The sequence below is a fragment of the Nerophis ophidion genome, linkage group LG13 (assembly GCF_033978795.1).
Source record: "Nerophis ophidion isolate RoL-2023_Sa linkage group LG13, RoL_Noph_v1.0, whole genome shotgun sequence".
Taxonomy (NCBI): Eukaryota; Metazoa; Chordata; class Actinopteri; order Syngnathiformes; family Syngnathidae; genus Nerophis; species Nerophis ophidion.
The window spans coordinates 61,808,992-61,881,080 of NC_084623.1; the positions used below are offsets into that span (position 1 = coordinate 61,808,992).

At 43.6% G+C, this 72,089-nt stretch overlaps 1 protein-coding gene and 2 long non-coding RNA genes across 23 annotated transcripts; 1 reads left to right on the top strand and 2 right to left on the bottom strand.

Moving 5' to 3' along the window:
- The first annotated feature begins 6,271 nt into the window (after positions 1 to 6,271).
- Positions 6,272 to 58,152, top strand: LOC133564847 (kinase suppressor of Ras 1-like). Of its 21 annotated transcripts, none has more exons than XM_061919369.1 (20): positions 6,272 to 6,535; positions 20,420 to 20,576; positions 22,312 to 22,450; positions 28,370 to 28,676; positions 32,088 to 32,230; positions 32,294 to 32,360; positions 38,128 to 38,211; positions 38,283 to 38,344; positions 41,686 to 41,783; positions 41,864 to 42,038; positions 42,496 to 42,549; positions 43,487 to 43,544; positions 43,628 to 43,670; positions 43,881 to 44,108; positions 45,580 to 45,776; positions 47,675 to 47,771; positions 47,843 to 47,976; positions 48,043 to 48,180; positions 52,822 to 52,957; positions 57,930 to 58,152. In XM_061919369.1, the coding sequence occupies exons 2-20, from the start codon at positions 20,442 to 20,444 to the stop codon at positions 58,050 to 58,052; spliced, it is 2,418 nt and encodes an 805-aa protein (XP_061775353.1). In that variant the 5' UTR covers positions 6,272 to 6,535; positions 20,420 to 20,441; the 3' UTR covers positions 58,053 to 58,152. The 21 variants fall into 21 exon arrangements, with proteins under 21 accessions (XP_061775353.1, XP_061775362.1, XP_061775359.1 ...); XM_061919378.1 differs by lacking the exon at positions 20,420 to 20,576 and adding an exon at positions 22,111 to 22,243 and having other exon boundaries at positions 6,274 to 6,535; XM_061919363.1 differs by lacking the exon at positions 6,272 to 6,535 and adding an exon at positions 14,349 to 14,459 and having other exon boundaries at positions 22,292 to 22,450.
- A 1,961-nt stretch (positions 58,153 to 60,113) lies between these two features.
- LOC133564855 (uncharacterized) lies at positions 60,114 to 61,299 on the bottom strand. Its single transcript, XR_009809357.1, has 2 exons — positions 60,746 to 61,299; positions 60,114 to 60,208 (listed from the first exon to the last, which is right to left on the bottom strand). It is a non-coding gene; the product is annotated as an uncharacterized LOC133564855 (long non-coding RNA).
- A 225-nt stretch (positions 61,300 to 61,524) lies between these two features.
- On the bottom strand, positions 61,525 to 64,099 carry LOC133565000 (uncharacterized). Its single transcript, XR_009809406.1, has 2 exons — positions 63,998 to 64,099; positions 61,525 to 63,460 (listed from the first exon to the last, which is right to left on the bottom strand). It is a non-coding gene; the product is annotated as an uncharacterized LOC133565000 (long non-coding RNA).
- Between the last annotated feature and the right edge of the window lie 7,990 nt (positions 64,100 to 72,089).

Sequence of the window (72,089 nt, forward strand, 5' to 3'; positions counted from 1 at the left end):
TGTGGCCTACTGTATTTGGAACTAAGTTCTCCGCACTGATCCTTAGTCCACTGGTCCTCTTATACAGCCTCAGGTCATTAGTCACAGGTGTGGACTGTGGCCTGCTGTATTTGGAACTAAGTTCCTGCACTGTTCCTTGGTCTACTGGTCCTCTTATACAGCCTCAGGTCATTAGTCACAGGTGTGGACTGTGGCCTGCTGTATTTGGAACTAAGTTCTCCGCACTGATCCTTGGTCCACTGGTCCTCTTATACAGCCTCAGGTCATTAGTCACAGGTGTGGACTGTGGCCTGCTGTATTTGGAACTAAGTTCCTGCACTGTTCCTTGGTCTACTGGTCCTCTTATACAGCCTCAGGTCATTAGTCACAGGTGTGGACTGTGGCCTACTGTATTTGGAACTAAGTTCCTGCACTGATCCTTAGTCCACTGGTCCTCTTATACAGCCTCACGTCATTAGTCACAGGTGTGGACTGTGGCCTGCTGTATTTGGAACTAAGTTCCTGCACTGTTCCTTGGTCTACTGGTCCTCTTATACAGCCTCACGTCATTAGTCACAGGTGTGGACTGTGGCCTGCTGTATTTGGAACTAAGTTCTCCGCACTGATCCTTGGTCCACTGGTCCTCTTATACAGCCTCAGGTCATTAGTCACAGGTGTGGACTGTGGCCTGCTGTATTTGGAACTAAGTTCCTGCACTGATCCTTGGTCCACTGGTCCTCTTATACAGCCTCAGGTCATTAGTCACAGGTGTGGACTGTGGCCTGCTGTATTTGGAACTAAGTTCCTGCACTGTTCCTTGGTCTACTGGTCCTCTTATACAGCCTCAGGTCATTAGTCACAGGTGTGGACTGTGGCCTGCTGTATTTGGAACTAAGTTCCTGCACTGATCCTTGGTCTACTGGTCCTCTTATACAGCCTCAGGTCATTAGTCACAGGTGTGGACTGTGGCCTACTGTATTTGGAACTAAGTTCTCCGCACTGATCCTTGGTCCACTGGTCCTCTTATACAGCCTCAGGTCATTAGTCACAGGTGTGGACTGTGGCCTGCTGTATTTGGAACTAAGTTCCTGCACTGTTCCTTGGTCTACTGGTCCTCTTATACAGCCTCAGGTCATTAGTCACAGGTGTGGACTGTGGCCTACTGTATTTGGAACTAAGTTCTCCGCACTGATCCTTGGTCCACTGGTCCTCTTATACAGCCTCAGGTCATTAGTCACAGGTGTGGACTGTGGCCTGCTGTATTTGGAACTAAGTTCCTGCACTGTTCCTTGGTCTACTGGTCCTCTTATACAGCCTCAGGTCATTAGTCACAGGTGTGGACTGTGGCCTACTGTATTTGGAACTAAGTTCCTGCACTGATCCTTGGTCCACTGGTCCTCTTATACAGCCTCAGGTCATTAGTCACAGGTGTGGACTGTGGCCTGCTGTATTTGGAACTAAGTTCTCCGCACTGATCCTTGGTTTACTGGTCCTCTTATACAGCCTCACGTCATTAGTCACAGGTGTGGACTGTGGCCTACTGTATTTGGAACTAAGTTCTCCGCACTGATCCTTGGTCTACTGGTCCTCTTATACAGCCTCAGGTCATTAGTCACAGGTGTGGACTGTGGCCTACTGTATTTGGAACTAAGTTCCTGCACTGATCCTTGGTCCACTGGTCCTCTTATACAGCCTCACGTCATTAGTCACAGGTGTGGACTGTGGCCTACTGTATTTGGAACTAAGTTCCTGCACTGATCCTTGGTCCACTGGTCCTCTTATACAGCCTCACGTCATTAGTCACAGGTGTGGACTGTGGCCTACTGTATTTGGAACTAAGTTCCTGCACTGATCCTTGGTCCACTGGTCCTCTTATACAGCCTCACGTCATTAGTCACAGGTGTGGACTGTGGCCTGCTGTATTTGGAACTAAGTTCTCCGCACTGATCCTTGGTCCATTGGTCCTCTTAAATATCTACATGTTACATATCTACATGTTATGTATCTACATGTTATATATCTACATGTTATGTATCTACGTGTTATGTATCTACATGTTATATATCTACATGTTATGTATCTACATGTTATATATCTACATGTTATGTATCTACATGTTATATATCTACATGTTATGTATCTACATGTTATATATCTACATGTTATGTATCTACATGTTATATATCTACATGTTATATATCTACATGTTATGTATCTACATGTTATGTATCTACATGTTATGTATCTACATGTTATATATCTACATGTTATATATCTACATGTTATGTATCTACATGTTATGTATCTACATGTTATATATCTACATGTTATGTATCTACATGTTATGTATCTACATGTTATGTATCTACATGTTATCTGGTTTTTGCCTTCCTGATCCTATTTGTTACTTTCTTTCTGAGCTTTTTTTATTCTTAAGGAGCAGTTCAGTCCTGTTTTTAGTGACATTAGCGTGTTTGTATAGCTCGGTTGGTAGAGCGGCCGTGTCAGCAACTTGAGGGTTGCAGGTTCGATCCCCGCTTCCGCCATCCTAGTCACCGCCGTTGTGTCCTTGAGCAAGACACTTTACCCACCTGCTCCCAGTGCCACCCACACTGCTTTAAATGTAACTTAGATATTGGGTTTCACTATGTAAAGCGCTTTGAGTCACTAGAGAAAAGTGCTATATAAATATAATTCACTTCACTTGTTATTTCTAAGTTTGGTAGCTTCTATTAAGTCTGCATTGATCCAGTGTTCTGTTCTGGATTTGACCCTGGAAGCTTTCATGGATTCTAGCTGCTCACATATTTGAAGCATGTCCATGCTTTTTCAACCCTTGAGCAATTTAGCACATTTGACCGGTCCAGCCAGTCTCTCCAGGGCTGCTTCAGACCTTCGCTGGTCTACTTTTTCATCCACCTCAGTCTTCTTGTCTTGTGACAATCTGATAGATAGATAGATAGATGGATGGATGGATGGACGGACGGACGGACGGACGGACGGACAGAGAGATAGATAGATAGATAGATAGATAGATAGATAGATAGATAGATAGATAGATAGAGAGATAGAGAGATAGATAGATAGATAGATAGATAGATAGATAGATAGATAGAGAGATAGATAGATAGATAGATAGATAGATAGATAGATAGATAGATAGATAGATGTGACGTTTGGCTGCATTCTCTCATAAATGCAGGCGGACTGGACACAGCGTGGAGGTAAGAAAGGATGATTTATTTCTACTACAAAAACAGACTAGGAACAAAAACACTTGCACAAGGCACTAAAGACAAAACAAACAGAACTAGCATGGGAGCTAGAAAGAACTGAAAGCGCTAGCATGTGAGCTAGGAACACAAACGACGGAAAAGCGTGGAAGCTAACGAATACAAAAAGTCTTTACCACAATCGAGATAGCGACGTCACCTGTTGCATTGGACAGCAAACTAGACTGCGAGGATGAGGAACAGAAAAGAAAGGCTTGTATAAGGACAAAAATTAGGAGGCAGGTGCGCGTCAGAAACACTAGGCAGGTGACACCAATACATGACTATGACAACAGACAAAACAGGAAGTGCCACCAGGAACTAAGGAAGTCAAATAATAACGAGACTAGATACAAAACAGAACCAAAACCCGAATATGTCATGATCCGAGCCCCGGATCATGACAACAGTACTTTATCAATTCCTTCAGGAGAGTTCTCTCAGGAAAATTAAAATGCACATTTCTGAATTTGAGGTGTGCAGAAAATGATGAAGTGGTGACTCATTCTGCACTGGGTTACACCTACCTGCTTCTGGAGACCTTGGTCTGATGTGGACATCAACTCAATGAGGGTTTGAGCAGCAGGGCACACCCGTGGGAAGTGGGTGATCAGCTATTTCAGGCTATGGAGCTTACAGTAAGTACTGAAGGATTTGTAGATAGGATTATCTTTTTTCAGGATGTTGGTGTTCAAGTCCCCGAGCAGTATCACTTCAGAATTGCCTAAATCAGCTTACCCCTCATTTAGCTCTTCATAAAATGAGTTTTGAGTTGGGGGTCTGTACAGGGAGCCAATTAACAGTGGTTTGGTTTTGGGGGAAACGATACGGAGCCACACTGCCTCTATATCACTTCGCTCCAAATCATCCCGTACATTAAAACAATTAGTTAGCCTGCAGCCTGTTGTGAGATGCAGCCGATGTTCTGGGTGACCCCCGGGGCAGCGTCCCTGAGTTGTTCCATGACCATGGTGTCTCGGTACCGGGGGTCGTGTCATTGTTTGTGGTCCCGCGCGTTAGGGTTAGGGTTAGGGTCTCCTCCCCTCTGGGTGCTGGGGTACTCCTCTGTCACGCAGTTCGATCCCTTCCCCCACTGCGGCGCTAGCATTCTTCTTAGCATTAGCTGTGCTGCTCCATGCCCGGTCCCCTGGATTCCATTCTGTTGAAAACCAATTTAGCAAGGAACCTGGGCCTGGACATGGATGTATGTCTCCCGATAGTAGCGCAAGGAACCTGGGCCTGGACATGGATGTATGTCTCCCGATAGTAGCGCAAGGAACCTGGGCCTGGACATGGATGTATGTTTACCGATAGTAGCGCAAGGAACCTGGGCCTAGACATGGATGTATGTCTCCCGATAGTAGCGCAAGGAACCTGGGCCTGGACATGGATGTATGTCTCCTGATAGTAGCGCAAGGAACCTGGGCCTGGACATGGATGTATGTCTCCCGATAGTAGCGCAAGGAACCTGGGCCTGGACATGGATGTATGTCTCCCGATAGTAGCGCAAGGAACCTGGGCCTGGACATGGATGTATGTCTCCCGATAGTAGCGCAAGGAACCTGGGCCTGGACATGGATGTATGTCTCCCGATAGTAGCGCAAGGAACCTGGGCCTGGACATGGATGTATGTCTCCCGATAGTAGCGCAAGGAACCTGGGCCTGGACATGGATGTATGTCTCCCGATAGTAGCGCAAGGAACCTGGGCCTGGACATGGATGTATGTGTCCCGATAGTAGCGCAAGGAACCTGGGCCTGGACATGGATGTATGTCTCCCGATAGTAGCGCAAGGAACCTGGGCCTGGACATGGATGTATGTCTCCCGATAGTAGCGCAAGGAACCTGGGCCTGGACATGGATGTATGTGTCCCGATAGTAGCGCAAGGAACCTGGGCCTGGACATGGATGTATGTCTCCCGATAGTAGCGCAAGGAACCTGGGCCTGGACATGGATGTATGTCTCCCGATAGTAGCGCAAGGAACCTGGGCCTGGACATGGATGTATGTCTCCCGATAGTAGCGCAAGGAACCTGGGCCTGGACATGGATGTATGTCTCCCGATAGTAGCGCAAGGAACCTGGGCCTGGACATGGATGTATGTCTCCCGATAGTAGCGCAAGGAACCTGGGCCTGGACATGGATGTATGTCTCCTGATAGTAGCGCAAGGAACCTGGGCCTGGACATGGATGTATGTGTCCCAATAGTAGCGCAAGGAACCTGGGCCTGGACATGGATGTATGTCTCCCGATAGTAGCGCAAGGAACCTGGGCCTGGACATGGATGTATGTCTCCCGATAGTAGCGCAAGGAACCTGGGCCTGGACATGGATGTATGTCTCCCGATAGTAGCGCAAGGAACCTGGGCCTGGACATGGATGTATGTCTCCCGATAGTAGCGCAAGGAACCTGGGCCTGGACATGGATGTATGTCTCCTGATAGTAGCGCAAGGAACCTGGGCCTGGACATGGATGTATGTCTCCCGATAGTAGCGCAAGGAACCTGGGCCTGGACATGGATGTATGTCTCCCGATAGTAGCGCAAGGAACCTGGGCCTAGACATGGATGTATGTCTCCCGATAGTAGCGCAAGGAACCTGGTCCTGGACATGGATGTATGTCTCCCGATAGTAGCGCAAGGAACCTGGGCCTAGACATGGATGTATGTCTCCCGATAGTAGCGCAAGGAACCTGGTCCTGGACATGGATGTATGTGTCCCGATAGTAGCAGACAAATTGAGATAACAATTGGAACATCCATTCCACTCGCCATCCGCTTCTTCCTGCTCGCCTTTGTGGTGCGTCCAGTCGGACTCGGGCGAATAGACGTGTTGTGAAGGTTGGCTTTACCGAGGCCAACATGTTTTTGTACGTCCGTCGTTGTAGAATTAATGTAGAAGTTACACACACACACGCACGCACGCACGCACGCACGCACACACACACACACACACACACACACACACACACACACACACACACACACACACACACACACACACACACACACAGGCATAAACGCACAGGCACATACTTGCATAAGCAGCTGAAGATGAAAGTTGTGTTTCAGGTTTTGTTGTTGTGTGTTCTCGGGGAGGAACGTTGTTGTGTGTTCTCAGGGAGGATCATTGTTGTGTGATATCCAGGAAGGAACGTTGTTGTGTGATCTCCGGGAGGAACGTTGTTGTGTGATCCCAGGAAGGAACGTTGTTGTGTAAACTCCGGGAGGAACGGCAGTCAGCACAACGTGCAGCAACTTCATGGAGCAAAAATATCCACACTGAGGTAGGACAAAGACTTCTTTTCAAATAACCCCAATGTACATGAAAGTAGAAGTAAGTGTTAGCCAAGTGCTTGAAGAGCACACTCAGGTGCACCAACACATAATTGCTTCATTGCAGACAGCAATTAAAGTTAAAGTACCAATGATTGTCTCACACACACACACACACACACACACACACACACACACACACACACACACACACACACTAGGTGTGGTGAAATCAGGTCCAAGCAGGACAAAAAGGCAGCAGGTGAGTTCACCTGTGTTCAGCAATGGAAGCAGTAAGTCAAGGAAGAGTCAGAATGAGAAGAGAATATTTTCCCTGCTTCATTCTCTTTGCTTTTATTGTCGCTTTCCTCTCCAATAATTATTATCCCTGCTAAATCCTTCCATTTGTCAATCTACACTTATTTTACTTATGAAGTCACTTTTTGGAAAATACATGGTACCAAAGTTGTTTCCCCAACACTGGGGACCATGTGGAGCGTTACACAGGTGGCACACTTCCTGCTTTCTTTCGAAACCTGCTAAACAACTGCACAATCAGGAGCAGCACTGAACAGATGACCAAAATAATGATCTATTATCTATTATAACATGCACCCTTTGGGGTTCCTTGGATATGTTGGACTGACTTCATCTATTTGAGTTTCTTTGATACGTTAGATTGACTTAATCGATTTGAGTTTCTTTGCACCCTTTGGGGTTCCTTGGATATGTTGGACTGACTTCATCTATTTGAGTTTCTTTGATACGTTAGATTGACTTAATCGATTTGAGTTTCTTTGCACCGTTTGAGGTTCCTTGGATATGGTGGACTGACTTAATCGATTTGAGTTTCTTTGATACGTTAGATTGACTTAATCTATTTGAGTTTCTTTGATATGTTAGATTGACTTAATCGATTTGAGTTTCTTTGCACCGTTTGAGGTTCCTTGGATATGGTGGACTGACTTAATCGATTTGAGTTTCTTTGATACGTTAGATTGACTTCATCTATTTGAGTTTCTTTGCACCGTTTGAGGTTCCTTGGATATGGTGGACTGACTTAATCTATTTGAGTTTCTTTGATACGTTAGATTGACTTCATCTATTTGAGTTTCTTTGCACCGTTTGAGGTTCCTTGGATATGGTGGACTGACTTAATCGATTTGAGTTTCTTTGCACCGTTTAGTGGAGAGGAGCCTGGGAATTTGGACATGTCCACAGAGAGTCAGGTAGCAACGTTCATGGAGTCCAAGGGTCTACTAATGGACATTGCAAACATAGAAGCTTGCCTCCCACTCCATAAGAAGGATGGATCAGCACCAGCAATAATAATTAGGTTCGCCAATTGAAAATATAAAACTGCGTTACTAAAACAAAGGAAGAAGTTAAAAGGAACAGATGTGTACATAAATGAACATTTAACAAAGAAGAACGCAGACATAGCCAGAAAAGCACGTAGTCTAAGGAAACAAGGCAAAATCCAACAAACATGGACAGCAAACTGCAAGATATTTATTAAACTAAATGGAACACCAGAGGAAGCAAGAGTAATAGTCATATGGAAAATAGCAGAGCTGGTTAAATATCAATAACAATAAATAAATTAAACACAACCATGACACAAACAAGCAATAATCAATCAGAAAGAAAATGTATAACCTTTTCCAGCATCGATCATAACGGGACAGAATTGGACAGTGCTGTAGATCCAGACACACATTTTTTCTCTCACATGGACAATAATTGTTTACATTATACAGAAGTACAATTCAACACCAACATTAATTCCAAAAACAAACTGTCAATTATTCATATTAACTGCAGAAGCTTGTATGCCAATTTTAACAGTATGAAATCATTGTTTGGAACAATTTAAAGAACCTTTAAAAAGTATTGCTGTATCAGAGACATGGATGGATACAAAAAAAGGAATGGACTTTGAACTAGAACGATATGAACTCAATTATATTAATAGATGAAATAAGAATGGAGGCGGAGTTGCTGTGTTTGTGATGAAGGACTTCCATTCCAGGCTGGTACAAAACATGTCACTCGCTATTGACAATGTTTTACAGTGTATAACCATTGAGATATGTCATGAAAGAAGTAGAAATGTATTGATCAGTTGTATATATAGTACACCCAACTCAAATATTGAAGGATTTGAAGACTGGATTAAGGGAACTTTCAGTGGAAGCCGTCAAAAAGTACTTTTTTATGTGGAGACTTCAATATAGATCTCTTGAACCCCAATAAGCTCCATTAAAGATTTCATAGATACAATGTACAGTATGAGTTTGTATCCCCAAATCACAAGGCCAACCACAATTGCAAGTCACAGTGCTACACTTATTGATAATATTGTCACTAATGTCTTTGATAATAATACAACAAGTGGACTGTTAACAACCGACATCAGCGACCATCTGCCAGTTTTTACTGTTTATGATGGGAATTACAAGAAGAAGAACATCGACAAAAAGACATTTCAAAGACTATGCACAGAGGAAAGAATCATTTCCTTCAAGGAGGTTTTGAGGAAACAAACTTGGGACAATGTATACTTTGAAGATGATGCATACGGGAAATTTTTTCAACACCTTTCTAACACTCTATGATAAACATTGTCCTTGGAAAGAACTCAGTAAGAAGCAAAAGAAAAACAACCAACCATGGATGACAAAAGGATTGAGAAATGCATTTAAAAAAACAAACACATTATATCAAATATTTATAACACAGAGATCCATAGAGGCAGAAAATGAGTATAAGAAATATAAAAACAAGCTAATTGGTATACTACGAACATCTAAGAGGGAATACTACAGTCAATTATCAAACAGGAACAGAAACAAGATGAGAGCAACATGGGGCATCCTAAATAGCATCATTAAAAATGCTGCTAAGAAAGATTACCCCCAGTACTTTCTAGATGGGAACATAAAAAATGACGATATGAACCAAATAGTTGAACGTTTTAATGATTGCTTTGTTAATATTGGAAAAAAATCTGGAACAAAGAATTCCAAAAGCAGATGATGGATCAGTTGAGGACTTGAGTGAGCTCATAGACAGAAATCCCAATTCCATCTTTCTTAAGAAGGGGACAAAAGAAGAAGTAATCAAAATTGTAAATCCAAGACCTCAACCGACTGTCATGGAATAGATATGGTAAGAATAAAAAAGGTTATAGAAGACATTTCAGAACCTCTTACATATATCAGTAACCTATCATTTTTAACCGGAAAATTTCCCTGACAAAATGAAAATTGCAAAAGTTGTACCAATTCATAAGAAGGGAGAAACACACCAGTTCACTAACTACACACCAGTTTCATTACGGACACAATTCTCCAAAATCTTGGAACAACTATTCAATAGTAGATTAGACACATTTATCAATGAAAGTGGGACGCTCGTGGAGAACCAATTTGGATTTAGAGCAAATATCTCAACATCAATAGCATTAATCAAAATAACAGAGGAAATGAGCAATGCAATAGACGGTAAGGAATGTGCAGCTGCAGTATTCATGGATTTAACAAAAGCATTTGACACAATTAATCATGATATTTTAATACAAAAACTAGAAGGATATGGCATCAGAGGTTTGGTCTTAAACTGGGTAAGAAGTTATTTAACCAACAGGAAGCAATATGTGAAGATGGGTGAAAATATGTCAACACGGTTGGATATATCTTGTGGTGTACCCCAGGGATCAATACTGGGACCAAGATTGTTCAATCTTTATATAAACGATATTTGTAAAGTTACAAAGGACTTGAAGTTAGTTTTATTTGCAGACGACACACCTGCTTTCTGTTCAGGAGAGAACACAGAAGATAATACAAATAATAACGGAAGAAATGAATAAATAAAAACAATGGTTTGATAAAAACAGACTATCTTTGAATCGCAGTCAAAATAAAATAATGCTATTTGATAACAGTAGAAAAGAGCATCAGACACCAATACAAATAGATGGAGTAGATATCGAAAGGGTTAAAAGAAACCAGATTTTTGGGAGTATTAATAGATGATAAAATGAACTGGAAATGTCATATACAAAACATACAACATAAGGTGGCAAAAAACATGTCAATAATGAATGAAGGAAAAGTACGTGCTGGGCCAAAAATCAATTTATATTCTCTACTGCTCGCTAGTGTTACATAACTGAGTTATTGTGCAGAAATATGGGGAAACAACTACAAATGTGCGCTACATTTGTTAACTGTGTTACAAAGAAGATCAATTAGAATAATACATGATGTTGGATATACAGAACATACAAACCCTTTATTTATTGAGTCGAAAATATTAAAGCTTGATGATTTGATCAAATTGCAAACAGCTAAAATGATGTACAAAGCAAATTATAAGCTGCTACCAAAGAATGTACAACAATTCTTCTCAACTGAAGAGGAGAAATATAACCTTAGAGGAAAATCTCATTTAAAACATTTGTATGCACGTACAACACTTACAGCCTTTAGCATATCGGTATGTGGAATTAAATGATGGAATGGATGAAGTAAAGAAGTTCAAGATTGTACTGCCATGATCCACTTTAAGAGGATGTTTAAATTAATAGTACAACACTTACAACCTTTAGCATATCAGTATGTGGAATTAAATGATGGAATGGATGAAGTAAATAAGTTCAAGATTGTACTGATATGATCCACTTTAAGAGGATGTTCAAATTAATAGTGCTTACAAAGTACAAAGAAGAAGTATTAGGAGAAACACTTTCAAGCTTATTGAAAATAAGATATTCTTCATCTCAGTATGTTGGTAATGATTGAATTAATTAATTGCATGTTACAGAACTGTTGTATTACTTATTCAGGGATGTCATTTTGCTGTAAGGAGAGTCAGTAGATGTATGTATGTATGTATTTGTGGGCGCTCTGACCTGTAAGGAGAGTCAGTAGATGTATGTATGTATGTATGTGTGGGCGCTCTGACCTGTAAGGAGAGTCAGTTGATGTATGTATGTATGTATTTGTGGGCGCTCTGACCTGTAGGGAGAGTCAGTAGATGTATGTATGTATGTATTTGTGGGCGCTCTGACCTGTAAGGAGAGTCAGTAGATGTATGTATGTATGTATTTGTGGGCGCTCTGACCTGTAAGGAGAGTCAGTAGATGTATGTATGTATGTATTTGTGGACGCTCTGACCTGTAAGGAGAGTCAGTAGATGTATGTATGTATGTATTTGTGGGCGCTCTGACCTGTAAGGAGAGTCAGTAGATGTATGTATGTATGTATTTGTGGGCGCTCTGACCTGTAAGGAGAGTCAGTAGATGTATGTATGTATGTATTTGTGGGCGCTCTGACCTGTAAGGAGAGTCAGTAGATGTATGTATGTATGTATTTGTGGGCACTCTGACCTGTAAGGAGAGTCAGTAGATGTATGTATGTATGTATTTGTGGGCACTCTGACCTGTAAGGAGAGTCAGTAGATGTATGTATGTATGTATTTGTGGGCGCTCTGACCTGTAAGGAGAGTCAGTAGATGTATGTATGTATGTATTTGTGGGCACTCTGACCTGGGAAAGGGCGAGGATTAAATAAACTTTGCTTCTTCCGACTCCTTTTCAGACATGATGCGATGTAAGGTCATACCAAACTGTGTGATGGATTGTGTTGTAAATGTGCTCATGTTCCAAATAAACTATGAAAAGAAAGAAAGATATGTTGTATTGACTTAATCTATTTGAGTTTCTTTGATACGTTGGATTGACTTAATCTGTTTGTTTTCTTTGATATGTTAGACCAGGGGTCACCTAGGCGGTGCCCGCGGGCACCAGGCCGCCCGTAAGGACCAGATGAGTCGCCCGCTGACCTGTTCTAAAAATAGCTCAAATAGCAGCACTTACCAGTGAGCTGCCTCTATTTTTTAAATGGTCTTTATTTACTAGCAAGCTGGGCTCGCTTTGCTCAACATTTTTAATTCTAAGAGACAAAACTCAAATAGAATTTGAAAATCCAAGAAAATATTTTAAAAACTTGGTCTTCACTTGTTTAAATAGATTCATTTATTTTTTTAACTTTGCTTCTTATAACTTTCAGAAAGACAATTTTTGTGAAAAAATACAACTTTAAAAATTTTAGTATTTTTAAACACATATACCTTTTTACCTTTTAAATTCCTTCCTCTTCTTTCCTGACGATTTAAATCAATGTTCAAGTAAATTAATTAGTTTTTATTGTAAAGAATAATACATCAATTTTAATTCATTTTAGCTTCTGTTTTTTCGACGAAGAATATTTGTGAAATATTTCTTCAAACTTATTATGATTAAAATTCAAAAAAATTATTCCGGCAAATCTAGAAAATCTGTAAAATCAAATTTAAATCATATTTCAAAGTATTTTGAATTTCTTTGAAAATTTTTGTTCTGGAAAATCTAGAAGAAATAATGATTTGTCTTTGTTAGAAATATAGCTTGGTCCAATTTGTTATAAATTCTAACAAAGTGCAGACTGGATTTTAACCTATTTAAAACATGTCATCAAAATTCTAAAATTAATCTTGATCAGGAAAAATTACTAATGATGTTCCATAAATTATTTTTTACATTTTTTTCAAAAAGATTCGAATTAGCTAGTTTTTCTCTTCTTTTTTTCGGTACAATTTTGAATTTTAAAGAGTCGAAATTGAAGATGAACTATGTTTCAAAATTTTTCGTGTTTTCTCCTCTCTTAAACCGTTCAATTAAGTGTTTTTTAAGTCATTATTCTCTACAAAAAACCTTCCATAAAAGGAAAAAAAATGTATGACGGACAGAAATAAAATGTATTTAAGTGTGTATCAAACTGGTAGCCCTTCGCTTTAATCAGTACCCAAGAATAGCTCTTGGTTTCAAAAAAGTTGGTGACCCTTTTGTTAGATTGACTTAATCTATTTGAGTTTCTTTGATACGTTAGGTTGATTTAATCTATTTGAGTTTCTTTGATACGTTAGGTTGATTTAATCTATTTGAGTTTCTTTGATACGTTAGGTTGATTTAATCTATTTGAGTTTCTTTGATACGTTAGGTTGATTTAATCTATTTGAGTTTTTCATTATATGTTAGATTGACTCAATCTATTAGAGTTTCCTTTGATACGCTAGGTTGACTTAATCGGTTTGAGTTTCCTTTTATACGTTAGATTGACTTAATCTATTTGAGCTTCTTTTTATATGTTGGATTGACTTAATATATTTAAGTTTCCTTCCATACGTCATGTTGACCTTATCTATTTGAGTTTCCTTTTATACATTAGATTGACCTAATCTATGTGAGTTTCCTTTTATATGTTAATTTGACTTAATCTATTGGATTTTCCTTTGTCACGTTAGATTGACTTAACATATTTGAATTTATTTTTTCATGTTAGATGAACTTAATATATTTGATTTTCCTTTGATACGTTATGTTGACCCTATCTATTTGAGTTCTTTGTATATGTTATTTTGTCTTAATCTATTTGAGTTTCCTTTGTTACGTTAGATTGATTTAACATATTTGAATTTATTTTTTATATTTTCCTTTGATACGTTATGTTGAGCCCATCTATTTAAGTTCCTTGTATATGTTAGTTTGTCTTAATCTATTTGAGTTTCCTTTGTTACGTTATGTTGACTTAATATGTTTAATTATACGTCAGATTGAGTTTTTGAGTTGGAGCAAGAGTAACATGCTAAAGAGACGTCAGAGAAATGTCAAAGATGGTCCAAGCAGGTCTTCCTGTGTGCTTTGTGGGCCTTCAAGGTTTGAATGCACCTGAAGAACAACCAAGACCTGCTGAGGTTGGGAGGGAGTGAAAGGGGCGGGGAAACAAGGTGAGTTAGGAGCTGTGGGAAGATTTCTGTCCTTGTGTCGATTTAGCAACACCTGGATTATGACAGCAGGCCTTCGGATGTCCTGCACTTCCTGCCCACATGGTAAGGTGTGTACTGTACATTCTGAGGGAAGTACTTCCTGGTGGAAATACTTCTGCTCTATCAGGCAATCGTGCGGTCACTTTTGTCGTGCGTGAGTGTGTTTCACCTGTCTGAGGCTTGTGGAACTTTTTCAGCAAGACACTCTCTATTTGCTGTGCTTTGTTTTTGGCATACAATGGTAACCACGTACCTGTTAGTGTGGACTCTGACGCCTCCCATTCAGTCTTTCAGCTGCCCTCTTCTCTTTACCTTCAGGCGTGTGTGTGTGTGTGTGTGTGTGTGTGTGTGTGTGTGTGTCTGTCTGTCTGTGCGTGTACAACAAACTATTAACACAACTAGATGATATTTAGCACATAAAGCAGTTGTTTAGAGCTATGTATTGTCTGGGCTGTGTTGGCTGTAAACACACCTGAGACATGCCCAGGCATTGCCCAGGTCTTGGTATGCCTCTGTTGTTGCAGTCAAGTCTCTTACGCCTGCTATCACACGTCATGTTGGCCGCCTCTTTGTGGAGACATCATCAAACTCTTCTGTTCAACACCTCAAGGATACAACGGAGAAAGTTACAAAGACAATTGGATTGAAAAATCACGCAGCATAACTGTCAAACATACGTCACACTCGCTGAGTTGCTAACTGTCAAACATACGTCACACTCGCTGAGTTGCTAACTGTCAAACATACGTCACACTCGCTGAGTTGCTAACTGTCAAACATACGTCACACTCGCTGAGTTGCTAACTGTCAAACATACGTCACACTCGCTGAGTTGCTAACTGTCAAACATACGTCACACTCGCTGAGTTGCTAACTGTCAAACATACGTCACACTCGCTGAGTTGCTAACTGTCAAACATACATCACACTCTTGAGTTGCTAACTGTCAAACATACGTCACACTCGCTGAGTTGCTAACTGTCAAACATACGTCACACTCGCTGAGTTGCTAACTGTCAAACATACGTCACACTCGCTGAGTTGCTAACTGTCAAACATACGTCACACTCGCTGAGTTGCTAACTGTCAAACATACGTCACACTCTTGAGTTGCTAACTGTCAAACATACGTCACACTCTTGAGTTGCTAACTGTCAAACATACGTCACACTCGCTGAGTTGCTAACTGTCAAACATACGTCACACTCTTGAGTTGCTAACTGTCAAACATACGTCACACTCGCTGAGTTGCTAACTGTCAAACATACGTCACACTCGCTGAGTTGCTAACTGTCAAACATACGTCACACTCGCTGAGTTGCTAACTGTCAAACATACGTCACACTCTTGAGTTGCTAACTGTCAAACATACGTCACACTCGCTGAGTTGCTAACTGTCAAACATACGTCACACTCTTGAGTTGCTAACTGTCAAACATACGTCACACTCGCTGAGTTGCTAACTGTCAAACATACGTCACACTCGCTGAGTTGCTGTCAAACATACATTGCACTCGGTGAGTTGCTACCTATCAAACATACGTCACACTCTGAGTTGCTAACAGTGGAACATACGTCACACTCTTTGAGTTGCTAATTGTCGAACATACGTCACACTCTGAGCTGCTAACTATCAAAGATACGTCAAAGTGGGTGAGTTGCTAACTATCAAACATACGTCACACTCAGTGAGTTGCTAACAGTGGAACATACGTCACACTCTTTGAGTTGCTAATTGTCGAACATACGTCACACTCTGAGCTGCTAACTATCAAAGATACGTCAAAGTGGGTGAGTTGCTAACTATCAAACATACGTCACACTCAGTGAGTTGCTAACAGTGGAACATACGTCACACTCTTTGAGTTGCTAATTGTCGAACATACGTCACACTCTGAGCTGCTAACTATCAAAGATACGTCAAAGTGGGTGAGTCGCTAACTATCAAACATACGTCACACTCAGTGAGTTGCTAACAGTGGAACATCCGTCACAAAGGGGGAGTTGCTAAGAGTGTCAAGATCTTTGATGCTGGGCAAGGTCTTGGAGATGTTCATTCAAGTATCAGACTGTTCTGGCTGAAAGAGGGAAAACTGACTGTTGTATGTCTCCAAAGAAACAACTCCTTGTTGGCATGTAGACTGCTTCTAGAGATATCAAATAGAGGTGCAATGATTAATCCATGCATTCATCTTTATTCCTTGGATTGAACCACATCGATATTTATCCATCCAACATCGATTTCTAAGGCAGTCTAATGATTTTATTGATACTAAAAATAGGAAAGATTGGATTCAAGGACAGACTTTGAAATGAAGTTGAAGACTTTTATTGAAAAGGACGCCTGACGTCATTCGAGTCCTTCTGTGTCAAAGGTCACAACAAATGCAAACACCACAAGAAAATATCATCAAACAAACACAAATGCCACAACACAATAAAATAAAGCCACAACTCCACTTTGACGTCACAAAGGACGCGTTGGACACGTGAGAAGTGACAGCTGACATCTGAAAAAGTAATTAACTGCACTTACTTTTCCAGCTTTGTTCATTACGCCCTTTTCTACTGAATCGCCCAAACTTGTTTGCTGTCACTTTCGTTCTCTCTTTTTATTGTCATCTTTTGTCAAATAGTTGTTGTGATGTGGATTTATGTTGTTGTGTTGTGGCGTTTGCATTTGATTTGACTTTTGCAATCAACCTGAAGAGATTTATTTTTTAGATGTATTTTTTTTTGTTTTATTTCCATGTCATAAAACAACAGTAACATAGTTAGTAAATATACTGTTAATTCAACCTGACACCTTCATAACAATATGTAATATGTACAATATACACACTGCAAGTATATATATATATATATATATATATATATATATATATATATATATATATATATATATATATATAATGTAGTAACACACACCTTCATGACAATATGTAATATGTACAATATACACACTGCAAGTATATATATATATATATATATATATATATATATATATATCATGTAGTAACAGACACCTTCATAACAATATGTAATATGTACAATATACACACTGCAAGTATATATATATATATATATATATATATATATATATATATATCATGTAGTAACAGACACCTTCATAACAATATGTAATATGTACAATGAACACAGTGCAAGTGCAACACCCCAAAAGTAGTGAAGTTGTCACATTGTGTAAATTGTAAATAAAAAGAGAATACAATGATTTGCAAATCCTTTTCAACTTACATTTAATTGAATAGACTGCAAAGAACATTTTTAACGTTGGAACCAATAAACTTTATTTTAATTTTTACAAATATTCATTAACTTGGAATTTAATGACAGCAAAACATTGCAAAAAAGTTGTCCCAGGGACATTTTGACCAGTGTGTTACATGGCCTTTGCTTTGAACAACACTCAGTGCAGGTTTGGGAACTGAGGAGACACATTTTTGAAGTGGAATTATTTCCCATTCTTGCTTGATGTACAGCTTAAGTTGTTCAACAGTCTCCTGCCTCATACTTTAGCCTTCACATTGCACCACACATTTTCAATGTCTGGACTACAGGCAGGCAAGTCTAGTCTTTTACTATGAAGCCACGCTGGAGAACACATGTAGAATGTGGTATGGCATCATCTTGCTGAAATAAGCAGGGGCGTCCATGATAACATTGCTTAGATGGCAACATATGTTGCTCCAAAAGCTGGATGTACCTTTCAGCATTAATGGTGCCTTCACAGATGTGTAAGTTAGTCATGCCTTGGCCACTAATGCACCCCCATACCATCACACATGCTGCCTAGAACACTTTCACCCTACAACAATCACTAATACACCCCCATACCATCACACATGCTGCCTAGAACACTTTCACCCTACAACAATCACTAATACACCCCCATACCATCACACATGCTGCCTACAACACTTTCACCCTACAACAATCACTAATACACCCCCATACCATCACACATGCTGACTACAACACTTTCACCCTACAACAATCACTAATACACCCCCATACCATCACACATGCTGACTACCACACTTTCACCCTACAACAATCACTAATACACCCCCATACCATCACACATGCTGACTACAACACTTTCACCCTACAACAATCACTAATACACCCCCATACCATCACACATGCTGACTACAACACTTTCACCCTACAACAATCACTAATACACCCCCATACCATCACACATGCTGCCTACAACACTTTCACCCTACAACAATCACTAATACACCCCCATACCATCACACATGCTGACTACAACACTTTCACCCTACAACAATCACTAATACACCCCCATACCATCACACATGCTGCCTAGAACACTTTCACCCTACAACAATCACTAATACACCCCCATACCATCACACATGCTGACTACAACACTTTCACCCTACAACAATCACTAATACACCCCCATACCATCACACATGCTGACTACAACACTTTCACCCTACAACAATCACTAATACACCCCCATAACATCACACATGCTGACTACCACACTTTCACCCTACAACAATCACTAATACACCCCCATACCATCACACATGCTGACTACAACACTTTCACCCTACAACAATCACTAATACACCCCCATACCATCACACATGCTGACTACAACACTTTCACCCTACAACAATCACTAATATACCCCCATACCATCACACATGCTGCCTACAACACTTTCACCCTACAACAATCACTAATACACCCCCATACCATCACACATGCTGCCTAGAACACTTTCACCCTACAACAATCACTAATACACCCCCATACCATCACACATGCTGCCTAGAACACTTTCACCCTACAACAATCACTAATACACCCCCATACCATCACACATGCTGACTACAACACTTTCACCCTACAACAATCACTAATACACCCCCATACCATCACACATGCTGACTACAACACTTTCACCCTACAACAATCACTAATACACCCCCATACCATCACACATGCTGCCTAGAACACTTTCACCCTACAACAATCACTAATACACCCCCATACCATCACACATGCTGCCTAGAACACTTTCACCCTACAACAATCACTAATACACCCCCATACCATCACACATGCTGACTACCACACTTTCACCCTACAACAATCACTAATACACCCCCATACCATCACACATGCTGCCTAGAACACTTTCACCCTACAACAATCACTAATACACCCCCATACCATCACACATGCTGCCTAGAACACTTTCACCCTACAACAATCACTAATACACCCCCATACCATCACACATGCTGACTACCACACTTTCACCCTACAACAATCACTAATACACCCCCATACCATCACACATGCTGACTACAACACTTTCACCCTACAACAATCACTAATACACCCCCATACCATCACACATGCTGCCTAGAACACTTTCACCCTACAACAATCACTAATACACCCCCATACCATCACACATGCTGCCTACAACACTTTCACCCTACAACAATCACTAATACACCCCCATACCATCACACATGCTGCCTAGAACACTTTCACCCTACAACAATCACTAATACACCCCCATACCATCACACATGCTGCCTAGAACACTTTCACCCTACAACAATCACTAATACACCCCCATACCATCACACATGCTGACTACCACACTTTCACCCTACAACAATCACTAATACACCCCCATACCATCACACATGCTGACTACAACACTTTCACCCTACAACAATCACTAATACACCCCCATACCATCACACATGCTGCCTAGAACACTTTCACCCTACAACAATCACTAATACACCCCCATACCATCACACATGCTGACTACAACACTTTCACCCTACAACAATCACTAATACACCCCCATACCATCACACATGCTGACTACAACACTTTCACCCTACAACAATCACTAATACACCCCCATACCATCACACATGCTGCCTAGAACACTTTCACCCGAGAACAGTCCTCATGGTTCTTCTTCTCTTTAGTACGGGGGACACGACATCCACAATGTGGACTCGTCAGACCACAGAACACTTTTCCACTCTGCATCAGTCCATCTTAGATGTGTCACGGCGGGGGTCGGCTTACAGCGATTCGTTCTCCCAGAACGCAAAACTGACGGCTCCGGACAAAGACGTGAAGGTAGGATTTGATTTATTGAACAGAAGTCACCCAACTAGCAAAATACCGACAAACAACAACAGGAAGCTAAGACTTAGCATAGGCTATGGCATGGAACAAACAAAACTTACTTGGCATAAGCGTGACGGAAACAATGAAGCCAGGACGAGTGATCAACAAAGGCTTGCTTAAATAGTGTCTCTTGATTACAAACGGGTGTGTCTCCAACGCAAGAGGCAGGTGAAAATCATAAGTAACCATGGTGACTAAACTCAGGAGGTGCACAAACAGGAACTAAAGGAGTCCGAAACAAACAGAAAATAACAAAAACATAATCCAGACCACCGATCATGACAAGATGAACTCGGGCCCAGCAAAGCGTTTCTGGGTGTTGTTGATTAATGGCTATTGCTTTGCATAGTAAAGTTTTAACTTGCATTTACAGATGTAGCGACCAACTGTAGTTACTGACAGTGGTTTTCTGAAGTGTCCCTGAGCCTATGTGGTGATATGCCTTACACACTGATGTGGCTTTTTGATGCAGTAGCGCCTGAGGGATCCAAGGTGCCTGACATCCTGGCTTACGTGCAATGATTTCTCCACATTCTCTCAACCTTTTGATGATATTACGGAGCGTAGATGGTGAAATCCCTGAATTCCTTGCAATAGCTGCTTGAGAAATGTTGTTCTTCAACAATTTGCTCAGGCATTTGTTGACAAAGTGGTGACCCTCGCCCCGTCCTCGTTTGTGAATGAGTGAGCATTTCATGGGTGCTGCTTTTATAGCCAATCATGGCACCCACCTGTTGCCAATTAGCCTGTTCACCTGTGGGATGGTCCAAATTAGTCTTTGATGAGCATTCCTCAACTGTCTCACTCTTTTTTGCCACTTGTGTCAGCTTTTTTTGAAACATGTTGCAGGCATCAAATTCCAAATGAGCTAATATTTGCAACAAATAACAAAGTTTGTGAGTGTGAACAGTAAATATCCTGTCTTTGCCGTCCATTCAATTGAATATAAGTTGAAAATAATTCTCTTTTTATGTAGCATTTACACAGGCTGCCAACTTCACTGCTTTTGGCTTTTGTAAGTGTTTTTGCTGTGTTCCAGCATTTTGTTTGGTTTTCTTCATCGTCTGTCCAGTCAGAGCACTTCCCTGTTGCTCTCACGTTGTTTGTTTGTTTCAACTTGAAAACAACTTTTTTATTGAACGCTGCCTACTCGCTGGTCTGCATTTAAAAAGACTTTAACCTTGGTCATCTCCACAACGCACTCTTGGCAAATACTTGATTCCTCTCGACTGCTTACTAGTTTGAAGACTGCAGCTGAGTAAAAGCACAACACGATAGTTCCACTGATCAGCATTCTTTAGCAGAAATGTTTCTGCAACTAAATACTTCTTTCTCTCCATTGTCAGGTTTGTTAAAAAAAAAAAATACACAAGAAAAACGACGTAAACAAGTCAGTGTCATGGCCGCTGAAATTGAGTATAAAATACAAGGTTTTAAGATCACCCAAACTGTGTTCAACCAATCAGTGCCTGCCCCTTTTCAGACTACCACCCTGCGACTAAGAAATAAACCAGGTCTTGTGAACTTTGGGTTTTGCTGGAAACTCTGGGGATATTTCACTGACCAGAGGACGGGACGGTTCCTGCGGTGGAAAAGGGCCTTAGGTTCCGACCTATGTAGGTCCCTGCACACTGCTCATGTTTTCTTCTCCCCCTGACATGAAGGTGTTCCTCGTGTCCTGCAGGCCACCACGGGGAAGTTCTCAGTGCTGCAGACGTCCAGCAGTGAAGTGCAAGACACAATGAAACGTCTCGGCTCCAGCTTTGAGGATGGCTCTCACCTCCCGGCCGCCCTCGCCTGTCTTAGTAGTCCCACGGACAAAGGTGAGCTAAGAACCTGATTGGTGGGACACTCCTCTTCTCATTTCCTGCCCATGCATTAGGAATTCCAACTGCAACATTCTTTTTTTCAGTCAAATTCCAATAATCCGAAAGTGAACAGGACAAACGTGTCGGAGTAATCCACCAAAAACTTGGCTGTATCCAGTTCATGGAACTTAAAGGAATTCTAACCTGCCTTTAAAATGATTTTTGGCCCACACACCAATGAGCTACTTTTACTAACACAGTCCACAGTGGATCTGCATGTTTGTCCTCTTAGTTGAAACTGTCGGATTCTTCAGCCTCCGACTAATTGTTGTCAGGGGTGGAGTGTCCACTCAGTCCACCACCGCTCAGAGACGCACCAAGACATGCCTCCCTTAGGCGGTTATTATCCAAAAACTGTTGTCAGGGGTGGAGTGTCCACTCAGTCCACCACCGCTCAGAGACGCACCAAGACATGCCTCCCTTAGGCGGTTATAATCCAAAAACTGTTGTCAGGGGTGGAGTGTCCACTCAGTCCACCACCGCTCAGAGACGCACCAAGACATGCCTCCCTTAGGCGGTTATTATGTAAAAACTGTAGTCAGGGGTGGAGTGTCCACTCAGTCCACCACCGCTCAGAGACGCACCAAGACATGCCTCCCTTAGGCGGTTATTATCCAAAAACTGTAGTCAGGGGTGGAGTGTCCACTCAGTCCACCACCGCTCAGAGACGCACCAAGACATGCCTCCCTTAGGCGGTTATAATCCAAAAACTGTTGTCAGGGGTGGAGTGTCCACTCAGTCCACCACCGCTCAGAGACGCACCAAAACATGCCTCCCTTAGGCGGTTATTATCCAAAAACTGTAGTCAGGGGTGGAGTGTCCACTCAGTCCACCACCGCTCAGAGACGCACCAAGACATGCCTCCCTTAGGCGGTTATAATCCAAAAACTGTTGTCAGGGGTGGAGTGTCCACTCAGTCCACCACCGCTCAGAGACGCACCAAGACATGCCTCCCTTAGGCGGTTATAATCCAAAAACTGTTGTCAGGGGTGGAGTGTCCACTCAGTCCACCACCGCTCAGAGACGCACCAAGACATGCCTCCCTTAGGCGGTTATTATCCAAAAACTGTAGTCAGGGGTGGAGTGTCCACTCAGTCCACCACCGCTCAGAGACGCACCAAAACATGCCTCCCTTAGGCGGTTATTATCCAAAAACTGTTGTCAGGGGTGGAGTGTCCACTCAGTCCACCACCGCTCAGAGACGCACCAAGACATGCCTCCCTTAGGCGGTTATTATCCAAAAACTGTTGTCAGGGGTGGAGTGTCCACTCAGTCCACCACCGCTCAGAGACGCACCAAGACATGCCTCCCTTAGGCGGTTATTATGTAAAAACTGTAGTCAGGGGTGGAGTGTCCACTCAGTCCACCACCGCTCAGAGACGCACCAAGACATGCCTCCCTTAGGCGGTTATTATGTAAAAACTGTAGTCAGGGGTGGAGTGTCCACTCAGTCCACCACCGCTCAGAGACGCACCAAGACATGCCTCCCTTAGGCGGTTATTATCCAAAAACTGTAGTCAGGGGTGGAGTGTCCACTCAGTCCACCACCGCTCAGAGACGCACCAAGACATGCCTCCCTTAGGCGGTTATTATGTAAAAACTGTAGTCAGGGGTGGAGTGTCCACTCAGTCCACCACCGCTCAGAGACGCACCAAGACATGCCTCCCTTAGGCGGTTATTATCCAAAAACTGTAGTCAGGGGTGGAGTGTCCACTCAGTCCACCACCGCTCAGAGACGCACCAAGACATGCCTCCCTTAGGCGGTTATTATCCAAAAACTGTTGTCAGGGGTGGAGTGTCCACTCAGTCCACCACCGCTCAGAGACGCACCAAGACATGCCTCCCTTAGGCGGTTATTATCCAAAAACTGTTGTCAGGGGTGGAGTGTCCACTCAGTCCACCACCGCTCAGAGACGCACCAAGACATGCCTCCCTTAGGCGGTTATTATCCAAAAACTGTTGTCAGGGGTGGAGTGTCCACTCAGTCCACCACCGCTCAGAGACGCACCAAGACATGCCTCCCTTAGGCGGTTATTATCCAAAAACTGTTGTCAGGGGTGGAGTGTCCACTCAGTCCACCACCGCTCAGAGACGCACCAAGACATGCCTCCCTTAGGCGGTTATTATCCAAAAACTGTTGTCAGGGGTGGAGTGTCCACTCAGTCCACCACCGCTCAGAGACGCACCAAGACATGCCTCCCTTAGGCGGTTATAATCCAAAAACTGTTGTCAGGGGTGGAGTGTCCACTCAGTCCACCACCGCTCAGAGACGCACCAAGACATGCCTCCCTTAGGCGGTTATTATCCAAAAACTGTTGTCAGGGGTGGAGTGTCCACTCAGTCCACCACCGCTCAGAGACGCACCAAGACATGCCTCCCTTAGGCGGTTATTATCCAAAAACTGTTGTCAGGGGTGGAGTGTCCACTCAGTCCACCACCGCTCAGAGACGCACCAAGACATGCCTCCCTTAGGCGGTTATTATCCAAAAACTGTTGTCAGGGGTGGAGTGTCCACTCAGTCCACCACCGCTCAGAGACGCACCAAGACATGCCTCCCTTAGGCGGTTATAATCCAAAAACTGTTGTCAGGGGTGGAGTGTCCACTCAGTCCACCACCGCTCAGAGACGCACCAAGACATGCCTCCCTTAGGCGGTTATAATCCAAAAACTGTTGTCAGGGGTGGAGTGTCCACTCAGTCCACCACCGCTCAGAGACGCACCAAGACATGCCTCCCTTAGGCGGTTATTATCCAAAAACTGTTGTCAGGGGTGGAGTGTCCACTCAGTCCACCACCGCTCAGAGACGCACCAAGACATGCCTCCCTTAGGCGGTTATTATCCAAAAACTGTTGTCAGGGGTGGAGTGTCCACTCAGTCCACCACCGCTCAGAGACGCACCAAGACATGCCTCCCTTAGGCGGTTATTATCCAAAAACTGTTGTCAGGGGTGGAGTGTCCACTCAGTCCACCACCGCTCAGAGACGCACCAAGACATGCCTCCCTTAGGCGGTTATTATCCAAAAACTGTTGTCAGGGGTGGAGTGTCCACTCAGTCCACCACCGCTCAGAGACGCACCAAGACATGCCTCCCTTAGGCGGTTATAATCCAAAAACTGTTGTCAGGGGTGGAGTGTCCACTCAGTCCACCACCGCTCAGAGACGCACCAAGACATGCCTCCCTTAGGCGGTTATAATCCAAAAACTGTTGTCAGGGGTGGAGTGTCCACTCAGTCCACCACCGCTCAGAGACGCACCAAGACATGCCTCCCTTAGGCGGTTATTATCCAAAAACTGTTGTCAGGGGTGGAGTGTCCACTCAGTCCACCACCGCTCAGAGACGCACCAAGACATGCCTCCCTTAGGCGGTTATTATCCAAAAACTGTTGTCAGGGGTGGAGTGTCCACTCAGTCCACCACCGCTCAGAGACGCACCAAGACATGCCTCCCTTAGGCGGTTATTATCCAAAAACTGTTGTCAGGGGTGGAGTGTCCACTCAGTCCACCACCGCTCAGAGACGCACCAAGACATGCCTCCCTTAGGCGGTTATAATCCAAAAACTGTTGTCAGGGGTGAAGTGTCCACTCAGTCCACCACCGCTCAGAGACGCACCAAGACATGCCTCCCTTAGGCGGTTATTATCCAAAAACTGTTGTCAGGGGTGGAGTGTCCACTCAGTCCACCACCGCTCAGAGACGCACCAAGACATGCCTCCCGTAGGCGGTTATTATCCAAAAACTGTTGTCAGGGGTGGAGTGTCCACTCAGTCCACCACCGCTCAGAGACACACCAAGACATGCCTCCCTTAGGCGGTTATTATGTAAAAACTGTTAACTATCCACCAAAGTCCTGTCCGTGAAGTCAGGAGAGACGAGGAACATTTACCGTCAGGTCGGTCTTCAAGTGTTTTACTTCGCTTTGAATACATCAAAACCCCACAATGTGGCGGCCATTCCAAAATGTAATCCATCTTGAAAAATGCTAACTGTCAAGTGTTGGCACAGCAAATTCCTAAAGTTGTCACCTGAGAACTTCAAAAGATCTCATTAAGTTATCGAACCTCACAGTTAACCAGATTCAGGAGTAAAAGCACAGCAAGATATAACGTTTCTACAAACCCCGTTTCCATATGAGTTGGGAAATGGTGTTAGATGTAAATATAAACAGAATACAATGATTTGCAAATCCTTTTCAAGCCATATTCAGTTGAATATGCTACAAAGACAACATATTTCATCTTCAAACTCATAAACTTTTTTTTTTGCAAATAATAGTTAACTTAGAATTTCATGGCTGCGACACGTGCCAAAATAGTTGGGAAAGGGCATGTTCACCACTGTGTTACATCACCTTTTCTTTTAACAACACTCAATAAACGTTTGGGAACTGAGGAAACTAATCGTTGAAGCTTTGAAAGTGGAATTCTTTCCCATTCTTGTTTTATGTAGAGCTTCAGTCCTTCAACAGTCCGGGGTCTCCGCTGTCCTATTTTACACTTCATAATGCGCCACACATTTTCCATGGGAGACAGGTCTGGACTGCAGGCGGGCCAGGAAAGTACCCACTCAATTTTACTACAAAGCCACGCTGTTGTAACACTTGTTTTGCTGAAATAAGCAGGGGCATCCATGATAACGTTGCTTGGATGACAACATATGTTGCTCCAAAACCTGTTTGTACCTTTCAGCATCAATGGTGCCTTCACAGATGTGTAAGTTACCCATGCCTTGGCCACTAATCAATCAATCAATCAATCAATGTTTATTTATATAGCCCCAAATCACAAATGTCTCAAAGGACTGCACAAATCATTACGACTACAACATCCTCGGAAGAACCCACAAATGCACCCCCATACCATCACACATGCTGGCTTTTCAACTTTGCGCCTAGAATAATCCGGATGGTTATTTTCCTCTTTGTTCCGGAGGACACCACGTCCACAGTTTCCAAATATAATTTGAAATGTGGACTCGTCAGACCACAGAACACTTTTCCACTTTGCATCAGTCCATCTTAGATGAGCTTGGGCCCAGCGAAGCCGGCGGCGTTCCTTGGTCTTGTTGATAAATGGCTTTCGCTTTGCATAGTAGAGTTTTAACTTGCACTTACAGATGTAGCAACCAACTGTAGTTACTGACAGTGGTATTATGAAGTTTTCCTGAGCCCATGTGGTGATATTCTTTACACACTGATGCCTGAGGGATCAAAGGCCCATAATATCATCGCTTACGTGCAGGGATTTCTCCAGATTCTCTGAACCTTTTGATGATTATACGGACAGTAGATGGTGAAATCCCTAAATTCCTTGCAATAGCTCGTTGAGAAATGTTGTTCTAAAACAATATGCTTACAGTGGCCGTGCCAGCAACCCTCGGGTTCCTGGTTCAATCCCCACCTACGACCAACCTCGTCACGTCCATTGTGTCCTTGAGCAAGACACTTCACCCTTGCTCCTGATGGGTCGTGGTTAGCGCCTTGCATGGCAGCTCCTGCCATCAGTGTGAATGTGTGTGTGAATGGGTGAATGTGGAACTAGTGTCAAAGCGCTTTGAGTACCTTGAAGATAAAAAAGCGCCATACAAGTATAACCCATTTACCATTCAATTAAATATCATCTTCTTCTTTCTATTTAAGTCAAAACAAAAAAATGGCAGAGAGGCGACTCATATGTCACACCATTGGTAGGGCGGTGGACTCGTAAGTCCAGGGTTTAGGTACCACTGTTCTGTTTGTTAGGTTTGGTCCAACAGTTAATGGACTATGTTGAGAAATTCAGAAAGTGGATTTTGTCAAATGGTTCATAACATGAAATGATATTCTTTTGGATTAGGTGGAATTTGGGTTGCACTAACCTCTTGTGTCTTTAAACCAAGGTGGAGATGTGACGCCTGACTCCCAGGAGCCCGCAGTCAACCATGGCCGCTTATTTTCCGTGTCAGTGCTTCCATGTTCAGATGAAAACCTTCCTCACGTACCCACTGAGGAAATGTTTGATGCCTTCTCATTGGAGCCGAGTAAACCGCCGAGTGCCCAAGCTTCACAGACATGCCCTGCCAGAACTGTCCATACACCACCTTCCTGCAAACTGTTACAGCCGCTGTCTTCCCCCACTCTTCTGAAACAAAGCAAGAGTCATGAGTCACAGCTGGCCAATCGGATTGAGGAGCCTGCAAACCCCAAGTAGGTAGAAGCACTGCATTCCTGCTTGTCTTTGAAGTGTTGTGGGATGATTGGGTACAAAACCACACATTGACATCCCTCCTGCTCAGTAGAGACCACCAACAAAGTCACCCCTGATAACCCTAAAGATATGTAATATCTTCTGGTATCGTTAGGAAGTCCATCACTTTGACCTTTTCACTTTGCAGACTGGAGTAGCTTTTCTTTTGAAGCCAACTCTAGTCATCCTGAGTGGGGATCAGATGTTATCTTTGACAGCTTCAGCAACCATCTCGCCTCTTTTTCACCTAAAGACCACAATCATTGACTTTGGTGCATGTGGACCTGTGTGGTATGGGTTTCCACAACCCTTCAAATTTCAGCGTAGTTGATACATATCAGGCTGACAATGAATGAGGGATTGGTTTATTCTCAGTGATTCCATATAAAAGACAGCACAGTTGAACAGGGGTTAGTGCCTATGCCTCACAATAAGGTTCTGGGTTCCATCACCGGGCTCTGGATCTGTGTAACGTTTGCATGGTCTCCTCATCCCCCTCGGATACTTGGCTTCTCCTCACCTCCAAACACATGCACCTGGGGATAGGCCCCTCCCACCTCCACACACATGCACCTGGGGATAGGTTGATTGGCAAGACTAAATGGTCCCTAGTGTGTGAATGTTGTCTGTCTGTCTGTGTTGGCCCTGCCATGGGGGTGGACACTTGTCCAGGTTCTACCCCGCCTTCCTTGTCCACGGTGTACAAGGAAATGCATCTGGGATAGGCTCCAGCCCCCCTGCAACCTCGATAGGGACAAGCTGTAGAAAATGGGTAGCTGGATTTGATAAAAGAAATGGGTAAGATTTATTTTACATTCCAAAGCAATCAGAAAACCCAATAAGTAAACAACAGAGGCCTGTGTTTTACTCAAAAAGTCAGTGAATTTATCCAAGAATTGAAAGCTTGTCCATACATATCCAGAAATGACATATATACTGCTCCATATGTGCCAATCAGTCAAAGTTTTTTTGTATAGGCCTTTATCACAAATGCATCAAAGAGCCACAACCCTCAGATCTAAACCCAGATCCGGGTGAGAAAAAAACCCAATGGAAACAATGAGAGCCCTTGGGAGGGACCGCAGATGTGGGGTTAGAAACAGACCTGAAACAATGCCTGTGATGGAAAAGAACCTTGCGGAGCGTCATCCTTCATGGACTGGCCCCCAATCTTTATAAGACAATTTACAGAGGGCCATTATTTCTCTGGCCCTGACAAGCCTACCCCTGGACGCACCACCAACCAAACGACTCAGCAAGTGCCTTTTTCAGTCGCCTTCTGGTTTGTCGTCATCCTTCAGAAGGAGAGAATTGCAGCCATGTCTGCCATCAGATGGACCACAATAATGAAGGCCCAGCAATTGTTGAATTGACAATAGCTGCTCTGAATGTCTCCCCTGACCTGGCTGTGAGCTGGTCTACCGGACAAGTGTGGACTATCACATACCACCTGTGTGCTTACGGTGGACGGAAGGGACATTGTTTCTAAACATTTTCAATACATTTAGCCACATCATTCAATTATCAAGATATCATGCATGTTAACAAGCAATTGCAGTGGTAGTGATGCAACGTTGTGATTCAAAGGACGCGGGTTCAAGTCCCGCTAGGAGCCCTTGTTATCTAAGTTTTATTTTTTTAATGATGATGAACATGTTCCACCCATTTTCCTGGGCAATGTTCCATAATGTTGACAGGTGTGCATATTACCTATGGGCTGTTTTGACTCTAACATGTCACAAACATGCTAATAAGACACCCATCTACTGTTAAACATGTCACAAACATGTTATAAAGGCACCCAACTAGTCACACATGTCACAAACATGTTAGAAAGACACCCAACTACTGTCCAACATGTCACAAACATGTTAGAAAGACACCCAACTACTGTCCGACATGTCACAAACATGTTAGAAAGGCACCCAACTAGTCACACATGTCACAAACATGTTAGAAAGACACCCAACTACTGTCCAACATGTCACAAACATGTTAGAAAGACACCCAACTACTGTCCAACATGTCACAAACACATTAGAAAGACACCCAACTACTGTCCAACATGTCACAAACATGTTAGAAAGACACCCAACTACTGTCCAACATGTCACAAACATGTTAGAAAGACACCCAACTACTGTCCAACATGTCACAAACATGTTATAAAGGCACCCAACTAGTCACACATGTCACAAACATGTTAGAAAGAGACCCAACTACTGTTCAACATGTCACAAACATGTTAGAAAGACACCCAACTACTGTCCAACATGTCACAAACATGTTAGAAAGACACCCAACTACTGTCCAACATGTCACAAACATGTTAGAAAGACACCCAACAACTGTCCAACATGTCACAAACATGTTAGAAAGACACCCAACTACTGTCCAACATGTCACAAACATGTTAGAAAGACACCCAACTACTGTCCAACATGTCACAAACATGTTAGAAAGACACCCAACTACTGTCCAACATGTCACAAACATGCTAATAAGACACCCATCTACTGTTAAACATGTCACAAACATGTTATAAAGGCACCCAACTAGTCACACATGTCACAAACATGTTAGAAAGACACCCAACTACTGTCCAACATGTCACAAACATGTTAGAAAGACACCCAACTACTGTCCGACATGTCACAAACATGTTAGAAAGGCACCCAACTAGTCACACATGTCACAAACATGTTAGAAAGACACCCAACTACTGTCCAACATGTCACAAACATGTTAGAAAGAGACCCAACTACTGTCCAACATGTCACAAACATGTTAGAAAGACACCCAACTACTGTCCAACATGTCACAAACATGTTAGAAAGACACCCAACTACTGTCCAACATGTCACAAACATGTTAGAAAGACACCCAACTACTGTCCAACATGTCACAAACATGTTAGAAAGACACCCAACTACTGTCCAACATGTCACAAACATGTTAGAAAGACACCCAACTACTGTCCAACATGTCACAAACATGTTAGAAAGACACCCAACTACTGTCCAACATGTCACAAACATGTTAGAAAGACACCCAACTACTGTCCAACATGTCACAAACATGTTAGAAAGACACCCAACTACTGTCCAACATGTCACAAACATGTTAGAAAGACACCCAACTACTGTCCAACATGTCACAAACATGTTAGAAAGACACCCAACTACTGTCCAACATGTCACAAACATGTTAGAAAGACACCCCACTGCCGTTTAATCTGTGAAAAACAGCATATCATTTTTAAGTTTGATATAAAGATAATTTACTGCATTATTGTCTAAATTTGGGTCGGGCATGAAATGGACTCTTTCTGCTGTCAAATGCGCGTCACTAGCAGTTGTTTGTCTGTGTAGGAGGAAGAAGGCTTTGGCTGCTATTCAGCTCAATGGCTGTGGCAGCAGTCTAGAGGATTCAAACTCGTGGTCTTCCCGCACACCCAGCGGTGTCCCTGCCTCAGCGCCATACAGCAGAACTACTGCGCCCAGCCAACTGGACAGTGAGTCTCCCTAAATGGACATGACATTTGTTGGCAGTGTCACACAGTGCTGATGTTTCACAGACCTGGCTGTGCAAAGGAGTTCACCTCATGCAGGAAGACGAGACATTGATCTACCTGCTAAACACAGGTTGGTACCACACACGAGACATTGATCTGCCTGCTAAACACAGGTTGGTACCACACACGAGACATTGATCTGCCTGCTAAACACAGCTTGGTACCACACCCACTCTGCATCACGTGTATAACAATGGCCAGCTAGGATAAGAAATAGCCATATTCTTTGGAAAATATCAACTTTTAGTATTAGATGTGCTGTGCTGGCCATGACAACTGAGAAGAGTCCCAGTATTCAGACAAATGGGGAGTTCCAAAGTTATTTTACTGATAACGCTACTCACCAGCAGTGTTCTCAAAATGACTTTTAAAAAGTAATCAATAGTAGTTACTCGTTACTTGACCAAAAAAAAAATCACTCTTGGTCAATGTAATCAATTACTAGGGAAAGTTAAAAAAACAAAAGGTTAAATATCTGGCACATGCATTAGAGAGATGTTTAACATAAGAGCACAGTGTGTGGAGTCTGTTCTTTTAGTGACGTGTGACATCATCCAGGGTTTCAACAGAACTGTGTTTTTTCACTTTAACAGTTAGCAGCACACTTTGTTGTGTGACATCATCCAGGGTTTCAACAGAACTGTGTTTTTTCACTTTAACAGTTAGCAGCACACTTTGTTGTGTGACATCATCCAGGGTTTCAACAGAACTGTGTTTTTTCACTTTAACAGTTAGCGCCACACTTTGTTGTGTGACATCATCCAGGGTTTCAACAGAACTGTGTTTTTTCACTTTAACAGTTAGCGCCACACTTTGTTGTGTGACATCATCCAGGGTTTCAACAGAACTGTGTTTTTTCACTTTAACAGTTAGCAGCACACTTTGTTGTGTGACATCATCCAGGGTTTCAACAGAACTGTGTTTTTTCACTTTAACAGTTAGCAGCACACTTTGTTGTGTGACATCATCCAGGGTTTCAACAGAACTGTGTTTTTTCACTTCAACAGTTAGCGCCACACTTTGTTGTGTGACATCATCCAGGGTTTCAACAGAACTGTGTTTTTTCACTTTAACAGTTAGCGCCACACTTTGTTGTGTGACATCATCCAGGGTTTCAACAGAACTGTGTTTTTTCACTTTAACAGTTAGCAGCACACTTTGTCGGCTCTGACGGCAGCTCTGGTAAATATTTTCTCCCTTTAGTGTTACCGCTGCTAAATAAAAGGATTGGATGTGCTTCCATGGCAGTCAGAACTTGTCAACAAACGGGCTATTGTTTGGATGGCAAGTTTGTCACTTCAGTCTTGGATTTGTTGTTCAATATTCCCATGGCGTACATGTGCGTACATTACAATGTGATTCTGCCTGTTTCTATTTGATCTTGGATTCATTTTAGTGCAATACCGCTTGTTGGTTTCTCGGGTAAAAGGATATTCCTTGAATTAAATTTGCTGCACTTATGACCAGTGTTGGGTTAGTTACTGAAAATCAGTAACTAGTTACAGTTACTAATTACTTTATTTCAAAAGTAACTCAGTTACTAACTCAGTTACTTAAACCAAAAAGTAATGTGTTACTGTGAAAAGTAACTATTTGGTTTCTTCTTTTATTTTAAGGCTCCCATGAATGCCCTTTTAGCCTTCATGTCAGTACTGTTATTGCACTGGAGATGGAGGATAATACAATCTGTTCATGTCAGTACTGTTATTGCACTGGAGATGGAGGATAATACAATCTGTTCATGTCAGTACTGTTATTGCACTGGAGATGGAGGATAATACAATCTGTTCATGTCAGTACTGTTATTGCACTGGAGATGGAGGATAATACAATCTGTTCATGTCAGTACTGTTATTGCACTGGAGATGGAGGATAATACAATCTGTTCATGTCAGTACTGTTATTGCACTGGAGATGGAGGATAATACAATCTGTTGATCAACTTGACATGCATTTGCATCCCTCAACTCTGCTAAGCAATGTGGTCTACATACAACACACAAAGACAAAAAATGTATTTCAGGCCAGAACAATTTGACAAAAGTATTTGAGATAGCTACAACATAACATACATAATAACAAACAGCAAAATAACAACATCGCTGTAAAGCTGGCACACATGACATGTTTATATGTCATGTCACTACATACAACACACACACACTGCTATACACACACATGACATGTTTATATGTCATGTCACTACATACAACACACACACACTGCTATACACACACATGACATGTTTATATGTCATGTCACTACATACAACACACACACACTGCTATACACACACATGACATGTTTATATGTCATGTCACTACATACAACACACACACTGCTACACACACACATGACATGTTTATATGTCATGTCACTACATACAACACACACACTGCTATACACACACATGACATGTTTATATGTCATGTCACTACATACAACACACACACTGCTATACACACACATGACATGTTTATATGTCATGTCACTACATACAACACACACACTGCTATACACACACATGACATGTTTATATGTCATGTCACTACATACAACACACACACTGCTATACACACACATGACATGTTTATATGTCATGTCACTACATACAACACACACACTGCTATACACACACATGACATGTTTATGTCATGTCACTACATACAACACACACACTGCTATACACACACATGACATGTTTATATGTCATGTCACTACATACAACACACACACTGCTATACACACACATGACATGTTTATATGTCATGTCACTACATACAACACACACACTGCTATACACACACATGACATGTTTATATGTCATGTCACTACATACAACACACACACTGCTATACACACACATGACATGTTTATATGTCATGTCACTACATACAACACACACACTGCTATAAACACACATGACACGTTTATATGTCATGTCACTACATACAACACACACACATGACATGTTTATATGTCATGTCACTACATACAACACACACACACTGCTATAAACACACATGACACGTTTATATGTCATGTCACTACATACAACACACACACATGACATGTTTATATGTCATGTCACTACATACAACACACACACATGACATGTTTATATGTCATGTCACTACATACAACACACACACATGACATGTTTATATGTCATGTCACTACATACAACACACACACATGACATGTTTATATGTCATGTCACTACATACAACACACACACACTGCTATACACACACATGACATGTTTATACGTCATGTCACTACATACAACACACACACTGCTATACACACACATGACATGTGTATATGTCATGTCACTACATACAACACACACACACTGCTATACACACACACTTAACCAGGCATTTTTTTTGTCTCAAGGAATTGTGAACAGTTCAGCCCACTCCCGTCGCTCCTTCTCCCAGTCGCGCTCCTTTTTTCCTCCAACTGGACTTCTGCAACAAACCTGCAATCTTTCCCTGCTCTTCCACTTCATCTCTCTTTATAGCTGCTGTGTTCATCTTATCAAGTATCAATTGTCCTAAGGGCCCTATATGTTCCAATGTTTTCCCCATGTCCTGAATAAGTTGTTCTAATTTTTGTTTTGCTTTTGTTACTTTCTTCTCTTTATCTGTTGGCTTTGATCTAGCAGCTAGGGCATTAGCTGTGGGCTGACCGGGCCCCATCCATCATCATCTATTTCTCTATCAAACTCTCCTTCCATTTTTTAACTAGACTCTGAGCTCCACAGTTTTATTGCGACAACAATCTTCCCGGAGATAGCTGCGTTAGCCCACTGCAGTTCTCTGAGAGACAAGCTTCTAGGCCGGCCCTAAAGGTCGGTCCGGTCTCCCACTGGGTGTCCTATCACAAGAATCACAGCGTTTACTCCAAAGATAAGATGTCTCGCTTATCAACTGGGTGGTTCAGCCCTCGCTGCGTGTCTGTTGGTCAGATATGGACGGTCTTCACCGCCCACCCCGCCCTAAACTGTAGCGAATGAACGACGTTCGTTGGCACCGTTAGGTATCCCGTCAGTTCATCAGCCGCAGACCCAGCACACAACGAGTATTCACACAACGATTTACTCAGAGTCTTATTCTCCCCACTTCCCTTCTTACCTCAACAACACTTAAAATACACACACAAAGTTAGTGTCACATACACCTTCGATACCCACACAGTATTTTCTTTAGCTTAAAGTTGTGTTATCGAAAGACTACTCAGTCTCTGTTTTCAACTGCAGTTTCCTTCGACTGTATTTTTCTTCTCCCCTCATTTTTCCCACGTAAAACAACCTATTTTGTTGTTTTGAGGAGTTTTATACAGCGATATTTCAATCTCTCCAAGGTTTATAAACCTATTTTCCCAAACGTTTTTGGAGTTTTCATATCGTAACAACAACTAGAATTTAGGGACCTCAACCCCCGGGACTCTAACCCAGCCGCGGTACTAACCGCTCCTGGACCCCGTCGGATCTCAGGTGGAGTTACGCCACTCTCGAGGTTACTGTGTATTCCTCCTGTATCGAAGTTATTTACACTTCTACTGACTCTTTTAGTTTTTATGTTTTCTTACAAGTACATAGGACAGGACACTATTTTAGTAGTTTCCAATATGCAGAATTTGTTTTAACAGGTTTCTGCTTACCTTATTTGTAAGTGCCGGCTAGTGTCTTTGTCCTTTGTCCATGAAGAAATTTTTTAGGTCCGAATGGTCCTCTCGATGTTCTCCTCACAACTCCCTGTATCCCGGACGAGCCCCCAAATTGTTGAGACGCATTTTTAGTGCCGTCTCACCCGGGCCGGGAGCAGGAAAACAATTCGAGGAGGCAGGAGTTGAGTCAAGTACAAGTATTTTATTTAACGCAGTCTGCAGAGAGCGGAGATCGTATAGTACACTTGAACAGTAGTACCAGGAAAACCCAAAGCGATCTGTCTGAGAGTTTGTTGTACAGTAGCTTATATACCCTGTGCCAGTGGTTATCTGATTGGTCAGTCTACCGACTGACGTCAGTTGCTATGTGTGTCGTGTCTAGGAACTACTCTTAGTTTCCTGTTAAGTTGGTTGTTGCTCAAGCATCTGTTTCCTGTATGTGCAGTGTTTGATTGGTTTCCTGTTAAGTTCGTTATTGTTCAAACATCTGTTTCCTGTAGGTGCAGTGTTTGGCACACTGAGCCAAATTGAGGTCAGGGCGTTTGCTTTGTACACTCATTAACCTCTACCTATTTTGTCAAGGAGCAAGGTCAAATATCCAGACAGATGTGTATACGAAAAGCAAATTAAGGTATACTTAACCAAATATGAGTGCAGGAGTATGTATATGATTTAACATGGCTGAATAATCTAAAAATGTACAAGGTTCACTCAAATCTAGTTAAAAAGATAATACAAAATAATTTCACCCCTGAAAAAAAATGGTGGCTATAAATAATCAAGCCCAAAAATGAGGGATGTCCTGATCAACATTTTTGGCCTGCGATACCAATCACATTTTTGGGGATCAGATGTGATCGACTTTCGAGTTCCAATATGATACAATAGATCAGAGAACTGGACATGTTTGATAGCCAGTAAAGCAAACACAATGTGACCTTAGCATGTTTATAAAACATAAAGACTTAGATGATGTATCACATCTGTGGTGTTGGATGCTACATACCATTGTTTAAACAAAAGAAACGAGCTTAAGCACAAAAAAGAAAAATCGTCATCTCGACCAAAAATGTTGATTGTGAACACATCCAAAAAAAGAAAGAATGGGAAAGGCTGGCATGGAATTCCCTCAGTACAAATGTGATTCTTGTCTGTCCTTTCAGGTTTTCAACCAAGTCTTGGCTCTCCCAGACATGCCAGGTGTGTGGCAGGAACATGATGTTTGGGCTGAAGTGTAAACACTGCAAGTAAGACATTCAATAGTCAGTCTTCTTCCCTTTGAAGATTGTCATTCGTCCTTCCATTTTTCTCTCTACAGGTTCAAGTGCCACAACAAATGTACCAAGGGTGCTCCGTCTTGTCGGATATTATTTCCCACATGTAAGCACTCTCCACAAGCAGGGAAATGTAACAACATACTCATTCAGACTTCTTATTGGCGCAATATATTCCAGAAATGCCAATGAAAGACAAAACAATTGGTAACATTGTGGTATTTGTGCTTCTGGAACTTAAAGTAGCTGTACAGTGGAAAAACATGTTGCCTCTGTATTGGAACTATTATCATATATATCTGATTTATGACACTGAAAGACTTACAAAGTTTGCGAGTTGATAGATATGATCAAAATAGTATCGATCTCACAGAGATTCCAGAGAGATTTTGAGAGATAACGAGGTGATCTGTGAAGTAGAGGAGGAACCACAGATCTCTTCCCCATCAACAACAATGCTAATCAAACAGACTTAGTGAGATCCACCGATTACTTTTCGACAAATTATGATCCAGAACCTTATATGTTTGAGCCCAAGGACAAAGAGGATGAGCAGTATGTTTTACAAGCCGAGTGCTAAACAGATGTAGTTTCATTGTGACTCTATATCATTAGCAGCATTGCTAGGTGCTAAACATACAAACTAACAATAATAATGAAAAATTAAACAAACACTTACTGTAATATTTCCACTCTTGCTGGAAGCTCACATAATTCCATTTAGATGACGATTCAGTCACAATCCTCACTAAGGGTTAAAAAAAAAGTTGCTACAACTAGCGTATTTTTGTCTCTTTTTCGTGTAAGTGGACCAGCATGTCGGTCAATGGCCACATTTGTCTACTAGCAGGTGAGAGATTCGTGAATTATTATCTAGAATTTATTTTTAGCACGTTTGGGACCAAGCAGAAGGAACAACATTACAGGGTAAGCTAGCATTAGCTCACTGCTATCAGTGTGCCACTAAAATAGTCCAATATCTGATACAATAATCTGATACAATAATTCATTAGTTTGTTGGTACTTTGTTACATACATCCAACCCTAACTGACACGTGTGTATAAAATAGAATACTTCTTGTGTGTTGACCATCTTCATGTTGCATCTGACTTGTAGTGCCAAGGATGCACAGAATACTTCTTGTGTGTGTTGACCATCTTCATGTTTCATCTGACTTGTAGTGCCAAGGATGCACAGAATACTTCTTGTGTGTGTTGACCATCTTCATGTTGCATCTGACTTGTAGTGCCAAGGATGCACAGAATACTTCTTGTGTGTTGACCATCTTCATGTTGCATCTGACTTGTAGTGCCAAGGATGCACAGAATACTTCTTGTGTGTGTTGACCATCTTCATGTTGCATCTGACTTGTAGTGCCAAGGATGCACAGAATACTTCGTGTGTGCGTTGACCATCTTCATGTTGCATCTGACTTGTAGTGCCAAGGATGCACAGAATACTTCGTGTGTGCGTTGACGATCTTCATGTTGCATCTGACTTGTAGTGCCAAGGATGCACAGAATACTTCTTGTGTGTGTTGACCATCTTCATGTTGCATCTGACTTGTAGTGCCAAGGATGCACAGAATACTTCTTGTGTGTGTTGACCATCTTCATGTTGCATCTGACTTGTAGTGCCAAGGATGCACAGAATACTTCTTGTGTGTGTTGACCATCTTCATGTTTCATCTGACTTGTAGTGCCAAGGATGCACAGAATACTTCTTGTGTGTGTTGACCATCTTCATGTTGCATCTGACTTGTAGTGCCAAGGATGCACAGAATACTTCTTGTGTGTGTTGACCATCTTCATGTTGCATCTGACTTGTAGTGCCAAGGATGCACAGAATACTTCGTGTGTGCGTTGACCATCTTCATGTTGCATCTGACTTGTAGTGCCAAGGATGCACAGAATACTTCTTGTGTGTTGACCATCTTCATGTTGCATCTGACTTGTAGTGCCAAGGATGCACAGAATACTTCTTGTGTGTGTTGACCATCTTCATGTTGCATCTGACTTGTAGTGCCAAGGATGCACAGAATACTTCTTGTGTGTGTTGACCATCTTCATGTTGCATCTGACTTGTAGTGCCAAGGATGCACAGAATACTTCTTGTGTGTTGACCATCTTCATGTTGCATCTGACTTGTAGTGCCAAGGATGCACAGAATACTTCGTGTGTGTGTTGACCATCTTCATGTTGCATCTGACTTGTAGTGCCAAGGATGCACAGAATACTTCGTGTGTGCGTTGACCATCTTCATGTTGCATCTGACTTGTAGTGCCAAGGATGCACAGAATACTTCTTGTGTGTGTTGACCATCTTCATGTTTCATCTGACTTGTAGTGCCAAGGATGCACAGAATACTTCTTGTGTGTGTTGACCATCTTCATGTTGCATCTGACTTGTAGTGCCAAGGATGCACAGAATACTTCTTGTGTGTGTTGACCATCTTCATGTTTCATCTGACTTGTAGTGCCAAGGATGCACAGAATACTTCTTGTGTGTTGACCATCTTCATGTTGCATCTGACTTGTAGTGCCAAGGATGCACAGAATACTTCTTATGTGTGTTGACCATCTTCATGTTGCATCTGACTTGTAGTGCCAAGGATGCACAGAATACTTCTTGTGTGTGTTGACCATCTTCATGTTGCATCTGACTTGTAGTGCCAAGGATGCACAGAATACTTCTTGTGTGTGTTGACCATCTTCATGTTGCATCTGACTTGTAGTGCCAAGGATGCACAGAATACTTCTTGTGTGTGTTGACCATCTTCATGTTGCATCTGACTTGTAGTGCCAAGGATGCACAGAATACTTCTTGTGTGTGTTGACCATCTTCATGTTTCATCTGACTTGTAGTGCCAAGGATGCACAGAATACTTCTTGTGTGTGTTGACCATCTTCATGTTGCATCTGACTTGTAGTGCCAAGGATGCACAGAATACTTCTTGTGTGTGTTGACCATCTTCATGTTGCATCTGACTTGTAGTGCCAAGGATGCACAGAATACTTCTTGTGTGTGTTGACCATCTTCATGTTGCATCTGACTTGTAGTGCCAAGGATGCACAGAATACTTCTTGTGTGTTGACCATCTTCATGTTGCATCTGACTTGTAGTGCCAAGGATGCACAGAATACTTCTTGTGTGTGTTGACCATCTTCATGTTGCATCTGACTTGTAGTGCCAAGGATGCACAGAATACTTCTTGTGTGCGTTGACAATCTTCATGTTGCATCTGACTTGTAGTGCCAAGGATGCACAGAATACTTCTTGTGTGTGTTGACCATCTTCATGTTGCATCTGACTTGTAGTGCCAAGGATGCACAGAATACTTCTTGTGTGTGTTGACCATCTTCATGTTGCATCTGACTTGTAGTGCCAAGGATGCACAGAATACTTCTTGTGTGCGTTGACAATCTTCATGTTGCATCTGACTTGTAGTGCCAAGAGCAGAATCCGTACCTTCAGATATCAATAATGGAGTGGATCTCGCAGCCAAACTCCCTCTTCAGTTTGCCACTCTACCCAAGGCCAAAGGAGTATGTATTCTTTGTGTTGCCTTCCCAAGACGTGGGGTAAGTAAGAGGATGCTACCAATAGCGTGTGTGCTTTCCCGCAGGATTCGGCTGTCGCTCCAGTCCAGCTGGACTCCAGCAGTAACCCATCATCTACCACCTCCTCCACACCTTCCTCCCCAGCACCTTCTCAGCAGAGTAACCCAGCCAGCGTCAGCGCCACACCCTCACTGAACACACCACCTGGGGGGTCCCGGCATGGCAGCTTTCACTTCCCAGGTCAGCCCGCTGGTCTCACTGACACATGTCTTTGTGTTGTTTGCTAGCAGGCTCCTTTCACAACAATGACAACCATGTTCATTCTTCTTCTATTTGGTGTTGAGGTCATTAGCGTTTGCTGCTGCTGCTTGTTGCTTTCATTAGTAAAAAGTTACTTACTGTTTTGAACTCGCTGTGCTTCTAATGCTGTTTTAATAATAATAATATAAGTTTCAGAATCGACGTTGTAACATACACAAAAGTGACGAATTACTGGTAAGAGTAATGATGTAAGTAATGCTGTAGAATTGAACAGTTATTTGGAACACTGGTGGATGATTGGCAAATAAATCCACCTTTGCTAGAAGGTAAGTAAGTACAAAATGAACAGATGAACATGATTGCTAGTTAAGGCAGTTTATGAACTACATTTAATTAACTTATGGGCAAGAAATACATGTTTTCTCTCTATTTTCAGAATTTCTGACAGCATATGGAGAAATGGTTTTAAGACCTCGTGACATGGCTAATGGTTGGAATATTTGAGTTGAAAATACAATGCAATTAGAATAAGATGCTATCTGCTATGACTGATAAATGTAATTCAAAAATCACTTTATTTTGTCTTCTCTAATAATCAGCGAGACAAACTACAAGCGTTGTGTGGGGTATTTGTTCTATCAGCGACCGGATGAAGGCCATCTTCTCAATTCACGGAAAATTACAAAAATGCTTCCATTTGTAAAAAGAGAAAAGTTAATAATATTTGCGGAAGTTGAAGACAGGGATGATCATTGATGTTTACACGAACACAGACACACTTTGCAGCTAACAGTCCTGACTGTTGTACACAATATTGATTAGTCACTTTCTGATTAGAGGCTCAAACAGATTCAGGTCCAAAATGTTTTGAGGGCATGGTGTATCTTCATTTTGGCTCGACTTTTGCAACTTTCTTGGTGTTGAATATCAACTTATGGCTTCATTAACTCAGCTTTGAATTGAATGAAGAGTTATGGAAGTGAAAGACAACAACTTAACTTGAACTAGTACTTCAGTTCAATACACTGTCCTGTGGTGTTCCACAGGGTAGCGGCCTCTTCACAGCAAATGTGGGAATGAAGTTTTCAAAAGAGCTCACATTTATACAAACTGATCCAACTGTAAAGAGAATTGTTTCAATTGTATGATTCAACATCAATTGCCAATGGTTTTAAATGAGGCCCAAAATAGCAAGTACTAAGTCATGATCACTTCCTGAACAAGTAAACGGATGGTTTCATTGAAAAAGCTGTCCGTAGTCTTCAAATTTCCTTCTGTAAAGCAGATGAATGAAGCTACTTCTGATTATTATCCAATGATTTAGCTTGTTTGAAGTAATACGGCGTCTAAATTGTCAAAAGTGTACACAAAGAAGATCTTATTCCTTCATGAACACTGATGTCAACATCAAGTCCTTTCTTCAACAGATACTACAGACTCCATGTCGACTGGTGGTCAGCAGTCCGACAGTTCCAATGACTCTGGGTAGGAAGAAAACACAAACGTCGAGTGATAAATGTTGTAGACGTCCGTGTAATGTTTCCTTGTTTTCTTTCTTCGTCTGTCAGAGATTCTCAGTCAGCCGTTACTCCGATACAGGTAAAAGGACAGGTGAGTAGCAGCAGTCCATTTCACGCTTGTACCTGTGACTGACACAATGTTCATTCTGTATAATAATCAGTAAGGGATACAGTCTGTGGAGAATGTCTCAAAGTGCCTCATACTGAACAAATAATTCCTCACTAAACATGAGCGACATCAGTCTTTCTTTCCAGGGTGCTCTTAGGGATTCTAGGCCCTCACTGTTTGTGTTGGTTTTAGGAGCAGGGCCAAAAGGCAGGGGTTGAGTATCCGGCTGGGGATGACAGCTTCTCCGTGGTGGACTTTGATGAAGACGGGCTGGATGATCTGCCCTCTTCAGTCCACCGCCGTGGGACCGCTGGACGTTGGAGGCGGGGCATCAATGGTAAAGCCAGTCAGACCAGCGTCTACCTACAGGAATGGGACATCCCGTACGAGGAACTGCAGCTCGGCGAGCTTATAGGCAAGGTAAAGAAAAACACTCTTTTTGATGTTTTTTTTAGATTGGGAAATGTTTGGCAATAACAAAAAAAGTTGTCAGGGCAAAATGAGTAGAACACCTTCAAAACCCTCAAATCTAGACTCTAAACATCCCAGAACAAGCTAGTCAGGCTATTTTTAGACCTCCACCCCAGGTCACACCTCACTCCAACACACTTCTCCAAAGTGGGCTGGCTCAGGGTAGAAGACAGAGTCAAACAACTTGCACTGAGCCTAGTCTATAAAATGTGCTACACCTCCCTGATACCAAAGTACATGTCAAACTACTTCCTTAACGTAAATGACCGCCATAACCACAACACCAGGGGGAGCGCCACAAACCACGTTAAACCCAGATTCCCATCTAACAAAGGTCTTAAATCATTCTCTTTCTATGCCACATCAATGTGGAATGCACTCCCAACAGGTATAAAAGTAAGTGCATCTCTACATTCCTTCAAAAGCGCTCTAAAACAACACCTCCAGGCAGCTTCAACACTTTACTAATACCCTCCTCCATTCACATCCCATCTACCCGGATTATAAACAACCTAATGTAAATAATCAAATGTACTTCTAATGTATATACTGTACTTGTTCTTATGCTATGTGAACTGACTATGTTCTCTGCTGGCTGTACATATCCTACTAAGTCACACCTACACTCTTTCAATGTCCACATTTCTCTGTTGATGCAATTGTTGATGACTGAAGTACTGATATCAACCAAAGCTCCTCATCCCACCCCCCGGATTGTAAATAATGTAAATAATTCAATGTATATACTATGATGATTAACTTGTGTGATGACTGTATTATGCTGATAGTATATATTTGTACCATGAACTGATGAAGGTGGACCCCGACTTAAACAAGTTGAAAAACTTATTGGGGTTTTACCATTTAGTGGTCACTTGTACGGGATATGTACTGAACTGTGCAATCTACTAATAAAAGTTTCAATCAATCAATCAAAACCCCCCTCAAAGTCTCTGAGGTCAGCTGATCAGTTTCTTCTTGTCGTCCCAAAGATCTGCAAAAAATCCAGAGCGGGTTGTGCATTTTCTGCTGTGGCTCCAAAACTTTGGAATGATTTCCTTCGTTTGATTCGGACGCTCCCTCCATGACTTCTAAATCAGATTGTGAAACATATTTGTAATCCTTGGCTTTTAAACCAGCATGTGAGTTGTGTGATTTTAGTCGCTTTTTTTTTCCGTTGCCATATTGATTCGCTTTTGAGTTCCATGTTTTTTACAATTGACTCCTTATTGTTGTCTAAATGTGTGTGTAAGTCCTGTGCAGCACTTTGTGAAACTTGTACTGACGGCAACAGTACCTGGTCTTCCTGTGTCTGCTGTGGAACTTCATCCACGCCAACGTTATCATGGGCACTCATCCTTCTGACAGCCTGGAGAAGAATGTTGTGAGGGAATCTTTGAGTGTGACTTCTGTTCTCTAGGGTCGTTGGGGCAAGGTGTACCGGGGTCGCTGGCACGGCGAGGTGGCCATTCGCCTTGTGGAGATTGATGGCAACAACCAGGAGCACCTGAAGCTGTTTAAGGAGGAGGTGATGAACTACAGGCAGACCAGACACGAGAACGTCATCCTGTTCATGGGTGCCTGCATGGCCCCGCCCCACCTTGCCATTGTCACCAGGTAGACGCCTCTGAGAACTAAATAACATACACACCTCTCAGATATACACAACTAACCACCAATAGGAATTTTCTTAGGATATAACTATGGTGCTCTTAATGGAAATAACTCCTCCCTTGACTCGATCGTCTCGATTCAAATGAATGGAAAGGCCTTTATTTTGTTCGAGGCCACCTGGTAAACACCATCTTAACATGAAACATGGTTTTTGATCAGAAAAACTACATTCCGATTACAAATATTGTTTACAAAAGAATACAATAGAATATAAGTAAATTAACAACATGATCAACTCTATGCCAAGGAGGTGTGTTGCACTGCATGAGGCAAATGGTGGTCATACCAGATACTGACCCCCCTGATCCCCAATAAAGCAAAAGTGCACATTTTAGATTTGGTTTTTGTTGTGAGCAGCCTAAGGCACACCTGTAAAATAATCATGCTGTTTCATCTGCATCTTGATATGCCACACCTGTGAGGTGGGATGGAATATCTTGGCAAAGAAGTAATGCTCACTTACACAGATTTAGACACTTTTGTAAACAATATTTGAAAGGAATAGGTATTTTGTGTATATAGTCAAAGTTTGACATCTTTGACTTCAACTCATGAAAAATGTATATTTCTGTTCCTACTCAGTGGCCTAGTGGTTAGAGTGTCCGCCCTGAGATGGGTAGGTTGTGAGTTCAAACCCTGGCCGAGTCATACCAAAGACTATTAAAAAATGGGACCCATTGCCTCCTTGCTTGGCACTCAGCATCAAGGGTTGGAATTGGGGGTTAAATCTGTTATGGTTATATATATCTATATATATATATAGTTCAAGGGTGGACCCCGAGATGCAGAGAATGGAGGCAAGGTTAGCGATAGTGACAGAAACTAAATATTTAATACGTCAAAATGGTAACTAAGGAAGATGGGACAAACGTGCACACCATGGGAAATATAACAAAGGTAGTCTCTCTCAGAGGCTGGCAGGGAATAGGCCAGGGCGCACACAGCGTGGCAAAACTAGTCCTCAAAACAAGGAGGCTAGAAAAAACAAAAACACAACCAGGTCAAAATACATGAATATACGAGAGCAACATACCAGGGGAGCTGAATGCGAGAGGGACGTGTCAGAGTGGAGTTCAGGAACTATAGTCGGCAAGGACCAGCTGGCGGTGAAGCGCTTAAATACTACCGGGACGTGATTGGCAGCAGGTGTGCCTAGTGAGGGCCAATAGACTGGGGGAAAACACTGACACACCAGATGAGGAGGCAAGTAGAATACAACAAACACAACATAAATCACCAAAAATGATTCCCGGCGTGGCCACCGCTGCTGCCCACTGCTCCCCTCACTTCCCAGGGGGTGATCAAGGGGATGGGTCAGATGCAGAGGACAAATTGATATATATACATATATAAACACAATGTGTAGAACTCTATAAACATATACAGTTGTAAAGTTAGTGTACCTATATAAATATTACATACATGTGTAATGTAATTAAATAAGCATCTAAATACATATGATATTAAAATCATTAACTTCTGTTGTTTTTTAATATTATTTATTCCAACTGTGTGTTGTCTCAGACTAATATGTGATTACGTTACCAGCTGTTATAATATCTCATCTGCGACTGCAATTCTTTAAGTCTGCAAATGAATTGAATTCCAAATTGAAGAGGGACCAAACATGTAAGAATATAGTACAAACTGCAATAAAGCCCTATTTTCCGGGTAATCGTAATATGAATGGGCGCACACACAAACACACATCACAAATGTGCATACACAAATACAGTTTGAATAGAGCTTTGAAATATGATGAAACAAGTGTTTTTACATTTGTAATAACAATTTCTGTATGAGACAAAAACATTTTCAAGGATGCATCATTCTTTTTGCAGTTTCTGTAAAGGTGTGACTTTATACTCTCTTGTAAGAGAAAGGGGTCATTTGTTGGATCTGAATAACACCAGACAGATTGCACAAGAGATTGTGAAGGTAAGAAGCATCAAACTGCAGAACAGAGATTGTGTTAAATATGATTTGTCTATTTGACATTACTTCTACAGGGCATGGGCTACCTGCATGCTAAAGGCATAATTCACAAAGACCTGAAGTCCAAGAATGTGTTCTATGACTCCAACAGAGTGGTTCTAACAGACTTTGGCCTAATCGGGATGTCTGGGGTGGTACAGGAGCGTAGGTATGATGATACCAACTAATCAATGTGTGCCTTGCCCTTGCTTATTGTCTTCCGAAATGTTTGTAGGACAAGAGTCATTAACGTCTTAAGGATACCCCGAGGCTGGATCCACTATCTGTCGCCAGAGATTGTTCGTAAAATGAGCCCAGAGATTGACGAAGACCAGCTGCCGTTCTCCAAAGCTGCAGATGTTTACGCGTTTGGGTATTGTTGTTTTTCTGATTGGAATATGCCTGATCAAGTAATGTGTTCATCAGGAAAACTTTCTATATTTGATAAATGTATATGCTAATTATTGCATGTACACTGACACTAAACTCACAGTGTGACTAACAAACATTTAGGATCCAACTTGGATAACAAATATTGTGATGCAACACAGAATTGAGTCATGTCTGTTTGACCAGAAACTTGGTCAAAAGAGTGTCAAACATGCACAAATACAAGATCTAGATCTAGAGCTGCATGCAAGATTGCACGTGCTCAGGTCTGGATAAGAAAGTAACAATTATGATACGCCAAATGTGTAGTGCATCTGTTACACAGATATCTTTTCAAGTCCCATTTTAGTCAAAAGGGGAACACAAACAAGCAGCTTATGTGAAATAAAACGGAAGTTGAAAAGGTAAGTCTGAACTAAATGATTGTTTTAAACACAAACTTCTGTAGAGTTTTTTCAGAGTGTCAGTGGCTTGTGGTAACCTCAAGGTGTCAGGAAGGGCTCGGTAAACCCATGGTAGAAAAATAAAACCATGACCATGGTGAACCATGGTCATGACCCTCGAATAGACTATAGTATACTTCATTGTCATTTGGCTCTTTTCATTTGGTTCCTGTGACTTCTAGTCCCCGGAATGTTTGGTTCCTGTAGATGTTTGGGGTTTGTGTTTCCAGTTCAGGTAGTTTCTACAAATCAGGCTGACGACATATGGCGGAGTGGTTTACTATATTTCTACACTGACACAATGTAAATTAACACACCATGTTAGGTCACTCTTTGTTCATGAAATAGAAAGCAATAAACAAAAGTCTATGATTTAAGTCAGGCTTTTGTCTGCAATGTCCTACAGACAGAAAGTCATCCTCTCAGTAAATGATTCATCCATGAGGGTCAGGGGATTCCTTTTGGTCAATTTCAGCTGCAATTAACAATATATCAATCATACATGTCAGTGTTTATCTTTACATAACAATATATAAATTATAAATGTCAGTGTTTATCTTCAAATAACAATACATCAATAATAAATGCCAGTGTTTATCTTTACATAACAATATATAAATAATACATGTCAGTGTTTATCTGCAAATAACATCCATCCATCCATTTTCTACCGCTTATTCCCTTTTTTTGGGGTCGCAGGGTGCGCTGGCGCCTATCTCAGCTACAATCGAGCGAAAGGCGGGGTACACCCTGGACAAGTCGCCACCTCATCGCAGGGCCAACACAGATAGACAGACAACATTCATACTCACATTCACACACTAGGGCCAATTTTAGTGTTGCCAATAACAATGTGTCAATAATAAATGCCAGTCTTAATCTGTAAGTGACAATATACAAATAATTAATGTCAGTGTTTGTATGTAAATAACAATATATACATAATAAATGTCAATATTTATCTGCAAACATATAAATAATACATGTCAGTGTTCATCTGTAAATAAGCTTATATAAATAATAAATGCCAGTGTTTATCTCATGAAAACACAGATACAACAGCCTTAGCGTTAGCTTGTTAGCATTAGCATTCCATTTCCTGGGGCTTAGGCTAATAACTACACAAATATATTGTCACTGACTACTTTTACAACATGTAAGAAATTTCTTTGTTATTATTTGATGTTATTTACCTTCCTTCCACTCGTCTGCTGCCTCCTTTATTTCACATTTATCTAACAAAGTCAGATGAAGTCCTTGCCTTCATACTCCACCATTAATATGTCTAATTGAATCCATCCTTTCCTGGTACCAAACAGAAGTTTGTCATCCATGATCTTGAATATTATGTTTGATTGGTAGAATGCACTAATATTTGAAGTGTATCGGGAGTACGGAGGACGAGAGCCAATGCTGAGAAGGTTTGAGGAAAGTGGTACCCATTTCCCCCCACTGATTGATTGATACTTTTTTGATTGATACTTTTATTAGTAGATTGCACAGTTCAGTACATATTCCGTACAATTGACCACTAAATGGTAACACCCCAATAAGTTTTTCAACTTGTTTAAGTCGGGGTCCACATTAATCAGTTCATGGTACAAATATATACTATCAACATAATACAGTCATCACACAAGTTAATCATCATAGTATATACATTGAATTATTTACATTATTTACAATCCGGGGGGTGGGATGAGGAGCTTTGGTTGATATCAGTACTTCAGTCATCAACAATTGCATCAACAGAGAAATGTGGACATTGAAAGAGTGTAGGTGTGACTTAGTAGGATATGTACAGCCAGCAGAGAACATAGTCAGTTCACATAGCATAAGAACAAGTACAGTATATACATTAGAAGTACATTTGATTATTTACATTAGGTTGTTTATAATCCGGGGAGATGGGATGTGAATGGAGGAGGGTATTAGTAAAGTGTTGAAGTTGCCTGGAGGTGTTGTTTTAGAGCGCTTTTGAAGGAATGTAGAGATGCACTTACTTTTATACCTTTTGGGAGTGTATTCCACATTGATGTGGCATAGAAAGAGAATGACTTAAAACCTTTGTTAGATGGGAATCTGGGTTTAACGTGGTTTGTGGCGCTCCCCCTGGTGTTGTGGTTATGGCGGTCATTTATGTTAAGGAAGTAGTTTGACATGTACTTGGGTATCAGGGAGGTGTAGCGGATTTTATAGACTAGGCTCAGTGCAAGTTGTTTTACTCTGTCCTCCACCCTGAGCCAGCCCACTTTGGAGAAGTGAGTTGGGTGGGGTTGTGAGGAAATATTTCATCCAGTAGAAGGTGGACAGTAGTAGGGAAATAAAATAGAGACAATAAGATAAGCAATTGAAAACAATAAGCAATATAACTAATACAAGCACCAAGTAGGACCACTATGATAACATATGAACAAAGGGAATGCTGGCAATTGGTAATGATTTGGTCTGAAGAGGATTTCTGACCCTAACCCTAACCAGGATGACTTGGTTTTGGAGCTGTTGAGTTGGAGAAAGCTGTGTTCCAGCTATACCTTGATCTCCAGACAGGTGGTAAGTATTGACAGAGATGAAAGTGATGATGAAGAAGGGGTTGCAGCTGTGGCATTGACATATACCGTATTTCCTTGAATAGCCTCCGGGGCGCTAATTAATTTAAAACCTCGTCTCACTCCTGCGCTTATCAAAGCATGCGGTATAAGTAGACAGGCGCTAATAATTTTAAAACCTCTTCTCACCTCTGCGCTTACCCATGGCATGCAGTAAAACATTGAGTGAGATAAAAAGAAAAAAAAAGGGAACAAATTATTCTGCGTCTGCGGCCCGGTGGTTGGGGACCACTGCTCTTCAGCATTTCATCGCGCCCACTTTTACATCATGCTGTCTACGTGCATGCCAGGCAAATGCGTTTCGCTGTTTCTTATACGAGATTGCAATGCATACTTGGTCAACAGCCATAACTTTAACACTGATGGTTGTGATATAAACAACTTTAAAACTCCTACTAATATGCGCCACACTCTGTGAACCCACACCAAACACATTTCTGGAGAGCATTGGCTCTGTGGCACATTATAAACGCAGCATAGGGATTACCCATAATGCCGTGCATCCGTGACTCTTGGATATATTATACACGCGCCCCCAACCCCGCCCACCTCAACCAACGCACGGTGAGGGGGGGCGGGGTTGGGGGCACGTGTCTAATATATCCAAGAGTCACGGATACACGGCATTAGGGGTAATCCCTATGCTGCGTTTATTACGCGCCACAGAGCCAATACTCTCCAGAAATGTGTTTGTTATTCTTATTTGGTTAGGGTTCACAGAGTGTGGCGCATATTAGTAAGAGTGTTAAAATTGTTTTATATCACAACCATTAGTGTGATCTGTATGGCCGTGGAACAAGAGCCCTAGTTTACACTTATTAAAGTAAAAGAAAACTCCTCCGCCATTTTGAAAATAACAGCAGGGGAAGCATCACCCGTGACGTTACGAATTTGACCCGGCGGTAAAAGTAAGCATGCGCTTATTAATTTTGTAAGCAAATTTTGCCCGGCAGTAATTCAAGGCAGGCGCATATGACATGCCCGGCGGCTATTGAAGGAAATACGCTAGTTGTGTGATGCCGGGCATCCTCGGACGGAGCCAATGTGGGACTGTGTGTGGCTTTCATTTACAGTGACTCAGGGAAATGTATTCTGTTTGTTTTGTGTGGTAAAACTGGAACCAACAGAGGGTTGTGTCAGTGTGTCCAGTGGTGAAGTTGAGCAGATAGGTCCACAAGGAAGAGAAGGGAGGGAGACATCAGAAGCAGTTCATTTGGGAATGTCACAAGTGCTGTTACAGAACTGTGGGCGGATGATTCTGCTCCGTGGGTATTAGAATTCTTGCTGGTTGGTAGGGGATCACATTCGTATTTACAATCAACACTAAATCATTTAGAACTTTGAATCTTTTCTTCTTGAGTTAGGGTTAGGGTTATGTGTCTCTGCTACAAGAAGCCTACCATAGAAAGTGTAGACTGGAAGGAGATGAGAGGATAATATGTTTTCCCCCCACCATGTGTGATGATAATGAAGAAACACCGACTACACTAATTGTTTGTACAGAAAATACAATTTTGTGTTTGCAATGACCCCAAAGACTGTATTTTAATTGACTTCATGTTTTCTTTGCAGCACAATCTGGCATGAGCTGCATTTCAGAACGTGGCCGATGATCAGCCAGCCCATGGAAGCTAAAATCTGGTTAGTGGGCAGCAGCGAGGGCATCAAGAAGGTGCTAGAAGATTCCACTCTGGGCAAGGAAGTTACGGTGAGTCTAAAACTAAGACTTTTGACATATTTTTTTTTAAATAAACTTTTACCTGCTAATTTTTTTACATTGCCTTTCATGTGTTTATCTTTATTAGGTGTGTGGGAAAGAATCGATTCGAATACGTTGTGCGATTCAGAATCGATTCTCATTTTTAAAAAATCGATTTTTTTTTTTTATCAATCCAACAAACCACTACACAGCAATATTATAACAATGCAATCCAATTCCAAAGGCAAAGCTGAGCCAGCAACACTCAGAACTGCAAATAACAGAGCAATTGAGAGGAGACACAAACACCACACAGAACAAAACAAAAGTAGTGAATATTATCAACAACAGTATCAATATTAGTTATCATTTCAGCATAGCTGTTACGCTTGTGTGGCATTGTAATGCAGGATTCGGTCCTCCGTGGATGCGTCAGCAAGAACACAGCAAAAAGGTAAGAACTAAGGGATTTATTAAACACAAGGAGCTATGAACAAAAACACTGATACAAATAGAAAAGGCAAATAAAAGCGCTAGCATGGAAAGCTAGGACAAACAAACTGAAACCCAAGGGCACACAAAAGGAAATACAAAACAACTAGCGTGAAAGCTAGGAATAAAAATAAAGCTTAGCGTGAGAGCTAGCGAAAACGAGAGTGAGAGACAAGTCGTAAACAGATGTATGTGAACAAACTAAGATCCGACAATCAGTGAACAGAAAACGCTGGCTTATAAACAGGTGGTGATTAGTAAAGACAGGTGTGCTGGAAAAGAGAGTAGCAGCTGAAACTAATGAGTGACCATGGAAACGAACGAAACAGGAACTAAGTATGTCAAACCGCAGAGTGATATAAAAATGGAACAAAAATAACAATATGGTGATGATCCGACCATCGGATCACAACAGTATCCCCCCCCAAAAGAGACAGATACCAGATGTCCAAAAAAAATACAACAAAGAATGCAAAGAAAAACTAGAACCCCCTCCCCACAACAAGAAAATCCGCAGAAGAAGGGAGGGCGGAGGGAGGTCACGGCGGAGGGTCACCAGGTCGCGTGTCCCCGAATCCACCGAGGAATAGCAATGTGGCGGCGGCGGATGGAACGCCGCTGCCGAAAAAGTTTTGGCGGCCGACCTTGAAAAGGCCACATCAGTGGCCGCCTTGCAGGATGAGGTGCACGGCGAGGCGGACGACCTCGCAGAGGCCACACCTGTGGCAGACGTGGAGGAGGCTTGGCAGCAGCAGACGAAGGTGCGGGGGCTGCAGCCGAAGCAGGTGCAGAGGCCGGCGGAGGAGCAGGCGCAGGCTTCAGCCGAGGAGCAGGTGCAGAGGCCGGCGGAGGAGCAGGCGCAGGCTTCAGCCGAGGAGCAGGCGCAGGCTTCAGTCGAGGAGCAGGCGCAGGCTTCAGTCGAGGAGCAGGCGCTGGCTTCAGCCGAGGAGCAGGCGCTGGCTTCAGCCGAGGAGCAGGCGCTGGCTTCAGCCGAGGAGCAGGCGCTGGCTTCAGCCGAGGAGCAGGCGCTGGCTTCAGCCGAGGAGCAGGCGCTGGCTTCAGCCGAGGAGCAGGCGCTGGCTTCAGCCGAGGAGCAGGCGCTGGCTTCAGCCGAGGAGGAGGCGTTGGCTTCAGCCGAGGAGGAGGCGTTGGCTGCAGCCGAGGTGCAGGTGCTGCAGCCGAAGAAGGCGGCGTCGTGGAGTCTGGCGTAGTCGTCGCCGTCGTGGAGGTCGGCGTAGTCGTCGCCGTCGTGGAAGAAGGCGTAGTAGTCGGCGTCGTGGAAGAAGGCGTAGTAGTCGGCGTGGAAACCGCAGTTGTCGACGCAGGTGTTGGAGTGGGTTCCAACTTAAGAGCTGGTGCGAACTCCAGCTTTGGAGCTGGTGCTGGAGTGGGCTCCAGCTCTGGAGCTGGTGATAGAGTGGGCTCCAGCTTTGGAGCTAATGCTGGACTGGGTTCCAGCTTTAAGGCTGGTGCTGGAGTGGGTTCCAGCTTAGGAACAGGTGCTGGTGCGAGGACCAGGAAAGAGTCGATTGCTGGCGTGAGAACCAGACTAGGATTCGGTGCTGGTGTGTGAACCAGGCGAGAGACCGAAGCTGGTGTGGGAACAAGGTTAGGAACCTCTTCTGGTGTGAAAACCAGGCGAGAGTCTACTTTTGGTGTAAAAACCAGGTTAGGGACAGTGCCGAACATCGGTGGTGGAGGACGTGCTGGAGGTAATGACCTCGCAAGTCTGAACACCGGTGGAGGAGGTCTACTTGGTCGTTGTGATTTGACCGGGGGAAACACAGGTGGAGGAGGTCTACAAGGCCGTTGAGACTTGGCCGGGGGAAAAACAGGTGGAGGAGGTCTACAAGGCCGTTGAGACTTGGCCGGGGGAAACACAGGTGGAGGAGGTCTACGAGGAAGAGCTAAGCGGAATACAGGTGGCGGCGGCCTAGGAGGAGCTAGCGGTTTAACGGGCCGAAAAACAGGTAAGGGTGGCCTCATAGGAGGTTGCGGTTTGACAGTTTTAAGAAATGGTAGCGTCTGCGCTACCTCCGCAACACAGCTATAGGCCATAGCCCCCCCCTCCAGACGGGAATCCCAGACCCGTTCCCTGTGGTCAGGGACTGACCATAAGGGAGGGTGGTGGGAGGTTTGGAGGCGGGCAGACTCCTCCCCTCTATATTGTCCAGAGTGTCCCTTTGAAAAGGGAGAAAAAACCTTGGACTTGGGCTGGGAATGAGGTTTTACAGGTGGAGTTGAAAAAGCAGATGGTTGGGATTTACCAGAATAATAAAAAGCAAAAATGTCCTGGAAATTCTGTATTTTATTATTAATGTTATTGTCATTTGAAAATGGATGAGAAAGAGAATCTTCCCAAAAAAATTCCTCATTGATGATGTCATCAACGGAGGACGGGTTTGCGTTACCGGGAGGCGTCGACGAAATGACGTCATCTGCGCGGGACACAAGTTGAGAATTTGCCCAGTCGGTAAAACTGTTAGCAAAGTGTGTTATTGGGTCCCCAAACAATGGTGTAGGGGTTTTGTATGCGGACTGTAGGTTGCTGTGTTTATGAGGAGGGAGGCATGGAGTGGGAAAGTCACTGTCACGGGACGAAGCCATCGTTCGCGGCTTCCGCCTACGCGGACGAGCGCGAGCGCTGCGGGAGGGAAACTCACCGGACCGGGAAACATCGATGGGGATCAGGGTTCCATCCGGACCCCACATGATACTTTCATCCGGGTTGCATCGGAGAGTCTCTGCCTCCATCGCCCGAAACACAATCCATGTACCTTCATCGAAGGCGTCCTCGTGGTTGCCAGACGCGAAGGAACCATTCTTTGGTCGGATCTTACTGTTACGCTTGTGTGGCATTGTAATGCAGGATTCGGTCCTCCGTGGATGCGTCAGCAAGAACACAGCAAAAAGGTAAGAACTAAGGGATTTATTAAACACAAGGAGCTATGAACAAAAACACTGATACAAATAGAAAAGGCAAATAAAAGCGCTAGCATGGAAAGCTAGGACAAACAAACTGAAACCCAAGGGCACACAAAAGGAAATACAAAACAACTAGCGTGAAAGCTAGGAATAAAAATAAAGCTTAGCGTGAGAGCTAGCGAAAACGAGAGTGAGAGACAAGTCGTAAACAGATGTATGTGAACAAACTAAGATCCGACAATCAGTGAACAGAAAACGCTGGCTTATAAACAGGTGGTGATTAGTAAAGACAGGTGTGCTGGAAAAGAGAGTAGCAGCTGAAACTAATGAGTGACCATGGAAACGAACGAAACAGGAACTAAGTATGTCAAACCGCAGAGTGATATAAAAATGGAACAAAAATAACAATATGGTGATGATCCGACCATCGGATCACAACAATAGCAGTGATTACAAATCCCTCATTGACATTATCATTAGACATTTATAAAAATAATCAAAAAGAACAATAGTGTCACAGTGGCTTACACTTGCATGGCATCTCATAAGCTGGGACAACACACTGTGTCCAATGTTTTCACAAAGATAAAATAAGTCATATTTTTGCTTCCTTTAATAGTTAAAACAAATTGACATTATTGCAATCAGTTGATTAAACATTGTCCTTTACAACTATAAAAGTTTAAAAAAAAAATCTGCTACTGTGCTAGCATGTCAGCAGACTGGGGTAGATCCTGCTGAAATCTATGTATTGAATGAATACACAATCCTTTTCAATCGGAAAAATATCGTTTTTGAAATGAGAATTGGAATCGAATCAAAAAAAATCGATATATTATCGAATCGTCACCCCAAGAATCGATATTGAATCGAATCGTGGGAGACCCAAAGATTCACAGCCCTAACACTTATACTGAATACGCATTCTTGCAACCTTGTAAAACTACTACAAATATGAATTTCTCTACGAGAGTAATACATTATTTCTCTATAAATTGTTATGAATTAATGAATGGATTAGACCAATACATCAAGCAAAGTACTACTATGATCCGGTTTCTTCAACTGTTCAAAGTGTTTTCAAAAAAGAAGAATCCTGATCGACACTTGGACCTTATCCACAAGTGAAAATCTCACACATCTCATTATTTCAATGACATCTTGCCTGACTAATATTTGATATATTTGTATCATTATTATGTTTCTATTTGTTTGTGTCACTGATTGAGCACATGAAGTAAAAAACAAAACAAAGTGCAAGCAATTGCTAGGTAACAGATATAGGAATCAATAAGTTATGTTTCTTCCTACTCCTTTTCAGACATGTTGTAAGAAGGAACTAGGAATATGTGCCACACCATGTTGTGACTGTCTGTCTCCTCAAGAAAATAATTCCATAACCATAGGAATTAAATAAAGAATGAAAGATATACAGGAATTCTGACAGTCATGATAACCGTTTGTTGCTGCAAGCAGTCATACCTGGAATTGATTTGTAAGCCTACAAATAATTTACAGGTGCTTTTCCATCATTTTTTTTTTTTTTTTTGTGGTTCTACAACAGGAGATCCTTTCTGCCTGCTGGTCCTTTGCAATTTCGCACAGGCCAACCTTCACACAACTAACTGAGCTGCTGGACAAACTACCAAAACTGAACCGCCGGCTGTCCCATCCTGGACACTTCTAGAGCTTGACCAAGTATCACAGAAGATGACCGTTCATAATCCTGAAGGACCCAATTGACAACCTAATGATACTGATATTCAAGAAAGGAGTATGACACCTGTCTATATATATATATACATATATATATATATATATATATATATATATATATATATATATATATATATTTATATTTATATATATATAGAGGGAGAGAGAGAGAGAGAGAGAGACAACTGTGTTAATAAGACTTTTAATGAAGCTGAGGAGACTTTTCCTAATGAGACAACAAAGTTTGTATATGTGTACACAAAGGTGGAACTGTTATTGTGTTCTTTATATTTTAGTTGCCTGTTATTTAAGTTTTTGCCTTCTAATCACTCTTATTACTTTCCTTTAAATATTGATCAATTCCCATTCCTGCTCCTGTTGCACCTCATCACCATGATCCACCTTGTCATCCCGATATTTTCTTTTATTTATTGCTCCTAATCGTTCTTTCGCGTTGGTTGTCTTCTCTTTTTTATTTTCCTGAGTTGTGCCTGGGTTGTAATCATCATTATGAATGGATAAAATGGAAATTGTGGATACAATACAATTCAAATAAATATAAATGAAACTTTATTTAGAAAAAGCCTTTAATCACAAGTGTCCTTGTGGTTAGGTTTAGTGGTAGGGTCGGGGAAAGGGTAGTTGGAAGGGAGGAGTGTGCACAGTCCATCAACAGTCTGCCTAGGCCACGCCCCCGCCCAAACGCAGGACATCCCGAGGACTCTGCAATTAAGCAATCCGAATCGGGAACGCCTGCGCCACAGCGAGACCCCCTGAAAGGACCCTGAAAAGCAAGCAATCCGAGACAGGCGTTAAATGCAATGACGACACATGCGGACAAACATCCAGCGACGCGCGTTTCGGTTAGGGTTAGGGTTAGGGTTGGGTTGGGGTTGGGGTTGGGGTTGGGGTTGGTTTGTGGTTGGGGTTGGGGTTAGGGTTAGGAGAGAGAGAGAGAGAGAGTGAGATAGAGAGAGAGAGAGAGAGAGAGAGAGAGAGAGTGAGTGAGAGAGAGAGAGAGAGTGAGAGAGAGAGAGTGTGAGATGAGAGAGAGAGTAAAGGTTAGGTTTAGGAGAGGAGAGGGAGAGGGATAGAGAGAGAGAGAGTGTAAAAAAGAGAGAGAGAAGAGGGAGGGTGTGCTCGCTCCATCACAACCTGTCCAGGCGACGCCAAGCCGAACGATGGACACCCAAGGACCTGGAAGAAATCGAATCGGGGCTTTAAATGAAGTGACAAACACATGCGGATAATATCCAGCGACGCGCGTTTCGGCCTTTCAGGCCTCGTCAGGCTGGCTGGGCCACGCCCACTGGAGCTCTTCTCCTTCTCCAGTGGGTAAAGGGTGCTTCCTTGAAACCCCGTGGTCGAGACGGCTTCCCTATGTGTCCTCGGGCAGGAGGGTATCTCATGAACTGCCGGAGAGGGAATGAGCCTGGGCTCCAAATGGAGGAGGTTATATAGTGTGCTGCAGTGGGCGTGGCTAGTGCTCACAACTACAGCGGAGTCAAAAGACTCTCAAAATAACATCCTACATATGTGAAGCGTCAAATCGACATATTATGGTGCAACACATAGTGGACAAACACGCCGTGGACTATCGGAATGTTTGACCAAAAGCAATAAAATGTTTGCTTTGATATACCTTTCCCTCCATTTGGAATGTGTTCAAATCAGTCTAAAAGTTCGACTTGTTGTAACGTCACGACACCCGCACTGTGAAACGATTTGTACTCACCGAGCAGGCCACCCAGAGTGACAATCATCGCAGGCAGGACGCCACCCGAAACAAGGCCGGAGGCACTGGCGTGTCAGGTTTGTGGTTGGGGTTGGGGTTAGGGTTAGGAGAGAGAGAGAGTGAGATAGAGAGAGAGAGAGAGAGAGAGAGAGAGAGAGAGAGAGAGAGAGAGAGAGAGTGAGTGAGAGAGAGAGAGAGAGAGTGAGATGAGAGAGAGAGTAAAGGTTAGGTTTAGGAGAGGAGAGAGTAAAGGTTAGGTTTAGGAGAGGAGAGGGAGAGGGATAGAGAGAGAGAGAGTGTGAAAAAAAGAAAAGAGAGAAGAGGAGGGTGTGCTCGCTCCATCACAACCTGTCCAGGCGACGCCAAGCCGAACGATGGCCACCCCAAGGACCCTGGAAGAAATCGAATCGGGGCTTTAAATGAAGTGACAAACACATGCGGATAATATCCAGCGACGCGCGTTTCGGCCTTTCAGGCCTCGTCAGGCTGGCTGGGCCACGCCCACTGGAGCTCTTCTCCTTCTCCAGTGGGTAAAGGGTGCTTCCTTGAAACCCCGTGGTCGAGACGGCTTCCCTATGTGTCCTCGGGCAGGAGGGTATCTCATGAACTGCCGGAGAGGGAATGAGCCTGGGCTCCAAATGGAGGAGGTTATATAGTGTGCTGCAGTGGGCGTGGCTAGTGCTCACAACTACAGCGGAGTCAAAAGACTCTCAAAATAAGATCCTACATATGTGAAGCGTCAAATCGACATATTATGTGCAACACATAGTGGACAAACACGCCGTGGACTATCGGAATGTTTGACCAAAGCAATAAAATGTTTGCTTTGATATACCTTTCCCTCCATTTGGAATGTGTTCAAATCAAGTCTAAAAGTTCGACTTGTTGTAACGTCACGACACCCGCACTGTGAAACGATTTGTACTCACCGAGCAGGCCACCCAGAGTGACAATCATCGCAGGCAGGACGCCACCCGAAACAAGGCCGGAGGCACTGGCGTGTCAGGTTTGTGGTTGGGGTTGGGGTTAGGGTTAGGAGAGAGAGAGAGTGAGATAGAGAGAGAGAGAGAGAGAGAGAGAGAGAGAGAGAGAGAGAGAGAGAGAGAGAGTGAGTGAGAGAGAGAGAGAGAGAGTGAGATGAGAGAGAGAGTAAAGGTTAGGTTTAGGAGAGGAGAGAGTAAAGGTTAGGTTTAGGAGAGGAGAGGGAGAGGGATAGAGAGAGAGAGAGTGTGAAAAAAAGAAAAGAGAGAAGAGGAGGGTGTGCTCGCTCCATCACAACCTGTCCAGGCGACGCCAAGCCGAACGATGGCCACCCCAAGGACCCTGGAAGAAATCGAATCGGGGCTTTAAATGAAGTGACAAACACATGCGGATAATATCCAGCGACGCGCGTTTCGGCCTTTCAGGCCTCGTCAGGCTGGCTGGGCCACGCCCACTGGAGCTCTTCTCCTTCTCCAGTGGGTAAAGGGTGCTTCCTTGAAACCCCGTGTTAGGGTTAGGTTTGTGGTTGGGGTTGGGGTTAGGGTTAGGAGAGAGAGAGAGTGAGATAGAGAGAGAGAGAGAGAGAGAGAGAGAGAGGAGAGAGAGAGTGAGTGAGAGAGAGAGAGAGAGAGTGAGATGAGAGAGAGAGTAAAGGTTAGGTTTAGGAGAGGAGAGAGTAAAGGTTAGGTTTAGGAGAGGAGAGGGAGAGGGATAGAGAGAGAGAGAGTGTGAAAAAAAGAAAAGAGAGAAGAGGAGGGTGTGCTCGCTCCATCACAACCTGTCCAGGCGACGCCAAGCCGAACGATGGCCACCCCAAGGACCCTGGAAGAAATCGAATCGGGGCTTTAAATGAAGTGACAAACACATGCGGATAATATCCAGCGACGCGCGTTTCGGCCTTTCAGGCCTCGTCAGGCTGGCTGGGCCACGCCCACTGGAGCTCTTCTCCTTCTCCAGTGGGTAAAGGGTGCTTCCTTGAAACCCCGTGGTCGAGACGGCTTCCCTATGTGTCCTCGGGCAGGAGGGTATCTCATGAACTGCCGGAGAGGGAATGAGCCTGGGCTCCAAATGGAGGAGGTTATATAGTGTGCTGCAGTGGGCGTGGCTAGTGCTCACAACTACAGCGGAGTCAAAAGACTCTCAAAATAACATCCTACATATGTGAAGCGTCAAATCGACATATTATGTGCAACACATAGTGGACAAACACGCCGTGGACTATCGGAATGTTTGACCAAAGCAATAAAATGTTTGCTTTGATATACCTTTCCCTCCATTTGGAATGTGTTCAAATCAAGTCTAAAAGTTCGACTTGTTGTAACGTCACGACACCCGCACTGTGAAACGATTTGTACTCACCGAGCAGGCCACCCAGAGTGACAATCATCGCAGGCAGGACGCCACCCGAAACAAGGCCGGAGGCACTGGCGTGTCAGGTTTGTGGTTGGGGTTGGGGTTAGGGTTAGGAGAGAGAGAGAGTGAGATAGAGAGAGAGAGAGAGAGAGAGAGAGAGAGAGAGAGAGAGAGAGAGTGAGTGAGAGAGGAGAGAGAGAGAGTGAGATGAGAGAGAGAGTAAAGGTTAGGTTTAGGAGAGGAGAGAGTAAAGGTTAGGTTTAGGAGAGGAGAGGGAGAGGGATAGAGAGAGAGAGAGTGTGAAAAAAAGAAAAGAGAGAAGAGGAGGGTGTGCTCGCTCCATCACAACCTGTCCAGGCGACGCCAAGCCGAACGATGGCCACCCCAAGGACCCTGGAAGAAATCGAATCGGGGCTTTAAATGAAGTGACAAACACATGCGGATAATATCCAGCGACGCGCGTTTCGGCCTTTCAGGCCTCGTCAGGCTGGCTGGGCCACGCCCACTGGAGCTCTTCTCCTTCTCCAGTGGGTAAAGGGTGCTTCCTTGAAACCCCGTGGTCGAGACGGCTTCCCTATGTGTCCTCGGGCAGGAGGGTATCTCATGAACTGCCGGAGAGGGAATGAGCCTGGGCTCCAAATGGAGGAGGTTATATAGTGTGCTGCAGTGGGCGTGGCTAGTGCTCACAACTACAGCGGAGTCAAAAGACTCTCAAAATAACATCCTACATATGTGAAGCGTCAAATCGACATATTATGTGCAACACATAGTGGACAAACACGCCGTGGACTATCGGAATGTTTGACCAAAGCAATAAAATGTTTGCTTTGATATACCTTTCCCTCCATTTGGAATGTGTTCAAATCAAGTCTAAAAGTTCGACTTGTTGTAACGTCACGACACCCGCACTGTGAAACGATTTGTACTCACCGAGCAGGCCACCCAGAGTGACAATCATCGCAGGCAGGACGCCACCCGAAACAAGGCCGGAGGCACTGGCGTGTCAGGTTTGTGGTTGGGGTTGGGGTTAGGGTTAGGAGAGAGAGAGAGTGAGATAGAGAGAGAGAGAGAGAGAGAGAGAGAGAGAGAGAGAGAGTGAGTGAGAGAGAGAGAGAGAGAGTGAGATGAGAGAGAGAGTAAAGGTTAGGTTTAGGAGAGGAGAGAGTAAAGGTTAGGTTTAGGAGAGGAGAGGGAGAGGGATAGAGAGAGAGAGAGTGTGAAAAAAAGAAAAGAGAGAAGAGGAGGGTGTGCTCGCTCCATCACAACCTGTCCAGGCGACGCCAAGCCGAACGATGGCCACCCCAAGGACCCTGGAAGAAATCGAATCGGGGCTTTAAATGAAGTGACAAACACATGCGGATAATATCCAGCGACGCGCGTTTCGGCCTTTCAGGCCTCGTCAGGCTGGCTGGGCCACGCCCACTGGAGCTCTTCTCCTTCTCCAGTGGGTAAAGGGTGCTTCCTTGAAACCCCGTGGTCGAGACGGCTTCCCTATGTGTCCTCGGGCAGGAGGGTATCTCATGAACTGCCGGAGAGGGAATGAGCCTGGGCTCCAAATGGAGGAGGTTATATAGTGTGCTGCAGTGGGCGTGGCTAGTGCTCACAACTACAGCGGAGTCAAAAGACTCTCAAAATGACATCCTACATATGTGAAGCGTCAAATCGACATATTATGTGCAACACATAGTGGACAAACACGCCGTGGACTATCGGAATGTTTGACCAAAGCAATAAAATGTTTGCTTTGATATACCTTTCCCTCCATTTGGAATGTGTTCAAATCAAGTCTAAAAGTTCGACTTGTTGTAACGTCACGACACCCGCACTGTGAAACGATTTGTACTCACCGAGCAGGCCACCCAGAGTGACAATCATCGCAGGCAGGACGCCACCCGAAACAAGGCCGGAGGCACTGGCGTGTCAGGTTTGTGGTTGGGGTTGGGGTTAGGGTTAGGGTTAGGGTTAGGGTTAGGGTTAGGGTTAGGGTTAGGGTTAGGGTTAGGGTTAGGGTTAGGGTTAGGGTTAGGGTTAGGGTTAGGGTTAGGGTTAGGGTTAGGGTTAGGGTTAGGGTTAGGGTTAGGGTTAGGGTTAGGGTTAGGGTTAGGGTTAGGGTTAGGGTTAGGGTTAGGGTTAGGTTTAGGGTTGGGGTTGGGGTTAGGATTAGGGTTAGGATTGGGGTTATGGTAAAAACTATAAAAAAGAAAAATGGGTAGGGTTAGGAAGGAAGGGGGGGTGGGGGGATATATAAGAAAAATAAAAAGGGAAGTAAAAAAAGGAATATGCCCTGTCCATCAACAGTCCTATGGCTCCCCCTCATACCTCGTTGAGGCCTACTGGATACCTGGTGCCCAAGTTCGCGATCCAGATGTGCTCCGCCCTCCGACGTTGGGCGAGGCTCCATCTGGGGTTCGCTTCGACGACAGTAGCCCGGACGGCAGACCACCCGTGTCGGACAAAATGCCGGACCAGGTGAGTATTGGTGTTTTTGCGTCTAACGATGTTGTACTTATGTTGGGCGAATCTCCTAGCTAAGGTATTGCCCGTCTCGCCCACGTACATATTGCCACATCGTTGACAGCGAATGACATAAACACAGTTTTGTGTATGTAGTCCGCCACGACACAGTGGTTGGAAAACCTTGCGGTTCTGGGGGTTCACAAACCACGGCGCGTGTCGGACAAGGGCGTCCCTCTGGGCGGAGGGTGGGTCTCCCAGTGGGCTGACCCTGGCCCTGACCAACATATCATTCAAGTTGGGGTTCTTCCGGTAGGCCGGTACCACATAGTGCCCCTGCAGCCTCCCGCTACTCTCCGAGAATGTACGGAAATGGGTTTTGACTTTTCTCACGACCCTGACGGCCGAAGGAGAGTAGGTGGTGATAAGAGGAATCATGTCCGTACCAGGAGGAGGTCCCTTCGGGTCCAGGAAGACCCTCAACTGTCTTCTGAGGAAGGACCTGGAATAGCCCCTCCTCTTCAGAGCAGTAAAGAGGGTCTTCGCGGCCACCAGGAAATCCTCCTGCCTAGTACAAATACGATGAAACCTCAGGAGTTGGGATTTCACCAGCCCCGCAAATGTGTGCTTGGGGTGGAAGCTGCTTTTGTAAAGGAGCGCATGGGTGTCCGTCTCCTTGAAGAACACTTTTATGTCCAAAAGTTGCGTTTTAGCAAAATTCGGACCCTTGAATGTCGTGGTGTCCAAAAAGTCGACGGATGTGTGACTCGTGGTCGACTTGATGGTGATATTTTTATTGTGCGTGTTGAGCGTGTTTAAAAACACGCTGAACTCCTCACTAGAGTGAGTCCAAACGCCCCAGATGTCATCCAGGTACCGAAAATAATGTTCGGGACGTTTTGGGCAAGAGGCCAAAGCAGATGTCTCCCATTCTGCCATAAAAATGTTGGCGTACGCAGGTGCAAATTTCTTGCCCATAGCAGTGCCCTTAATTTGGAGGTAGAAACGACCATCGAACTCAAAATCGTTTCGCCTCAAATTAATATCAAGGAGCTCCAAGAGCTCCTTCTCAGGCCTGCTGACGTCACGATACCTGTGGAAGACATTTTTGACAGCCCGGATACCCTCCTCGATATCAATGTTAGTATACAGGCTGTCAATATCAATCGTAAATAAGATGGCATCTGGGGGAAGGTGCACATTTTTAATCTTATCAATGAAATCGTAAGTGTCCTTGATGTAGCTGCCGTGTAGAAGGGAGAGTGGCGTTAAATAATGGTCGATGTACTCTGCCGTTCTATACGTCTCGCTCCCGCAGTCAGATACAATGGGGCGGCCCGGCGGTATCTCATGGGGCCTGCTCCATTGCTCTGGCTCCTTATGGATCTTAGGGAGCATGTAAAATCTGCGGGGGCGGGGATCCGGCTCACCAAGGAGGTACTTTTCTTGTTTCGAATTGATAAACTTTTTAAGTAGTAGATTATGAATAATCTTTTCTACCATGGGGATAGTTTCGGGGTAAATAGGTTCAGGCAGCGGTTTATAATATGTAGTGTCACTCAACTGCCGAGAGCCCTCCCATATGTATTGTGATCTGTCAAAAATGACAACAGCACTGCCTTTGTCGGCAGGCTTGATCACAATGTGCTTATTGCACTTAAGACTATCAAGGGCCTCAACTTCCTCGCGTGTCAGGTTAGGGGGAACCGCAGGTGCACAGCCCGAACCGGACAATGTGAGCCCGTCAGCCTGGACCAATGCCTGGAATTCCGGAGGCAAGAGTCCAGGTGAGGGCTCCCAGTGGGAGCGGGCTGTGAAGGGTTTGGGTATGAGATGGTCCTGTTTCTCATAATACAAGGCTAGTTTGACACGTCTGTGATAGTGCTGGAGGTCAAACCTCAACTGCTGGTGCCAGTCACTACACAGATTAGAGGAGGGGATGAAGTTGAGGCCCTTGTTGAGCAGGGAAACCTGTGAGGGGGTTGGCGTAAAACTAAGGGCCAAATTTACTACGTTCTTACTACCCCCCCGATTTTTCGGGATTTTGGGGGTGCCTAGTTTAACGATTCGAGCCAGTGCTCCAACATGCGCACGGCTGTGTCCCGAGTCCAGTGGATCAGGTCACTGCGAGTATCAAATACCCGGCTGTCCAGGGCCGGGATGTGAGCATAATGATTCCTGATATATTCGTTCAGCATCTCCAGATTGTTCTGTTGCTCAACAGGCAGAGAAGCTGAAAAATTTATCAGGGGGATCAGCAATCGGGCATGTGGGAATGTCTTCCTGGCTGCCCGGAGTGCCCCTTGGAGCTGTTTGAGTGTGGTCTCCTTCACCTTCTGCTCACGGTTGTTGATACCAAAAGCTAGGACTAGAACCTCCACCTGGACCGTGGATCTTGTCTTGGACAGGATGGCTTCCGCGTGGCGGAAATTTGCCCCCGGGTAGCTGTCTATTTGGAGATCGGGCACAGTAAAAGGAGGTATATGGCTCAGGTTGGAGTCTCCGATCACCAGAATCTTTCTGGTGGCCACGAGTCTCCAATCGAGCATTTTGCGATTAGTGTTAGCATGTCTAAACACTTCCTGTACGTCTTCATCCTCTGTGTCAGATGTGTGTGATGATGAAGTGTCTGGCACAGAGGGTGCCCTATCAGGTATGTGTGGTGGTGTGTCTGGAACCGAGGGTTCCCTGGATGTGTGGAAGAGTAGTGGTGAGGTGTTTGTAACCAAGGTTTCACTACGTGTCAGGTGTGGTGAAGAAGTACCTGGGACAGATGTCATGCGACCAAAGTTGGGGACCCAGTCTGGAGGTGAGCAGGGAGGGTGAGAGGGAGGAGTGACAACCATTTCTTCGCTGTCATGCTCCTGCCGGGGTGAGTCTGGATAATCCACCAGTGGCGCCACGGATTGTGTGGGACCAGATGATGAGGATTCTCCTTCTGATGTTGTGTCCTTTTTCAGGTCCCGGCTGAGTTGGGACTCATCGCTGGAGGTAGAGATGTTAAGAGGGGACATCAGGGAGGAGGGGTCGAAGTTGTCCTGCTCCTGATCCCGAAGGTCGATGAGGAGAGCCTCGGGAACTGCGGCTCTCGGTGGTGAGTGGATGTCGTACTCCGTTTGCACCGGGGTGTCTTGTGTTGCTTGGTCCGTCCTGTGGACCATGATGACTCGATCCTGTCTCGTAGGTGATCTCTGAAGCGGGGTCCTGCGGCGTGGAGGAGAAGGCGGCTGGATGGTCGGATGCTCCTGGATGACGTCGTCCACATACGCGATGCACGGAGATCGGCGCGGTGTCCTCCTCTGCTCCATGGGTGGTGGTGTGGCAGCCGGAGCGGGCGGCCGGCGGGGGAGGAAGATTGGGGCCACCCGTAGTGGAGGGTCTGCTGGTCGATCCACTTGAGGGGACCAATCCGGGCCCCCAAAGTCGGTGCTTGTGGCTACTGACACGCGGGTCACCGTCGGTGTTGGAGGGCGGTGTGGAGCCCGTGTCACAGCCGGGGACCTGTCAGGTCCGACAGGGTCCGTGACTGTGGCCACCGATGTCCGGGTGGCAGCATGGGGTGGTGAGGGGCGGGTGGGGGGCACCACATCTGTGTTGAGCAGCAGATGTTCAAAGGCACTGGTGATGAGTGCCTCGGCCTCCTGGAGAGTGTCCCCCAACAGTCTACGTCCCAGGTGTTTCCTGGTCCATTCTTTGGCCAGGTGGAAAGCAGGTCTCCAGTCTTCCTCAATAAATGTGGTTAATTTGGATAATTCCAATTCGAGTGTGGTTTTGTAGTGTTGTTTGAGTGTGACAATAGTTTGATGTGCCCACTGTGTGGCATTGCCACGTATTTCACACTCTATTTCAGGGTTTGAAACTGCTGGCCGAATCATCGTGGCAAGTGTTTCCCGCATATTGCTGATGGATTTGGGGAGAGTGTCTTTTTTGACATTATTAAGGTGGTGTGTCACTTTAATAATATTATAACAGCTTTTGGCCATTAAATTTCCTTCAATAACAGTTTTGAAATTATTGAGGGGTGCATTCCTCCTGGGGGCATCTTGACGCTGTTTACGCGCCTTTTTGGGACGAGGAGGATTGCGGGGACGCCTTGGAGGTGAGTATGGAGGCGTGTAGTAATTTTGTGGATAGTATCTTTGCTGGCCAAAGTTATTGTTATTGTTTTGAGGACGGGAATTGTTCCCAAAATACCTGCGAGATGCGCTCCTGCGGCGCTGCTGCTGCTGCTGTCCATCAAACCAGAAGGGGCGTGTTTGAGAGCGGGGGCGTGTCTGAGAGCGAGGACGCGGTCTCTGAAAGCGGAGATCCCCGCGTCCTCGCGCCACCTCAGCATATGATCTCTGTGGTCTTTGTCGCTGGTAATCCTCAGGGTAATCTTGGCGGTCAAAAGAGCGGTAATCCGGTCTTCTGCGTCGTTCGGCGGACACATTTTGCCGGTGTTGACGGCGCTGCTTCCGGGATCTCACCGGGACCCACCCCTCGTCGTAGTACTCCGCCATTTCCGAGCGAAAGATGGATTTTTACCGCTGGAAAGTACCACGGTAGCACAAGTCGGCAAAAAAGAGGTGAGTTCGCTTTTTCAAAAAAAGTTTTTGGTGGTATTTGACCGTTTTATCGATGAAAACGTGGAAGATCCGGGTACTAATGGGCGGGACCTTCGAGTGAGGTCGAGGGAAGTACTTCCGGTCTTCAGTTCGAGCGTGAGGTTGAAAAAATGTAGTTTTTGCAAAAAATATGCAATATTTCACGCGAATAATAAAACGGAATGAATTAATAATACCACTGGAGAAGAATTATAACAAAATAGAACGGTTTATTTACCAAAAGAAAGTCGGAACAGAACAACTGAACGCGACAGGTAAATAAACAAAAGACAAAACAAGAAATATAGAACGATGTATAAAGAGATATAAAGAGTGAAAAAATGGGTATAGTTACGAGTTTTTACGGCAACGTTTCGGTCATAGACCTTCCTCAGGCGAAACTCGTAAAAAGTAAGCAGAAAATACATCAAAATTCAGTGATTGGATAATCCACTGCTAAATTGATGCGGCAAATCTGTACCAATAGCCTTAAACATTTAAATGAAGGGTGGAGTCACCGTAATGCACTAAACTCTTGGCCATGAAAATAAAACTTTTTTGGCATAATAGAAGTGCAAGTAGAAATTCAAAACAGTGCTCATATGAAGTCCCAAAAAGCTATTGCACAGTAATAACTGCTTATATACAATGAATAATAATCATGTAATAATAAACATCGTTCAAATGTATGCAATATAATAGGATACAAAACATTGTGAACTAATATTGCAATGGAAATACAAAATGGCAGCAAAATGAAATAACAGACATCATTATCTCTGATGTACTGTTAAGCAAGTATGATACAATGAAAATATAGCATCATATATAGAACATCATAAATATATACAGTTGTACATTCAATGATGAACAATACAAGAAAAACACTCCATCTTTTGTCCCAGGATTTTAATGATAGACAGAGAGGAAGAAAGGAGGGGATGTGAGTTGTTGTTACCTTTTCTATAGCATGCTATGAAGGTATGAGTACATATACATATGTTTTTATGTATAATGTGTCCTCCCATCCTAAGGTGAGTATAATTAATTGGTTCCAATGTTATATATATCTATATATATATGTGTGTATAGTAACACCATCATAATCTGGGTAAGTATAATTGATTGTTGGTGTTATGATAGGTGTGTATATGTATATATATAGGTATATATATATATATATATATATATATATATATATATGTATATATGATATAACATATATGAGTTTGTGTGTCCCACCATCATCCTCTAAAGTGAGTGGAATGAATTGTTGTACTTGTTGTGAGTATGTAAGTGTACATACCTGTATATATATGAGTCATACCATAATAAGGTAAGTATAATTGTGTTATGAAATATAATAATGTATATTATGAATAGGTAGGTATAAAATACATATATATATGTGTATTATATATGTATATATGTGTGAGAGAGTGTCACCCCTTCCTGTGGTGACTAGGATAATTTTTTGTTTTTCTGTGTACTGTGCACAGTGGAAGGTGATGGAGGTCTCGGGAGGCAGAGCGAGAGCCGGGTAAGGACTGGAGGCACTCGCCGGTTAGGTTTAGGGTTGGGGTTGGGGTTGGGGTTAGGATTAGGGTTAGGATTGGGGTTATGGTAAAAACTATAAAAAAGAAAAATGGGTAGGGTTAGGAAGGAAGGGGGGGTGGGGGGATATATAAGAAAAATAAAAAGGGAAGTAAAAAAAGGAATATGCCCTGTCCATCAACAGTCCTATGGCTCCCCCTCATACCTCGTTGAGGCCTACTGGATACCTGGTGCCCAAGTTCGCGATCCAGATGTGCTCCGCCCTCCGACGTTGGGCGAGGCTCCATCTGGGGTTCGCTTCGACGACAGTAGCCCGGACGGCAGACCACCCGTGTCGGACAAAATGCCGGACCAGGTGAGTATTGGTGTTTTTGCGTCTAACGATGTTGTACTTATGTTGGGCGAATCTCCTAGCTAAGGTATTGCCCGTCTCGCCCACGTACATATTGCCACATCGTTGACAGCGAATGACATAAACACAGTTTTGTGTATGTAGTCCGCCACGACACAGTGGTTGGAAAACCTTGCGGTTCTGGGGGTTCACAAACCACGGCGCGTGTCGGACAAGGGCGTCCCTCTGGGCGGAGGGTGGGTCTCCCAGTGGGCTGACCCTGGCCCTGACCAACATATCATTCAAGTTGGGGTTCTTCCGGTAGGCCGGTACCACATAGTGCCCCTGCAGCCTCCCGCTACTCTCCGAGAATGTACGGAAATGGGTTTTGACTTTTCTCACGACCCTGACGGCCGAAGGAGAGTAGGTGGTGATAAGAGGAATCATGTCCGTACCAGGAGGAGGTCCCTTCGGGTCCAGGAAGACCCTCAACTGTCTTCTGAGGAAGGACCTGGAATAGCCCCTCCTCTTCAGAGCAGTAAAGAGGGTCTTCGCGGCCACCAGGAAATCCTCCTGCCTAGTACAAATACGATGAAACCTCAGGAGTTGGGATTTCACCAGCCCCGCAAATGTGTGCTTGGGGTGGAAGCTGCTTTTGTAAAGGAGCGCATGGGTGTCCGTCTCCTTGAAGAACACTTTTATGTCCAAAAGTTGCGTTTTAGCAAAATTCGGACCCTTGAATGTCGTGGTGTCCAAAAAGTCGACGGATGTGTGACTCGTGGTCGACTTGATGGTGATATTTTTATTGTGCGTGTTGAGCGTGTTTAAAAACACGCTGAACTCCTCACTAGAGTGAGTCCAAACGCCCCAGATGTCATCCAGGTACCGAAAATAATGTTCGGGACGTTTTGGGCAAGAGGCCAAAGCAGATGTCTCCCATTCTGCCATAAAAATGTTGGCGTACGCAGGTGCAAATTTCTTGCCCATAGCAGTGCCCTTAATTTGGAGGTAGAA

Bases quoted from the DNA above. Each gene is read 5' to 3' on its own strand.
- LOC133564847 (XM_061919361.1), top strand. From the start codon at position 14,417: ATGACAGCAGGCCTTCGGATGTCCTGCACTTCCTGCCCACATGGTAAG. The intron at 32,231-32,293 runs GTGAGTCTCCCT...GATGTTTCACAG, and splicing joins TGCGCCCAGCCAACTGGACA to ACCTGGCTGTGCAAAGGAGT. The intron at 43,671-43,880 runs GTGAGTAGCAGC...TGTTGGTTTTAG, and splicing joins CGATACAGGTAAAAGGACAG to GAGCAGGGCCAAAAGGCAGG.